General features: G+C 37.8%; 1 pseudogene across 1 annotated transcript; it reads right to left on the minus strand.

Annotated features, from left to right (window-relative positions):
• Positions 1-40,355: 40,355 nt before the first annotated feature.
• Positions 40,356-44,732, minus strand: LOC114398328 (annotated as a pseudogene). Its single transcript, XR_003663576.1, has 2 exons — positions 43,402-44,732; positions 40,356-41,124 (listed from the first exon to the last, which is right to left on the minus strand). The product of XR_003663576.1 is annotated as a probable leucine-rich repeat receptor-like protein kinase At1g68400 (transcript).
• Positions 44,733-72,089: the final 27,357 nt, after the last annotated feature.

Consider the following 72,089-nt stretch of genomic DNA (forward strand, 5'->3'; position numbering starts at 1 on the left):
GAAAATCACCATTAAAGGACCTCATTGAAGCTCAAAGATCCAGCCTCCATAGAAGCCCCACAAGCAAGCTTCCATCAAGTGGTAATCAGAGCACAAGAGCTTCATGTAGGTGCTCCTTAAACCTCCATTAATTTTTTGCTTTACCTTCTCTTCCATTGTTTTTTCTTCATTTTTCTTCATGTATCTCCTTACATGTCTTGTGATAAATGTTGTTAACATGATTCTTTAGAGTTTCCACCAATTAAACTTGCTATAGAAGCTAGATTTGATTTTCTATGGTTCAAATTTCTTGTTCTTGTTCTTGAACAATGAATTGTGTTGAGTTTAGGTTCCTTTTTTTGTGGCTAAAACCTAAACCATAAAATTCTTACAAAAACATTAAAGTAGAATAAAACCTCAAAAATCTAGAGTGACTTGTTCACCTATTGTAGTTTTGTCATAGAAGTCATGTCTAGTCATGAAACTTGTCACATAAGATTTCTTATGTTGTGCTGAATTTTATTTTCTTGTTTCATTGTCTAACTCATTTGTTCATGAGTGTATGAAATTCTTTTAGCCTAATATTTGATTTGAGTCAAATCTTTCATGTTAATTAGTCCTTAACATGTTCATGCAAAATTCTTAGAGAGTCTTTGATTGTGAACCTTTTCTTGAACTTTTAGGTTTCCTTATGATTGTGTCTATTGTGAATTTGAGTTTTGGTGATTGAATTGCTGGCTGAAATGTTGATCCTAAGTGAATATTGAACTCCTAAAACTGTGGTAAACAATCCTAGTGAGTTCAACATACATAGGAAGGTTGAAAGTAAGCCCAAGGCAATCAATATACCATGCTTAAAAAAAAAAATCGTTGGTGCAGGCAGCTTGGACATACAAACTTGTAAAAATTACTGAGAATTGGTTACTTCGAATTTTGAGCTGAAATTTTTAATGAATTTTCTGGACATCTGGAAAAAAGTTATAAAAAATAACCAAGTTATTTGGATAAAAGGAAAAAAATACTAAAAATCACACAAGTTGGCAGAAAAATCAGTATCCAGAAAAAAAAAGGTGAAAGGGAAGTGCATTTGTTGTTTTGGCTCAAAATTTATTCTATGATTGGTTCCTATCTTATACCAATCTTAGTTCCTAAATTTCAATTTAAAATTACTGTGAAAACAAGTGCCAAAGCTAGAGGTTTGTTGAGTCTCTTTTTTTTTAGTTTTTTTAACTCTACTCTAGAGCCATTCTAAGTTTCTCTTTGAGTCCTAGCTTGCTTCTATGTCCTTTTCATTGCTTTAATTGTTGAATAATCCTTGAAAAATTGTCTTGTTAAAAATCCATTGGTTTAGCTTTCATTTCATTTTTTTTGGTCTTTGGTTATTGCTTGTCTCTTTGTTTCCTTATTTGTGGGTTGCCATATAGGGAATTGGAAGGAGGATTGGTGCCATCCCTTAAACAATTTGAGTCAAGAAGAAAGGGGCCAACCACCTTAAGAGCTATTGGACTAAGAAGCACTCCAAATTGAGTGAATCACCAAAGAGAGAACAACCACCAAAATTGAGGACCGTTTTGTAATTTTGTAATTTGCAATTTACTTACCTTCATTTCTTTCAAGTTTTGTAACAAAAAGGTCTTTCATTGGAAGTGTGTTGGGAGCCTCCAATAGGTTACCAAACTTCCATTTGTGTGTAATAATTTTAGGCAATTTTTCCTTAGGATAGTGAGTGTTTTGTTGGGAACCTTGAATGTGGTTATCCAAACACTCTTAGGATTCGCCTAGTTTACATTTCTTGCTTACTTTCATAGCTTATTTCCTTTACCTTCCATTGTCAAACCGCCTAGATAGCTTTCCTTTTACCAATTAGTTTTTTACCTTATCTTTCACACCTCTTTTAGTGTTTATTTTGGCTAGTTTCAACCATAGTTTCTTTTACCTTTTGTTTTCAAACCTCCAACAAGAAAGAACCACAACTTAGGAACCAACATGAGTCATCATTCATCTAGTGTTAATGGTGAGGGTACTAGTCATAAAGACCCTTTATCAAGAATCTTAGATGAGTTAAGTTCCTTCAAGTTATGGAAAGAAAAACAAGAGAGAAAAGAAAAAGGAAAACAAAGAGTGGAAGAAATAAGTCAAGATGAAAGAAAGAAAATAAGAGAGGAAGAAAGAAGAAAAATAATGAAAGAAATGAAAAGAGAAAAACATGCCTCCTATAGTAGTCATAACTCTTGCAAGAGCCTAAGTGAAGAACTTCGTGACTATTACGAAGGAAGGCATAGGTCACATCTTAGACCTCACTCCCATACAAGAGAAAAGGAAAGAAAGCCTCAAGAGGCTTACATTAACCTCCCATACTTCCATGGGAAGGACAATGTAGAGGCTAACTTAGATTGGGAAATAAGGGTAGAGCAACAACTTAAAAAGAAGTCTACTTCAAAATCTTATGGCTCTCACTCTTATCCAAAGAAAGACCAAGGTCAAGGCATCTTAGGGGTGACACCTTCTAAGCCCAAAGATGATAAGGGGAAGACAATAGAAAAGCAAGCCCCTAAGGCTAGTATGCAAGAGAAAACTAGCTCTATAAAGTGCTTTAAATGTCTTGGAAGAGGACACATTACTTCTCAATGCCCCACCACAAAAACCATGATTATGAGGGGCCAAGACATTTATAGTAGTCAATATGAGGCTACTACTTCACCTTCCTATAGTGGAAGTGAAGAAGCAAAAGGGGAAGAATCTAGTGAAGAAATCTACCCCCAAGAAGAAGGACAACCATTAGTGGTTAAAGAGAAGTGTAAGGAGGTAAGTGTCTCCTCCAAGAGGTTAGCTAAGAAGGAAACTCATTTTACAATAAAGACAAACATTAAAGAAACTTTCCCTCTTAGACAACCTCCACATTTTCTCTTTTGTAAAAAGACACTTGCTAACATTGCCACACCTCTTGGGCTTGAGTTTATTCCTCAAGTAAAGAAGTTGTTGGATGAGGGTTTGGTTCACAAGAGCTTAAATCCTTGTGCTTTTTTGGTGCCCAAAATAGGTATTATTAGGCACCAAGGCACCAAGTCCCTAAAATAGGTGGTATGATAAATGTTTTGAGTGGTGCAACCCTCTTTTGTAAAATCACTCGTGTACCTAAAATCTTCATGGTGTGTGTACATAGGGAACCATTAGGTAGGTTTGTTCTTATTTTTAGTTTCAATACAAACTTAGGTACTCGTATAGGACACCTTAGGTTTGTCATACTTTTTGGTAGGAATAATCAATATGAAAATATAGAAAAAGGTTTGTTTTATTGCGTTACTTTTCTTAATTTTTCAAATAGTGATAGAGGGGTTCCCATGAACCCTAAGAGAATAAAGGTCATTCCTGAGTGGCCCACTCCACCAAGTATAAGAAAAATTTGGGGCTTCCATGACATAACAAACTTTCACAAAAGGTTTGTCCCATATTTTTCTATACTTGTAGCACCACTCATTGTGTTGGTGAGGAACCATGTTCCTTCATGGGAAGATGCCCAGGAAATTGGTTTTCAAACCTTACCTTACTTCAACATACCAAACACCACTAATACATATGTTTTTGTTCTTTTTACAAGTGTCGAGGGAAGGAGCCCAGAGTATGAAGAACCTCGGGATTTGAGGTCAAATCCTTTCCAAGGTGGAGGGAATGATGATATCCTACCCCGCAAGGGCATTGGATAGAAGACTCCAAGTTGATTGGGCTAGAGATCCAAGGGAAGGCCCTAGGGTTCTCATGAGCCTTAGGGTAGATTTCAAGCCCATGGGCTAAGTATGAGCCCACTTATCTTCGAAAATATTAGAATAGGTTTTTCCTTCGTTTGGGCCTTGTATTTTGGCCATTCTAGTAGTATAGGGTATTAGCCTTGTATTTCGAGGCATTTTGAGTAGTCTTTGTAGTAGGGACTTTTTTTGTATTTTCAGGTTTTTTCACATATGGGTGAGCTTAGCTATTATAGGGGGTGTGTAGCTAAGCTCTAGCTTCTCATCTCAAGGAGTTGAACTTAGCTATTAGAGAGGTGTGTGTAGCTAAGCTTTAGCTTCTTTAGGAATCTTCTTAGGGAAGCTTCTCAAGGAGGTGAGCTTAGTTATGAGAGGGGTATGTGTAGCTAAACTCTAGCTTCTCAAGGAAGTTTTCTCAAAGAAGCTTCTCAATGAAGTTTTCTCAAGAAAGCTTCTCAAGGAAGCTACCTAGTCTATAAATAGAAGCATGTGTAACACTTATTGTAACTTTGATGAATGAGAGTCTTGTGAGACACAACTCAAAGTTCAACTTCTCTCCCTTTTTCTTCCTTCAATTTCGTGCTCCCCCCTCTCTCTTTCTCTCCCTCTTTCTTTTCCTCCATTGAAGCATCCTCTCCAAGCTTCTTATCCAAGGCTCATCTTGGTGGTGAAGCTCCTTCTTCCATGGCTTATTCCCTAGTGGATGGCGCCGCCTCTTACCTCTTCTCCTTTGTCTTCCGCTGCATCTCTATGGTGGAAAATCACCATTAAAGGACCTCATTGAAGCTCAAAGATCCAGCCTCCATAGAAGCCCCACAACCAAGCTTCCATCATCCGCCATGGTTAGGTCCTAGATCTTACCATAGGCTTTGCGAAAGGCTTGTCGCTGAAGTTGACCCATCAACTGTCCTAACTCTTTCAAACTGACGACTCCTAGGCTCCTGATCTTGACCTGATAGAACCTCTTTTTAAGCCAAGGCGCCTGACTTGATCCCATGTTTTACTAAAGTGGAATAAAAAAAACCTATGCGAATCAAGACTCTGACATCTATCACGGGTAAAATGGATGAATGCATGAAGAAATGCTTATGGCACAGATGCATTTTACAGATACGAGAGCCTGAGAGATTATCTCTTTCTTAAATACAGCATTCGGGCAGCACAACACCCGATGCATGCATTTAATAAGGTGACACGGACCTTCCGACTTCTCGTAACAAAATGAGGGGATCAAAATGCAACCCGTGCATGATGACATGATGCAGATGGGGAAAAAGGGGTAACAAGGAGATATACACAGCACAACAATATCCACAAATTATCATACAGCAAAAGGTGTATATGTCATTTAAGTTTATGTGCATGGTAGTTTTTAACAACCACGTAGGGTGTTCGCTTCGTGCCCCTATTTTAGGGACCTAAACGGGAGAAACTAAAAAGTTTTTAGTGATAATTCCCAAGGTGGTCATATCTCTCTTGACGGTTTCTAGAGGTATCATCCCCTTTGACAAACATATTGTGGCAGTAGGGACTACCAGCAACAATATGTTATCAAAGAGAAAAACTCTAGATGAGGGTTCACTGGTGCGTCTTCCAAGAAAGGAAAATGCGCGAAGTCACCACCAATGTTTATTTGAGGAAAACGTCGGAAAAACCGGAAAGGTGTGGTCTACGAACATTAATCGTGAAAGGTTCGAGAGTTGTTTTTATGCACGGGGAAGGTATTAGCACGCGTCCATCACAAGGGATGGCAGCCTTTAATCAAGTGTGCAAATATGACTTCAAAATGTTTTATTTTTCCTTTTTTATGTCTTTTTTGTGTTTTATGCTTTTTATGTTTTTAATTTTGGTGTGGTTGACAAAGGTGTTTCCCTCGCTCCTACGTATCCTCAATTGCGATGAGGAAATCAGACCTACGTAGTTCTTTTAGAACTAAACGTTGGTTAAGTTGTTTTTATCTTTTTTCGAAAGATAGATTTTAAATGAACAAAGGTCATTTAAGGCGTTGGACCATTAAACGATCTTTTGATTTTGAAAGGAGAGAAACATTAAGGTGTTGGACCATTAACGATCGCTTGAGGTAGTCGACAAAAGCAGTAAAGTTACATATTGATTTTATGCTTTTGAACGGTCCATGTCAACCGATAAAAGCAAAGAGGACCATTTAAGGCGTTGGACCTTAAAATGGTTTTTTAGTGATTTTTGCGGACAAAGCTTGATTTGTGAGTTGATTTTAGCTTTAGTTTCACTTTGGTTATTAGTCAATTCATTCAAAGAAATTTCCAAAGAAAAATGTCCGATTGATTTTTTTGATTATTTTATTCAAAGATATTTTGATTATTTTATTATTATTTTGCCCTTTTTTTATTTTAACAGTAATTAAACGAGATTACAACACAAATGATCGGTTGAAATTCATTTTATCATTTATTAGGCGAGATAACGGCTTAAATAAACGGTTAAAACACGTTAAAAGGGGTACGGAAAATAAATGTAATGAAAACAAAAGTACACAAAACAAATAGGGACCACTAAGGGTGCAAATAATGAATTGAAAGATTCGATTTCGGGAACTTACCGGTTGAAGACCGAAGAACGATGAAGAATAGTGAAAAATCTCCACGAAATCACTTACAGAAATGTCTCGAAAGCGTTACGGAAGCACCTCGACTTGGATTTTTTTCACGGAAACAATTTTTCTCACTAATTTCGAGAGATTTCTCAATACCAAAAGGGCTGACCATTTTTTCTTTGCCCTCTTTCCCCTATTTATAGGAGAAAAGAGGGAGGTGGTTATCGCCCAGCTCGCCCAGGTGAGCAGGGTTGCTTCCACCAGAAGGCACCGCCTTCTTTTGGAACCCTTAGGAAGGCCCAAGCGGGTTTGGCTACTATTTGCACCCCCATTTTCACTAAATACACCCCCTTTTGTATTTTTTTATTGATTTCTTTCCGAAAAGTTATGGAACTTTATGGATTACATAACGACACCTATTTTCTTTCCGGAATGTTACAAAACCTTACGGATTACGCAACAATGCTTGCTTTCCTTCCAGAATGTTGTGAAACTTTACGGATTACACAACGATGCTTGTTTTCGAGGGTTCCGAAGGAAGCAGACAAGGTTCAAGGACCAACCGTAAGTACTCCCAAACGAAATTAGGGTATGACAGTAGGGAATCTATCCTTCCTAAGATGGAGCCAAACTCAGTCACCCTCATTAAGAACTAGCTTTTTTCTTCCTCTATTGCCTTTAGTTGAATACACCTTTGTTTGGTTCTCTATTTGTTTCTTAACCCTCTCATGCAACTTCTTTACAAACTCTGACATAGATTCCCCTTCTTTATGTTTAAAAGAAGTGTCCAGTGGGAAAGGAATGAGGTCCAACAGTGTTAGGGGATTGAGCCCATAGACAACCTCAAAAGGGGATTGCTTGGTGGTTCTATGAACCCCCCATGTTATAGGCAAATTCTACAAGAGGAAGATACTCATTCCAAAACTTATGGTTACCTTTCAGAAGAGCCCTTAAAAGGGTGGATAAAGACCTATTCACTACCTGTGTTTGCCCATCAGTTTGTGGATGACAAGTGGTAGAAGTTTAGTTCCTAGCTTAGCCCATAAGGCTTTCTAGAAGTGGCTAAGGAACTTAGCATCTCTATCTGACACAATGGTCCTAGGAAAACCGTGGAGTCTCACAACTTCCCTGAAAAAAAGTTTTGAGATGTGGGAAGCATCATCCACCTTGTTGCATGGTATAAAGTGTGCCATCTTGCTAAACCTATCCACCACCACAAAGATAGAGTCTACACCTCTTTGGGTTCTAGGAAGCCCAAGGAAAAAGTCCATACTAATGTCTACCCAAGGTGCAGAGGGGATGGGTAAGAGTGTGTATAGCCCATGAGGCATCACCCTAGACTTGGCTTGTAAACAAGCTACACATCTAGTGCAATGCTTATGGACATATTTCTTCATATGGGGCCAATGAAACTTTTCTTTGAGTGAGACAAGGGTCTTGTCTATCCCAAAGTGGCCCATGAGCTCACCCTCATGGCTCTCTGTTAGACCTTGTGGCCTCAATAATCTTAAGAGGGATAGGCTTAGAATGTAGAAGAAGCAACAACAATCAATTTAACAAGGTTCTTTAAACATGCAAGACACAATCGATTGCAACAAAATAAATAAGATAAGGGAAGAGAGAATGCAAACACAGTTTTATACTGGTTCGGTCACTTCTCGTGCCTACGTCCAGTACTCAAGCAACCCACTTGAGATTTCCACTATCTTTGTAAAATCCTTTACAAAGTCTGAACCACACAGGGACAACCCATCCCTTGTGTTCATATGCTTTACAACAAGAGACTCACAGTCTCTTAACCAATCTCATTGAATAAGAAGAATGGAAGAAGAATTCTCTCTTCAAGAGAAGAATATTACAACGAAGATCCATGGATGAACTCTTAATGGATTTTGCAAGTGTTTGCCCAAGAGTTCTTGAGAGAGCATTTTACAATGAAGTTCTCTTGGAATCTCTCTCATTTTGTTTTGAGAGAATAAGACATTTTTGCCAAGCAAAACTCTCTGCATAAAATTCGTGCCCAAGTCACCTATTTATAGGCCTTTGATGGCCATTCACAAATCTAATGAAAAGATGTGACTGTTGGAAGATTTTTTGAAAACTTTCCACTGGTAATCGATTACAATGTTTGTGTAATCGATTACACAGTTATAATTTGAATTCCCAACGTTCAGAGTCTCTGGTAATCGATTACATATGATGTGTAATCGATTACACACTTTCATGTGCCTTGGTAATCGATTACATGTATTGGTAATCGATTACATGTGCCTTGGATGACTTGAAATCTCTACATTTTGAGGCAAGGCTTGATCTTGAAGAAATATTGAATCAAGGCTTTGTTTGTTGAAACAATCTTGTATTAATCTTGAAGCAAAATGAGCCTTGTTTGATTCTTCTTTTGACATCATCAAAATCATGTATACATACATTCACACTCTCTTTCACAAGTAATTTCATAATGGATCCTTGGGGTATGCAAAGCTTTCCCTCTTTGAACAAATACCCCTCAGCCAAATAGAATCCATCTTGGGCCTTTTTCCCACAACTCTCATAAATGGGAGAGAAATGTTCATCTAAAGCATACAAGTCCCTAATATTATCAAATCCTAAAATTTGAGCTCCTAGGGAGCAAAACAATGTGTCTCCTAGAGAGGGCATCAGCTACCACATTTGTTTTTCCCTTTTTGTATTTGATAACATATGGAAATTGCTCTAGGTACTCTACCCATTTTGCATGCCTCTTGTTTAACTTGCTTTGCCCTCTAATGTACTTAACTGATTGATGATCACTATGAATGACAAATTCCTTGGAAACAAGGTAATGTTCCCAAGTTTGGAGGGCTCTTATTGAGGCATAAAGCTCTTTATCATAGGTGGGGTAGTTGAGGGTGGCACTATGAAGTTTTTCACTAAAATAAGAAATAGGGTGCCCACCTTGTAACAATACAACTCCAACTCCCACTCCCACTTTAGAGGCATCACATTCTAACTCAAAAGTTTTAGAAAAGTCAGGAATAGCTAGAATAGGTGCCTTAGTAAGCTTTTCTTTGAGCAAAGCAAAGGCTTGCTCTTGTTTTTCACCCCAGGTAAATGCCACATTCTTCTTCACTAGCTCATTGAGAAGTGATGCAATTGTAGAGAAATTAGGAACGAACCTTCTATAGAAGCTTTCTAACCCATGGAAGCTCCTAATATCTCCCACACTTTTTGGGGTGGGCCATTCTTGGATGGCCTTGATTTTCTCAAGGTCCACTTGGACCCCATTTCTACCAACTACAAAACCTAAGAAAACTATATTATCTACATAAAAGATACACTTCTCTATATTTGCATAGAGGGTGTTTTTCCTAAGGACTGAAAGAACTTGCCTGAGATGTCCTAAGTGATCATCTAGGCTCCTACTGTACACTAAAATATCATCAAAATAAACAACTACAAATCTACCTATGAAATCCCATAAGACATGATGCATAAGCCTCATAAAGGTGTTTGGTGCATTAGTGAGCCCAAAAGGGCCATTCATACAAACCAAACTTGGTCTTCAAAGAGATTTTCCACTCATCACCCTTTTTCATCCTGATTTGGTGATAACCACTTTTAAGATCAATTTTTGAAAAGATATTGGCACCATGCAACTCATCAAGCAAATCATCAAGTCTAGGAATGGGGTGCCTATACTTTACAGTGATGTTGTTGATGGCCCTGCAATCTGTACACATTCTCCACATACCATCCTTTTTGGGCACCAACAACACTGGCACAACACATGGGCTTAGGCTCTCTTGGACCCAGCCCTTCTCCAACAATTCTTTAACCTGAGACTCTATCTCCTTAGTCTCCTAAGGGTTAGTCCTATAGGCTGGCCTATTAGGAAGGCTTGCTCCTGGGACTAAATCTATTTGGTGTTCTATTCCCCTTAAAGGAGGTAGCCCAGGGGGTATCTCTTTGGGAAATATATCACCAAATTCATGTAAGAGTTCTTGGACCTTTGGGGGTAAGGTCTCAAATGTAGGAATTATGGCAGTGCTAAGGGGTGTTTCCCTTGATAGGACAAGGTAGAAAGATTGTTTAAGAAGGAGTGCTCTTTTAATATCACCTTTTGTTGCAAAATGATTTTCCTTAACAATCTTCTTGGAGGAATCCTTTCCCTCTTTTTCCTTCCCCTTGGCCTTTGAAGACAAGGCCTTACGATCCTTTTTTTCTTTTGTTTTTCTACTTTTTCTTCCTCATCCCTCTTATCTTTCATAGTTAGTTGATCTTTGGCCACCTACGAAGGTGTTTGAGGATGCAACACAAATTTAGTGCCAAGATGGGTGAGGGTAATCTCAATAGTTAGGCCATTATAAATGATCTTCCTATCAAATTGCCACGGCCTTCCTAAAAGAATATGTCCTGCCTCCATGGGAACTATATCACAATTAACTTCATCCTTATATGTCCCAATGGAGAAAGGTACATTCACTTGTTGGGTAACTATCATTTCCCCTTGCTCATTGAGCCATTGAAGTTTATAAGGTTTTGGGTGGGGAATGATAGTGAGATTCAACTTGGGAACTAATCTTGTGCTACAACAATTGCAACAAGATTCATTATCCACAATGAGAGAACAAGTTTTATCTAAAATTTTGCATCTTGTATGAAAGATGTTCTCTCTTTGGGATTGAGATAGATCACAAGATTGACCTCCAAGGAGCCTTCTAACCATTAAGAGGTCACCTTCTTCATGGGGGTAGACTTCCTCACTAGACTCTTCACCCCTTACATCATCTTCACTTCCATTAGAGGAAGGGGAAGAAGTAGTCTCCTCTTGACTACTATAAATGTCTTGACCCCTCATAATCATGGTTTTCTTTGTGGGGCATTGAGAGGCAATGTGACCTCTCCCAAGACATTTGAAGCATTTAATGTTGCTAGTCCTTTCTTGGGAACTAGTCTTAGGGGTGGATTTCTCTATGGTCTTACCCTTATCTTCCTTGGGTTTTGAAGGTGCAACCCCCAAAATTCCTTGGGCTTGGTCCTTCCTTGGATAAGAGTGAAAGCCATAAGATTTTGAAGAAGGCTTTCTTTTAAGTTGTTGCTCCACTCTTATACAAAGTTGGACTAGCCCATCAAGGTCCCTATATGGAAGGAGTTCAACCTTATCCCTCACTTCCATATTAAGCCCACTAAGGAACCTAGCTATGCTTGTTCTTTCCTCCTCCCTAAGTCCAGCTCTTAAAAGGAGTAGTTCCATTTGTTGTCTATATTCTTCTACACTCATACTCCCTTGTCTAAATCTTTGGAGCTTGTCCATAAGGTCCCTTTCATAGTAGGAGGGAATGTGCCTCTTCCTAAGGGCACTCTTAAGATCATTCCAATACTCAACTAGAGGATCCCCATGAATCCTTCGTTCCCTAACAAGGGAAGTCCACCAATAGAGGGCATACCCTTGAAAGCTAAGGGTAGCCAATGGAACTTTTCTCTCTTCGCTAATATGATGGCAAGCAAAGAGTTGTTCAACCTTCATTTCCCAATCTAAGTAGGCCTCAACATTATCTTTTCCCTGGAAATATGGGAGGCTAATGTTAAACTCTTGAGGTCTTTTATCCTTTCCTTTTCTTTAGGAGTGATGTTTAGTATGTGCACTATGGCGCCCTCTATAATAGTCGCTAAGTTCTTCACTTAAACTCTTGCAAGAGTCATGACTACTATAGGAGGCATGTTTTTCTCTTTTCATTTCTTCCATTATTTTAATTCTTTCTTCCTCTCTTATTTTCTCTCTTTCATCTTGACTTATTTCTTCCACTCTTTTTTTTCCTTTTTCTTTTCTCTCTTGTTTTTCTTTCCACAACTTAAGGGATCTCAACTCATCTAATATCTTATACAAGGGGTCCTTAGGAGTAGAACCCTCATCATTAACACTAGATGAAGAATGAAGACTCATGTTGGTTCCTAAGTTATGGTTCTTTCTTGTTGGGGGTTTGAAAACAAAAGGTCAAAGAAACTATGGTTGAAACTAGCCAAAATAAACACTAAAAGAGGTGTGAAAGACAAGGTAAAAACTAATTGGTAAAAGCCAAGCTATCAAGGTGGTTTGACAATGGAAGGTAATGGAAATAAGCTATGAAAGTAAGCAAGAAATTAAAGTGCAAGAAATGCAAACTAGGCGAATCCTAAGAGTGTTTGGATGACCTCATTTAAGGTTCCCAACAAAACACTCACTATCCTAAGGGAAAATTGCCTAAAATTATTACACACAAATGGAATTAGGGTGACCTATTGGAGGCTCCCAACTTAATTCCAATGAAAAGGCCTTTTTGTTACAAAGTTTGAAAGCAAAGAAAATTGCCAATTACAAAATTACAAGAAAAAAAGTCCTCAATTTTGGTGGCTATTCTTTCTTTTGTGTTTCACTCAATTTGGAGTGTTTCTTATTCCAATAGCTCTTAAGGTGGTTGGCCCCTTGCTTCTTGACTCAAATTCTTCAAGGGATGACACCAATCCACCTTTCCAATTCCCTATAAGGCAACTCACAAACAAGGAAACAAAGAGACAAGCAATAACCAAAGACCACAAATGAGATGAAAGCTAAACATATAGAGTTTTAAGAAGACAAATTTTCAAGGATGTTTCAACAATTAAAGCAATGAAAAGCACATAAAAGCAAGATAGGCCTCTAAGAGAAACTTAGAATGGCTCTAGAGTAGAGTAAAACAAAAAAAAAAAAGACTAAAGAAACCTCTAGTTTTGGCACTTGTTTTCACACTAATTTTCAATTGAAATTTCAGAACTAAGATTGGTATAAAATAGGCACCAATTATAGAACAAATTTCGAGCCAAAACAACAAGCACACTTCCCTTTCACTTTTTTTTTCTGGACACTGATTTTTCTGCCAACTTGTTTGATTGTTAGTATTTTTTTCCTTTTATCCAAATCACTTGGTTATTTTTTTATAATTTTGGTCCAGATGTCTAGAAAATTCAGTAAAACTTTCAGCTCAAAATTCGTAGTGACCAATTCCCAGTAATTTATACATGTTCGTATGTTCAAGCTGCCAGCACCAGTGATTTCAACCTAGAAATCAAGAGTAGCGTTTATGTTGCTTAAGGCATGGATAGTTACCATTTGTGTTTGCTTATGCTCAATTATCTTGAATAACACAATTCAAGAGAGCTTAAGACTTATTTTGATTCACAAATCCAGCCACAACTCAACTTCATCATAGGCATCATGTAGGAAACTTAGAAAACAAAAAAAAAAAAAAAAAAAAGAGTTCAACAACAAGACTATTTCTAGGAATTGATTTAGAACATGTTATGAACTAAATAACATGCATGAATTAGACTAAAAATTCAAAAGATAGGCTAAGAATGACAAGAATACATGAACAAATGTATCTAGAATTCAATCAAAAAAATAAAAATTCAACACAAACTTAGAACATAATGTGACAATTACTATGACTAAACATGACTCTAAGAGAACATGGATTAAGTGATTTACACTTATATTTTTGTGTTTTTTTTTCTAATCAATATATTGGAAGAAAATTTAGATCTAAGGTTCAGCACAAGAATATTATGAATGAAAAATGATAGAACCTAAAATCAACACAAAAACAAGATTCAAGAGTAGATCTACCAAATTTGAACCATAGAAATGCAAGAACAAGTGTAGATCTAAGATTTAATCGGTTTATTTTTTTTTTAATCTACTCTAAACAGCACCAAACCACAAGACGGAGGATATGCATGGAGAATAAGATGAAGAACAAGGAATTAAAGGGAATTCACCGAACAAAAAGATAGAGGAAGCAAAAGAACATGACCTAGATGAAGATGCTCTTGATACCACATGATGTAAGCTCCATTGGAGCTTGTAGCCCTAGGATCTTCTTCATCAATGGATTCCTTTGCTTCTTGGAAGATGAATGGCAGTGGAATGAAGAAGGAAGAGAGAGAGGAGACACCACTTCAAGGAGAAGATGAGTCTAGAAAAAGCTCACCACCATAGGAGGCCATGGATAAGAGCTTGGAGAAAGAAGGAGATGAATGAAGGGAGAGGGAGAGAAGAGCACGAAATTTTGTGCTCTAAGAGAGCTTTGAAATCTGAATTTTAATTATCAAAGTTGAAAAAATGCACACACATGACCTCTATTTATAGCCTAAGTGTCACACAAAATTGGAGGGAAATTTGAATTTCAATTCAAATTTCACTTGAATTTGAAATTGAATTTGTGGAGCCAAACTTTGGAGCCAAAATTTCACTAATTATGATTAGTGAATTTTAGTTATGGTTCAGCCCACTAATCCAAGATCAATTCCAAGATTCTCCACCAAGTGTGCTTAGGTGTCATGAGGCATGTAAAGCGTGAAGGACTTGCACAAAGTGTGACTATATGATGTGGCAATGGGGTGTAGTAAGCAAATGCTCACATCCCCCTCTAAAATTTTATTGGATTGGGCTTCTAGCAATTCAATTAAATTTATTTCCAACCACACACATCAAATATTCACTTAGTGCATGTGAAATTACAAAACTACCCCTAATACAAAAACTAGTCTAGGTGCCCTAAAATACAAGGGCTGAAAAATCCTATATTTCTAGGGTACCCTACCTACATTATGGATCCCTAAATACAAGGACCAAATATAATGACATCCTAGTCTAATATGTACAAAGATAATTGGACCCAACCTTGGCCCATGGGCTCAAAAATCTACCCTGAGGTTCATGAGAATCCTAGGGCCTTCTTCAGCAGCTCTAGCCCAATCCTCTTGGAGCCTCTTGCTCATGGCTCTAATGACTGGTCCCTTCCTAGGGAGGATTGCATCAACAACTTAGCCCTGTCCTATCAAGGTCATCAGAATCAGACCAGTTTCCACTGTTGAATGACCCTAACAAAGCATGCATCTACGTGATCAAGGTAAAGGCATACTAGAATGAAAAGCAGATAGCACAGAGAACACACAAAACATCATTAAATAGATAAAAAGATATTTACATCAAGTACCTACAGGGAAGATCCAACAAAGGATTTTAACTTTACATAACCAGGAAGCCTCCTTTACAACAAAGAAAAGAACAAGATGAAAGATTGCAAAAATAGAAGTGGTGAAGATGTCTCCTTCACCTCTAGGATCTCACAACCACTCACAAACTCATCTCAAGCTCTCAGAATAGCGTCCTCTTCAAGCTCTGGTCTCTGCAGATCTTCACACAACAAAATCTCTCAAAACTCTTTAGAACATGGACCTTTCTCTCTCTAGAATCACTAGACATGCAAAGCTTCAGCTCTCAGCCCAAACTCCCTTCACAAAATATGATTTCAGGCTTAAATAGGTGGTCTTGTTCGTGCTCGTGCACTTAGCGCAATTCTGAACCGCTTAGTGCACATTAGTGAATTTCGGCTTAGTGCGTGCATTTCTCGCACAGCGGATGGACTGAAGCGGTGCGCTCAGCGAACCTGTAAAGCTCATCTTCTTCTAGATTCTTTCTCGCGCTTAGCCAATGAGTGTTGCGCTTAGCAGATGCTCGCTAAGCCAACAAATTGTGAAAAACAACACTTCAAAACTTGCCTAATTAACCTGAAATTGAGAGAAAATGATTATTAAACACACAAAACAGAATTACTAAGTATTTATTACCTATTTTTAACTAAAATAACTTATAACACTACAAAATAACCATAAATTGGAGGAGTTTGATACAATTTACACAAGTTTTATACACAAAAGTTAGTCATATTCACCGACTAACAGGTTCTCATTAGTAGGAACGTCAATTTTCTTAGGTTCTTGGTCTTTTATCGTAGGATGTCATTTACATCTTTTGGAGGAGAATCTTCCTTCTCCTCAAGTCCTTTTTAGTCCTCTTGCTTCTAGTCATCACAACTTTGACATCCTCTTTTTTCTGCCCGAAGCCCTGTCCTTGATTGAAATTGTTGAGGTACTAATTATAAGAATTATTCCTTCTCCCAACAAAGTTGATCTCATTCATGGTTGTAGCTAGCTCATCATCAATGGTGCATTCTCCTAGCCCATGCAGAGTCCAACATTTATCGCAGGTTGGGAATGGAGGTGTAGTGATGGGGACTTGAGCTTGAGTCATCATGAGTGTCTCAATCTTCAATGTTAGAGCCTGCATTTGCTTTCCCAATTCAGTTTGGGATTCAACTTTCTCCACCTAGTTGACGCCTTTATTCATAATCCTCATATCCCCTAAGCTATTGTAAGGGTTAAAACACATGTCTTCAATGATTTTGATGGCATCAACAGAGAGCTTTAACATGAGGTTGCCCCCATAAGAAGCATCCAAGATTGTCCTATTATGTGAGGACACTCCACCATAGAAAATATGAACCAACCATTGTTAAGTAATGCCATAGTGTGGACAACATCTAATCATTTCTTGCAACCTTTCCCAAGCTTTAGGTAAACTCTCTTGCCCCTCTACACAAAGTTTCCAATGTCCTTAATGTAATGATCCGTCTCCATAGGAGAGAAATACTTCCTTAAGAAGACACTTATGCACTGATTCCATGTAGGGAGGCCAATCTCAGGTACTGAACAGAACTAGACCCATGCTTTCCTGTTGAGAGAGAAAGAAAAAGCATAAAGTCTAATGTACTTTGCCGGTACACGATCCTATCTCACCATGTTGGTCAACTTGATGAACTTCCTCGAGTGTTGCATAGGATCTTCATGGGTAGCACCACCAAACGGGTTGTTCATTAGCATTTGTTGGAACTCATGCTTGAAGTCAAATATGACTCCTTTAGATAGCTCGAGGAATAGGATGATATTGGTTTCTCCCAAGGTAGAGGTGAGGTAGTCCATAAGGGTCTAAATCAGATCAACTGCCATTGTTTTTTCTCTCTCCCCATGGAGTTTTACATGAAGTCTTCCTATTAGCTTGTTAATATTAGGTTCGTACTGCAGTGTTGGATTTTAGGACCTGGTTTGCATGCACTAAAAAGCAGAGGAGAAGATCAAGTGCAATGAGAAATAAAAGGAATAAAGTAAACAAAAATAACAAAATTAAATAAATAATGAAAAAATATCTATAAACAGAAACTACTCATTTAACAAAATTAAACTATTTAGGAATTTTCGTAACTAGTTCTCGACAATGGCACCAAAAACTTGATGCGTAAAAGTAGTGCTCACACAAGGATAAGAATACCCTATTCAATAGTAACAGTGGACTAAAAGTCCAGTTATTGAACCCTAGAGACCAGTTGTATTCCCAAATAATCAAAATTATTAAACTAAACAATTGAGATGGTTAAAAAGAAGATTTAAGTATTTTTGTGTTTTTTGGTTTTTAAAAGAAAACAAATAAACGATTGCAAAAGAGAGATTTAAGTTATAGTAAAATGACCAGGGATTATGATTCACTAATACTAATTTTCCCCTATCCCAATTCTAATGAAATTTCTTCCACAGCTAATTACTGATTCCCAAAGTTAATCAAAACTTATTATCTAGGTCAAAGGAGGCTTTTTTCCTTAAATCAATACCCCAGTGATCATGAATATATGATCAATTTAAGCCAAAGGTTATAATCAATTCCAAGGAGGATCAATTAAAGATTAACTAATCTATTAAAAATTACACAAATAGTTTGATCATGCAATTTGGTGTAAAACATTCTCTACCTAGGTTTACCAAACATACGCAAATGATCACCACGGTACATTCGGTTAAGCATAGGACTCATCAGTTCCCAATTAAACAATTAGAATAAGAAAGAGAATTAATTAACATAAAGCACTAAGGAATTTCATTAAGAACAAAGAAAGGGGTACAACTAGATAATTAGATCATAACCCCCGGAACTAGGATGACTAGCTGCTCAAGGTCAAAGAAAAACTAAAAAGCTTATAAGAAGTTAGCATAGACATACCACATGGGAAGAATGATGATCACAATCCACCCCCACGGTGTTGTCTACGCTTTACAACCATCCAAACTCTCAAAAATGTTCTCTAATTCAAAAATATGATAAAAGGTGTTTTTATAGATTTTAAAGCCCCTATTTATAGTTTCATAAGATAACAAACTCATCTAAGGCACACTAAGAGTATGCTGAAATCCATCACAGCCATAGTCAAAAACTATTGACGCTGAATGATCGAGGAGGGAGTCTCAATCGATCTTTTCTAGGATTCCTTATCACGCCACGCACGGAGATCTCTCCATTGATAGATAAGAGGGCTCCCCCCTTGAACTCTTAAAGGTTAGGTTACTACCTACCTCTACGGAAGAGGTGTACTTTGTACCGCATGGAGGTCATATAGATAGAAACCCGGAGCGATAAGAACAAAAGCCCTACCCACAGCTACCACTACTGGCGCTTTAAAAGGCTTAGATTTCTTCTAAGGGTGCTACAACAAGCTACCTTTTTGTCGTGTAATAGGGAGGTGTAAGCCTCGAAAGCCTTTAGTACTTCGGTAGGGTGAGCAGCCCTTAAACCAAAAAAAAGGTTTGTGTCGCAACCTACCCTTCGGCGAAAGGGTGACGCGTGACTCGCGGGATGCGTGTTCCATGAAAGGAATACGCGCGGAGTCGCCACCAACGTTTATTTGAGGAAAACATCGAAAAACCGGAAAAGACGCGATCTACGAACTTTTAAGTGAAAGGCTCGGGAGTTGTATTTACGCACGGGGAAGGTATTAGCACCCCACACGTCCGTCATAAGAGACGGCAGCCTTTAATCAAATGTGCAAACATGACTTAGATTTTTACGTTACCTTTTACGTTCTTATATCTTTTATACCCTTTTTATATTTTTCCTCTTTTTGTGGTCGACAAGGGTGTTTCCCTTTGCTCCTACGTATTCCTCAATTGGGATGAGGAAATCAGACCTACGTAGTTCTTTCTTATGCGTGAATCAAGTGATTCTTTTTTTACTTGAAAGGTGATCATTTTAAGGCGTTGGACCTTAAAAATGATCCATTTTCCTTAGTAAGAAACAGAAATGATAAACTTTCAAAATCCTATTTTTGTGGACGAGCTTGACTAGGCGAGTCAATTTTAGCCTTAGTTTCACTTTAGTTATTAGTCAATTCAATTAAGAATGAGAAATCCCAAAGAGAAAACCTCCGATTGATTTTTCACTTTATTTTACTAAAAGGTATTTTTTATTATTATATTATTATTTTACCTCTTTTTTATTTCCAACGTGGTTACGGCACGACCGAACGGTCGGAATTCATTTTAACCGAAATTAACGGATGATACAATTCAAACGATCGGTGGAAATTTATTTTATTTTTAGATTAAGCGAGAAATGACTTAAATAAATGGCTTAAGCACGTCAAAAGGGGGTATAAAAAGTAAATGAAAACGAGAATAAAAATACATGAAACAAAATGTGGACCACCACGGGTACATAGAATGAATTGAAAAGCTTGGTTTGAGGTACTTACCCGTTGAAGACTGAAGAAAACGAAGAACGAACGATGAATCTTGAAGAACGGTCGAGAATCTTCGCGTAATTACTCACGGAAACGTTACGGAAGCGCCTCGGCTTGGATTTTCTTCACGGAACTAATTTTCCTCAGCTATTTCGAGTGAGAGAGAAGTGCCTAAGGGGCTGAACCCTTTTCTACTTCACTTCTCCCCCTATTTATAGAAAATTGGGGGAGAAGCTTGCCACCCAGCTCGCCCAGGCCAGCTCAGCTCGCCCAGGCGAGCAAGGTTGCTTCCTCCAGAAGCAACAGCCTTCTGGAGGAATCTTCTGGAGGGCCCAAGTGGGCCTGGTTGCTATTTGCACCCCCATTTTTACTAAATACACCCCCCTGCCTTTTTTTGGTGATTCTTTTTTCGTAAAGTTACGGAAACTTACGAATTTCGTAACGATACTTGTTTTCTTTCCGTAATGTTAGGGAACCTTGCGGATTGTGCATCAATATTTTCTTTTGATTTCCGGCACGTCACGGAATTTCACAAATTGCCTAATGATGGGTGCCAAGCACCTCAAAATGACCAAACACAAGTTGCATGCCACCAAGCAAAGGTCCCCGGACGAAATTAGGGTATGACAGTTGCCCCTTTTTACTTGTCTTTTATTGGAGATAAAAGGGAAGTAAAGATAAGACACTAATTTTGTTCCTCTCGGTTAACGAGAGTCGCAGGTGACCATATAATCTTCGCGTGCAAATGACTTGTTGTTCCCGGGGGAACAAAGGGTGCAGAAGACGATGTCAGTCTTCGCATGCTATCAGGCTTTTCGTCTTACAGACAGCAAAAAAGAATGTTTATACGGATAACCACTCGGGTATTTCCGCCCGTCAGCGTGACTCAAATGTCAATATGACAGATCTTGTGAGGGCGGAAGATGACGTAAATCTCCGCGTGTCAATGGGCTTGTCGGCCGCGATTGACGAAGGGCGCAGAAGACGACGTTAGTCTCTGCGTGCTATCAGGCTTTTTGTCTTACAGACAGCAAAAAAGAATGTTTATACGGATAACCACTCGGGTATTTCCGCCCGTCAGCGTGACTCAAATGTCAGTATGACAGATCTTGTGAGCGTGGAAGATGACGTAAATCTCCGCGTGTCAACGGGCTTGTCAGCCGTGATTGACGAAGGGCGCAGAAGACGACGTTAGTCTCTGCGTGCTATCAGGCTTTTCGTCTTACAGACAGCAAAAAAGAATGTTTATATGGATAACCACTCGGGTATTTCCGCCCGTCAGCGTGACTCAAATGTCAGTATGACAGAACTTGTGAGGGTGGCCGACAAAAGCGAGGCTCTTGCTCCTACGTATCCTCCAATGAGGAACTCAGACCTACGTAGTTCTTGATAACTTGTGAGACTTGAAAAAGTCTCCACCGGAAGATGCTGACATCTCCGGTAAGGGCACAGATGACCACATCGGCCTCTGCTCGTCAATCACACTTGGGGTCACTAAATGACGAGGTGCGGATAACCGTAAGGTGTCTCCGCGGGCTACCAGCTCTTGGGTCATGGTAACAAAAAGCGGTGTGGTCGACAAAAGCAGGGCTTTTGCTCCTACGTATCCTCAAATGAGGAACTCAGACCTACGTAGTTCTGGATAACTTGTGAGACTTGAAAAAGTCTCGGTGTTTTCTCCACTAAAATGCAAACATGCTTTAGTAAAGAGACAAATATTCCAACTGATTAGAGCAGCATATGCTTTTTTGAGTGAAAAACAATGCGTCTACCGGGGAAGGAGAGTCTGCTGATGAAACCCCCCCATAACCATAAATGAGATTTTGGATGTTAGCATTTCGTTTCTAAATGACCATTTAGAGGAAACACTGGGTTCAACAAAAATAAAAGAAAATCACTCAGAGTGTATCAACCTCGCACAGGTAAGTGTTTCATCCTAATTCCGAACCATAGATATGTCATGACTTGACTTTGCGAATTATTTCCTATCAAATCAAAGATTACATGCGTGATCATGGATCAATAGGACTTCCCTTGGAAATGGGTTCTTTTGGTGGGTTTTTCGGCTTTTGATCTTTTTTTGGCTTTTTCCTTTTCTGTTCTTGTTTGACGCGAGGCGAACAAGTCACCGACGCACAGGATTTTGGTTGGTAATCAAAGGGAGAAGACCACTTTAGGTCATGGTTTCCTTTCCTTCCTTTTGTTCATTTGGTGACAATTATGTATTGTTCCGATATTGTCTGGTCCAAAGACCTTTCTGCACATTTCTTCTGGTTTCTTTCGATCCTTGATCAGGAACTTTCTTTCCTTCCTTTTTTACTTTCTCCCATTCTTTGGTTGGGAATTTTCTTTTCACTTTCTCCCACTCTTTGATTGGGAATTTCCTTTCCCTCTTTTTTTCTTTTTTTTTTTGCTTTCTCTTTGATTGGAAATTTTCCTTCTCTTCTTTTTTGCTTCCGAGGGTAAGGATTGACATTCTCACCCTGGGTCAAGGTTTATGGTGAGTTAGGATTTTGGCTCAAGGCTTGTAGAATGGCTAGACATGATACATGTCAGGGTTTGGTTTGGTTCAAGGATAAAAAGGGATGCCCCACATTATTTCCATGACACAAATGCAAAAATGATGATTTGGAAACTTTATGCAAAACTGGTCATGCATGCACCTATGTGGACACTCAAGTGTCAAATTTTTATGGTCATGTGATGCTAGGGCTCAGGATTCATTTCCTCTATTTTAGTCAACCCAATGTTTCCAAAATATGTTCTCTTATCCATTTGTGCATTCATCCGAGTCCATTTTGGGCGTCCAGGAAAATTTTCACAGCGTTCACCCTTCAGGTGTACACACATTTTTTCCAAGAACTAGCTATGATCGGCGAATTTTCCTTTCAAACAAAAGTCGGAAATCATCTCTTTCAAAAGCATGTTGTTTTTTAGCTAGACAACCTTTATTATATATATTTTTTTCTATATTTTTTTCTTATTCTTTTCTTGCTCGCTCTCTTTTTGCTCTCTCTTTTTTTTTGAGGTATTTTGCTACCTAAGCATACGTATATTTTGTGAGGTATTTTGCCATATACATGCGTGTCAAGGTATCTTGCTACCTAAACACATATATGTTTTGTGAGATATTTTTGCTACATACATGCATATCCAAGGTATCTTGCTACCTAAACATACTTATATATATTTTGTGAAGTATTTTTGCTACATACATGCATATTCAAGGTATCTTTCTACCTAAACATACATATATATATTGTGAAGTATTTTTTGTTTACATACATGCATATCTAAGGTATCTTTCTACCTAAACATACATATATATATTTTGTGAAGTGTTTTTTTGTTTACATACATGCATATCTAAGGTATCTTTCTACCTAAACATACATATATATATTTTGTGAAGTATTTTTGTTTACATACATGCATATCTAAGGTATCTTTCTACCTAAACATACATATATATATTTTGTGAGGTATGACTACCTTCCGAGCTTGCGCTTGTTTTATTTAAATTCCCAGGATCATGAGCAACTAGGTGCGTCCTACTATAAAAAGTGATCAAATAACAAGCATAGATTCAAAAGGTACTAGGTTGCCTCCTAGTAGCGCTTCTTTAACGTCTTGAGCTGGACGCCTTATGACTTGTCGGTCACTGACCTAGTACTTTACCTTTGGCTTTGGACTTGGTCGCCTATTGGTCGGCCATGTGGTGTAGGCAATACTCAAACCTTTTTGTGGATGAGCAGAGGTGAACTCTAGAGGTGGTGGCGGTGCGTCTATTGCCCGTTACCGGCCATCCCAATGCTACTGTGGTGTCTCGCCCTGCGCCCGTTTGGGGGCGCAGTACTTCTTGATGAAAGCCCGATTAATGCGGGGCCTAATGACCTTGTTGGGGCGACGGGTACTCCGTAGAACTGACAGAGGCCCGTAATCAGAGCTGGAAACCCCAAGACCCTGTTGGACTTCTTTGGGTCCACCGGGTGTCCTGCGGGCGCGATCCCTGCAAACAATAGATGACATCAGAAATTAGTTTGAACCATATGCATACTTACCTATGTCGGGATGGCATGACCTTGCTGGGGGGGTATGGGCACCCTATAGGACTGATAGAGGCCCGTAACCAGAGCTGGAAACCCCAGGGCCCTGTTGGACTTTTCCGGGTCCACTGGGTGTCTTGTGGGCGCGATCCCTGCAAATAGTAGATGGCATTAGAAATTAGTTGGAAATAATGCATACCTACCTATGTCGGGATGGCACAGACCAACTGATACTTTCGCAGGGGGAGATCGGCATTACGGTCGCTGGGCAGAATGTTGCTAAGTAACAACATCATTTATATTTGTGTAAGAGTGGTCATGTTGGTGCGCATAACCCACACTCGTCTCTTTACAGTGGCACGGGTGAAATCTTGCCCCGGTATGCATAGTAGCTACGTGATAGCTTCCCTCTCTGGTTGTGCTTGCACAGTGGGTCGCCCTCCAATATTAGGGGGTGGCCCAGAAACTGATAAAAGGAAACTACTAGCCCCTTAATTGGGAGCGCGAGTCTCGGTTAAGCATTTAAGGGCAGAGAACCTTAAATTATCTTAAGGTGTGGATATGGAGCCCACTGAAAGTGAGGACGCGTAGCCCTCTAAAGGCGAGTGCGTGTAGCCCTCTGAAGTTCAAGACGTGTCGCCTTTTGAAGGCGAGGGAGTGTAGTCCTCTGATGGCGAGGACGTGTAGTCCTCTAAAGGCGAGGACGTGTAGTCCTCTAAAGGTGAGGACGTGTAGTCCTCTGAAGGTGAAGGTACATGACCCTTTGACGGCGAGGACGTGTAGTCCTCTGAAGGTGAAGGTACATGACCCTTTGAAGGCGAGGACGTGTAGTCCTCTGAAGGTGAGGACGTGTAGTCCTCTAAAGGCGAGGACGTGAAGTCCTCTGAAGGCGAGGACGTGTAGTCCTCTGAAGGCGAGGGCGTGCGGCCCTCTGAAGGCGAGGACATGTAGTCCTCTGGAGGTGAGGGTACTAGTACCCAAGGGTTCACCCTTACGAGAAAGCAAGAGATCGACTCATCGAGAGGGTCGGTCATCCCAAATCCACACGACTAGATATTAGATGTAGGAAATCTATGCAGCTAACATGATTTTTAGGGATGCAGATGCATGCAACCTTTGTCTTGAAATGCGGTAAATGCAGACTTCATATGAAACAATGCAATGTAATGGAAAGTTGTACAACGTTCATGACATTCTTTCCCTATTTTGTGATTTTGATTTTGATTTTATTTTTTTGGAAAACACAGATTGACTGTCCTTTTGAAATAGGTGATAATTCATGCAACCTCATCCTATCTTTTTGCAAATCTCTCCGGGAACTCCCTCAGAGTGTATGTTCTTTTTTATTTAGTCACTTGACCATTTTGGAGTGACGGCAATGGAGCCATTTGATGTTTAACCAATCCATTGAAATTCCAGGGTTTGTCCCCCTTTTTTTATTTTTTTTTATTTTTTTAAAAAAAACATCGATGGGTGAGAACTTTTGATTTGCCCCTAGGTTCACTGGAGGCTCATGCACGATGCCCCTCATTGCCCCAGTGTAGGGCTCTAAGGTATCCATCGTTGTTTTGTTTTCACAACCTTGTAGCAAGGGAGAATGAAAGAAGCAGTTGATTTTTGCAAAAAGAATTTTCCAAGGACGAGAAATAGTTGAAGGATCTTTCAGTTGATGGATTAAGTCAAATGACTCCTATTTAGAAGCAAGATGTTTTGAGGTCTTGATGATGCTAAAGGATCAAGTGCTTCTAAGTTTTATTCAAGACAAGAATCCAAGAAAATCAAGATATATGATCAAGTTGATCTCTAGAATCTTTAGGAAGAAGTTTCCAAATTGAAAAAACAAAAGGTTTGACCAAAGAATTCTATCATTTCAAATTGAGATTTGCTCTCTGGTAATCGATTACCAGCAGCTGAAAATGTTTATAACAGTCACTAGAAATTTGAATTCAAAATTTATAATGTGTAATCGATTACACATGGATGGTAATTGATTACCAGCAGTTTTTTTTTAACGTTTTAATTCTAATTTCAAAACCTGTAATCGTTTACACAAGTCTTGTAATCGATTACCAGAGGGGATTTTCGGAAAATAATTTCCAAGAGTCACATCTATTCAAACGGTTTATGAATGGCCATCAAAGGTGGCTTGGAAGCACGAATTTAAAGAGAGTTTTCATTGCCCAAAAAGTTTATCCTCTCAAAAGATTAAGAGTTTTTCTGAACTGGACTGTCTTATCCTCTCAAAAAGATTCCTTGGTCAACCACTTGCATATTCAATAAGGAATTTTGATTGGTCTTCATTGTACAATCTATCTCTTTCAAGAGAGATTTCTTCTTCTCTTCTTCTTACTTCTGAAAAGGGATTAAGAGACTGAGAGTCTCTTGTTGTAGAGAATTCCTGAACACAAGGGAAGGGTTATTCCTGTGTGGTTCAGGCTTTGTAAAAGGAGTTTTACAAAGAGAGTGAAAAATCTCAAGTGGGTTGCTTGAGGACTGAACGTAGGTACGGGAAGTGGCCGAATCAGTATAAATCAAGTTTGCATTCCTCTCTTCCCTTAAACTTCTTTTATTTATTGCTATTTATCTTTTTCTTCAAAGAAGTTTATTTTGAATTGTCTTTTGAGTAATTTATGTTAAGGGTGCATTGTTAATCCGAAAAGAGAGAGTGAAAGTTTAATTGGGGAATAGTCTTTGTATCTTAATTCAACCCTCCTTTTTCTTAAGGTAACTGAGGCCATTTGTCCAACATCCTATTCTTGATAACTCACTTCTCTCTAAAAAAGACAAAATGAGGTCACATGAACGTCTATATTTTTACTTGAAAACACAGTCAATCAAATGCCTTTTTTATTTTTTATTTTGAAACTTATTTTTTTATTTTGAAACTTATTTGTTTTGAACTTTACTCGTTTTTTTACGGCACCCCCACCAACGTGCAAGACGAGTAATCTCTGATTTGAACGGTCTTGAAAGTCAACACTCAGGAGCGCAGGTCGCTTGAGCAAACAGACCAATGACTTGCACCCACATTCCGGTGAAAGTTGAATAAGCAAACATGCGTTTGTGAGAGGATGAGAGACAAAGATATCAACTTTATCCATTTCATTTAACATTGTAACTGTGGTTTACAATAATGGCATAAACTTGGAAATCCTGATGAGTCATTAGAGACACCTAACAACAGCCTTCAAAATTGCCCCATGTGTGGCATCTCTTGTCAATGTCAGGATTTATACGCGATTCTCCTCAAATTTTAGCCAGCCCGCATCAATAAGACCTTGCACCTTACGCTTCAGAGCCCTACAATGCTCAATGGAATGCCCCGGGGCTTCTCCGTGACAAGCACACGTTGCGTTCGAGTCGTATTCTCAGAGAAATGGAGGTTGATGAACCTTGGCTAGGGTTATGGCTACCATTGAATTATCAACTAGATATGGGAGCAAGTCAGCATAGGACACTGGAATTGGGGTGAATTCTACAGGCTTTCTCGCTGCAAAATTCATTTCTTGGCTGGTGTTTTTGGTTTGTGCTAAAGGTGGTGTTCGTCATTGGAAGTGCGGTAGACAGACTTTGTGGTTGATTTAGGGATGGCCTTTGTGGATAAATGGGCGGTAGGTAAGGAGAAGAGTTGAGTAATGACATTGTTGGGTTGGTGGAAAACTTGGCCGTACAGGAATGGCAGTCACAGCATGGGTTTCTCCCTCATCCTCACTGATGCAATCCTACCCCGCAAGGGCATTGGATAGAAAATTCTAAGTAGATTGGGCCAGAGATGCAAGAGAAGGCCCTAGGGTTCTTATGAGCCTTAGGGTAGATTTCGGGCCCATGGGCTAAGTACGAGTCCACTTATCTTTGTAAATATTAGATTAAGGTTTCATTATTTTTGGGCCTTGTATTTAGGGCTCCATAATGTAGGTAGGGTACCCTAGAAATATAGGATTTTTCAGCCCTTGTATTTTAGGGCACCTAGACTAGTTTTTGTATTAGGGGTAGTTTTGTAATTTCACATGCACTAAGTGGATATTTGATGTGTGTGGTTGGAAATAAATTTAATTGAATTGGTAGAAGCCCAATCCAATTAAATTTTAGAGGGGGCGGTGAGCATTTGCTTACTACACCCTATTGCCACATCATATAGTCACACTTTGTGCATGTCCTTCATGCTTTTCATGCCTCATGACACCTAAGCACACTTAGTGGAGAATCTTGGAATTGATCTTGGATTAGTGGGCTGAACCATGACTAAAATTCACTAATCATAATTAGTGAAATTTTGGCTCCAAAGTTTGGCTCCACAAATTCAATTTCAAATTCAAGGGAAATTTGAATTTCCCTCCAATTTTGTGTGACACTTAGGCTATAAATAGAGGACATGTGTGTGCATTTTTTTCAACTTTGAACATTTGAATATTAAACTTCAGATTTCAAAGCTCATTTAGAGCACAAAATTTCGTGCTCTTCTCTCCCTCTTCCTTCATTCTTCTCCTTCTTCCTCCAAGCTCTTATCCATGGCCTCCTATGGTGGTGAGCTTCTTCTAGACTCATCTTCTCCTTGAAGTGGCGTCTCCTCTCTCTCTTCCTTCTCCATTCCACTGCCATTTATCTTCCAAGAAGCAAAGGAATCCATTGATGAAGAAGATCCTAGGCCTACAAGCTCCAATGGAGCTTGCATCATGTGGTATCAAGAGCATCTTCATCTAGGTGATGTTCTTTTGCTTTCTCTATCTTTTTGTTCGGTGAATTCTCTTTAATTCCTTGTTCTTCATCTTATTCTCCATGTATATCCTCCATTGTCTTGTGGTTTGGTGCTGTTTAGAGTAGATTCAAAAAAAAAAATCGATTAAATCTTAGATCTACACTTGTTCTTGCATTTCTATGGTTCAAATTTTGTAGATCTACTCTTGAATCTTGTTTTTGTGTTGATTTTAGGTTCTATCAATTTTCATTCATAATATTCTTGTGCTGAACCTTTAGATCTAAATTTTGTTCCAAAATATTGATTAGAAAAAAAAACACAAAAATCTAAGTGTAAATCACTTAATCCATGTTGTCTTAGAGTCATGTTTAGTCATAGTAATTGTCACATTATGTTCTAAGTTTGTGTTGAATTTTATTTTGTTGATTGAATTCTAGATACATTTGTTCATGTATTCTTGTCATTCTTAGCCTATCTTTTGAATTTTGAGTCTAATTCATGCATGTTATTTAGTTCATAACATGTTCTAAATCAATTCCTAGAAGTAGTCTTGTTCTTGAACTCTTTTTTGTTTTCTAAGATTCCTACATGATGCCTATGATGAAGTTGAGTTGTGGTGCTGAGTTGTGGCTGGATTTGTGAATCAAATAAGTCTTAAGCTCTCTTGAATTGTGTTATTCAAGATAATTGAGCATAAGCAAACACAAATTGTAACTATCCAAGCCTTAAGCAACATAAACACTACTCTTGATTTCTAGGTTGAAATCGCTGGTGCTGGCAGCTTGAACATACAAAATTGTATAAATTACTGGGAATTGGTAACTACGAGTTTTGAGCTGAAATTTTTACTGAATTTTCTAGACATCTGGAAAAAAATTATAGAAAAATAAACAAGCGATTTGGATTAAAGGAAAAAATAAGAAAAATCACACAAGTTGGCAGAAAAATCAGTGTCCAGGAAAAAAAAGGAAAAGTGAAAGGAAAGTGTGCTTGTTGTTTTGGCTCAAAATTTGTTCTATAATTGGTGCCTATTTTATACCAATCCTAGTTCTGAAATTGCAATTGAAAATTATTGTGAAAACAAGTGCCAAAACTAGAGGTTTCTTGAGTCTTTTTTTTTTAGAGTTTTTCTACTCTACTCTAGAGCCATTCTAGGTTTCTCTTTGAGTCCTAGCTTGCTTTTTTGTGCTTTTCATTGCTTTAATTGTTGAATAATCCTTGAAAATTTGTCTTGTGAAGACTCTATTGGTTTAGCTTTCATTTCATTTTTTTTTGGTCTTTGGTTATTGCTTGTCTCTTTGTTTCCTTGTTTGTGAGTTGCCATATAGGGAATTGGAAAGGAGGATTGGTGTCATATCTTGAAGAATTTGAGTCAAGAAGAAAGGGGCCAACCACCTTAAGAGCTATTGGACTAAGAAGCACTTCAAATTGAGTGAAACACTAAAGAGAGAATAGCCACCACAATTGAGGACTTTTTTTTTCTTTGTAATTTTGTAATTGGCAATTTGCTTTGCTTTCAAATTTTGTAACAAAAAGGCCTTTCATTGGAAGTAAGTTGGGAGCCTCCGCTAGGTCACCCTACTTCCATTTGAGTGTAATAATTTTAGGCAATTTCCCCTTAGGATAGTGAGTGTTTTGTTGGGAACCTTAAATGAGGTCATCCAAACACTCCTAGGATCCGCCTAGTTTGCATTTCTTGCACTTTAATTTCTTGCTTATTTTCATAGCTTATTTCCTTTACCCTCCATTGTCAAACTGCCTAGATAGCTTGCCTTTTACCAATTATTTTTTACCTTATCTTTCACACCTCTTTTAGTGTTTATTTTGGCTAGTTTCAACCATAGTTTATTTTACCTTTTGTTTTCAAACCCCCAACAAGAAAGAACCATAACTTAGGAACCAACATGAGTCTTCATTCTTCATCTAGTGTTAATGGTGAGGGTTCTACTCCTAAGGACCCCTTGTATAAGATATTAGATGAGTTGAGATCCCTTAAGTTGTGGAAAGAAAAACAAGAGAGAAAAGAAAAAGGTAAAAAAAGAGTGGAAGAAATAAGTCAAGATGAAAGAAAGAAAATAAGAGAGGAAGAAAGAAGAAAAATAATGAAAGAAATGAAAAGAGAAAAACATGTCTCCTATAGTAGTCATAACTCTTGCAAGAGCCTAAGTGAAGAACTTCGTGACTATTATGAAGGAAGGCATAGGTCACATCTTAGACCTCACTCCCATAGGAGAGAAAATGGAAGAAAGCCTCAAGAGGTTAACATTAAACTCCCATACTTCCATGGGAAGGACAATGTAGAGGCTAATTTAGATTGGGAAATAAGGGTAGAGCAACAACTTAAAAGGAAGTCTACTTCAAAATCTTATGGCTCTCACTCTTATCCAAAGTAAGACCAAGGTCAAGGAATCTTAGGGGTGAGACCTTCTAAGCCCAAAGATGATAAGGGGAAGACAATAGAAAAGCAAACCCTTAAGGCTAGTATGCAGGAGAAGACTAGCTCCATGAAGTGCTTTAAATGTCTTGGAAGAGGACACATTACTTCTCAATGCCCCACCAAGAAAACCATGATTATGAGGGGCCAAGACATTTATAGTAGCCAAGATGAGGCTACTACTTCACCTTCCTCTAGTGAAAGTGAAGAAGCAAAGGGGGGAGAATCTAGTGAAGAAATCTATCCCCAAGAAGAAGGACAACCTTTAATGGTTAAGGAGGAGTGTAAGGAGGTAAGTGTCTCCTCCAAGAGGTTAGCTAAGAAGGAAAAACATTTTGAAATAAAGACAAATATTAAAGAAATTTCCTTTCCTAGGCAACCTCCACATTTTCTCCTTTGTAAAAAGACACTTGTTAGCATTGCCACATCTCTTAGGCTTGAGTTTATTCCTCAAGTAAAGGAGTTGTTGGATGAGGGTTTGGTTCGCAAGAGATTAAATCCTTGTGCTTTGTTGGTGCCCAAAATAGGTATTATTAGGCACCAAATCCCTAAAATAGGTGGTGTGATGAATGTTTTGGGTGGTGCAACACTCTTTTGTAAAATCACTCGTGCACCCAACATCTTCATGATTTATGTACATAGGGACTCAGTAGGTAGGTTTGTTCTTATTTTTAGTTTCAATACAAACTTAGGCACTCATATGGGACACCTTAGGTTTGTCATACTTTTTGGTAGGAATAATCAACATGAAAATACAGAAAAAGGTATGTTCTATTGCTTTACTTTTCTTAATTTTTTAAATTGTGATCAAAGGGTTCCCATGAACCCTGAGAGAATAAAGGTCATTCCTGAGTGGCCCGCTCCACCAAGTGTAAGAAAAATTTGGGGCTTCCAAAACTTAACAAACTTTTACAAAAGGTTTGCCCCATATTTTTCTATACTTGTAGCACCACTCATTGAGTTGGTGAGGAACCATGTTCCTTCATGGGAAGATGCCCAGGAAATGAGTTTTCAGACCTTACCTTACTTCAACATACTAAACACCACTAATACATATGTTTTTGTTCTTTTTACAGGTGTTGAGGAAAAAAGCCCAGAGTTTCAAGAACCTCGGGATTTCAGGTCAAATCCTTTTCAAGGGGGAGGGAATGATGCAATCCTACCCCGCAAGGGCATTGGATAGAAAATTCCAAGTAGATTGGGCCAGAGATGCAAGAGAAGGCCCTAGGGTTCTTATGAGCCTTAGGGTAGATTTCGGGCCCATGGGCTAAGTACGAGTCCACTTATCTTTGTAAATATTAGATTAAGGTTTCATTATTTTTGGGGCTTGTATTTAGGGCTCCATAATGTAGGTAGGGTACCCTAGAAATATAGGATTTTTCAGCCCTTGTATTTTAGGGCACCTAGACTAGTTTTTGTATTAGGGGTAGTTTTGTAATTTCACATGCACTAAGTGGATATTTGATGTGTGTGGTTGGAAATAAATTTAATTGAATTGGTAGAAGCCCAATCCAATTAAATTTTAGAGGGGGCGGTGAGCATTTGCTTACTACACCCCATTGCCACATCATATAGTCACACTTTGTGCATGTCCTTCATGCTTTTCATGCCTCATGACACCTAAGCACACTTAGTGGAGAATCTTGGAATTGATCTTGGATTAGTGGGCTGAACCATGACTAAAATTCACTAATCATAATTAGTGAAATTTTGGCTCCAAAGTTTGGCTCCACAAATTCAATTTCAAATTCAAGTGAAATTTGAATTTCCCTCCAATTTTGTGTGACACTTAGGCTATAAATAGAGGTCATGTGTGTGCATTTTTTTCAACTTTGAACATTTGAATATTATACTTCAGATTTCAAAGCTCATTTAGAGCACAAAATTTCGTGCTCTTCTCTCCCTCTTCCTTCATTCTTCTCCTTCTTCCTCCAAGCTCTTATCCATGGCCTCCTATGGTGGTGAGCTTCTTCTAGACTCATCTTCTCCTTGAAGTGGCGTCTCCTCTCTCTCTTCCTTATCCATTCCGCTGCCATTTATCTTCCAAGAAGCAAAGGAATCCATTGATGAAGAAGATCCTAGGCCTACAAGCTCCAATGGAGCTTGCATCACTAACCCTCTTCATTTGCCCCAGTTTTCTCATTCGTCCAAGCAGGATGATTAAATTTGCCTCTTTTCAGACCCACTTCGATCTTTTTGCTGGCGAAGACCAAATCTGTAAAACTTGAAGGTGTGTAACCCACCATTTTTCATAGTAGAACACCGGTCACGTGTCTACTATCATTGTGATAATCTCTTTCTCTGTTATTGGGGGTGCTACTTGAGTTGCCAAGTCTCTCCATCTTTGGGCGTATTCTTTGAAAGATTCGTGCCCCCTTTTTGCACATGTTCTATAGTTGCACCCTATTCGGAGCCACATCAGAATTGTACTGACACTGCCTAACAAAGGCAACCATTAGGTCCTTCCAAGAATGGACTCAGGAAGGTTCCTAAGTTAGTATACCAGGTGACAGTTGTCCTAGTATGACTTTCTCAGGAAAAATGTATCAGCAGTTTCTCATCTTTTGCATATGCCCCCATCTTCCTACAATACATCTTTAAATGGTTCTTGGAGCAAGTAGTCCCCTTGTACTTGTCAAAGTCCGGCACCTTGAACTTGGGAATGACCATGTTTGGGTATTAAGAACAACTTTTCTAGGTTAGCAAAGGCATAATCTTCACCTCCTTCAATGGCCCTGAGCCTTTCCTTTAGATGATCCGCCTTTCCCTTTTCGGCCATAGCAGGAGGGGCTCTTCCCACCGCAAAATGCAATGGTTGTGGTTGTGGGTGAAACTGAGGGCCCTCCAAAGTGTTTTCAAAGGGTATACCACCAACTGGTTGCCCTTCAGTGGCATATCCGAGCCAAGGCTCGAAGTCAGCTAGATTGTGGTGGGGAATTTCATGTGTCTCCCCCATGGTTTGAGAGATATGTGCCTGATCAGATTGAGGTTATTGGTTCTCAATGAGTATCGGAGTGGAGTTATTGAGATTTTCATTGAGAGTGTATGCCACATTGGGTGGTGTATAGTTGGGAGGCAAGCCATATGATGGGAAGGCGTGCTCGTTTTGAATTTGCACATCATGGGGTCGTCCGTACTTCCCAAATCTTTGCCTACCATATTTGAGGTTGGATGATTCATTTGGTTGAGGACAGATGGGGGCATCGGGTTCACCTTAGCAACAGCGTTGGTAGCGGCAACTGCAACCATATCGACTTCCTTTATCTTTTTCATGCTTTTTATGGCCTCCATCATTGTGGCCATTTGCTCTTTCATGGCCTCCATGTCGGCCTTCATCTGCTCCTGCACCTTCTCTACTTCACCCATTACTCTAGCTCTAACACGGGTTTGGTAAGGGCATCGTAAAGCGTGTTTTTTTTCTTTTTGATAATAACGATTAAGTTCATTTTTATTTTATTTTATTTTATTTATTTATTTATTTATATTTTCTTTTTCAAGGGAAGAATGCAATGAGCAATGCAACCAATGAAAAGCATGGATGTATGTGAATGATACACAGATGAAGTATTGCGAATTTTTACGCAGGACATGGGGTTGAATCAATTTAGATTTTTCAACATGGTTCATGACATCTTGGTCAAGGTGAAACTGGAAGTAACAAGGACATCAACAGTCCTAAATGTGTTTGGCAGTAAACAAAGCAGTGATGTAACTCGATTCATCTTTTGCCCCAACTTTTGCAAGATGGTTACTTCCATACTTCAACTTAACTTGATGAACTTTTTTTCGAAAAAGCATGAGCTTGGTTCAACCCTATAATCCAGGGAATGGCAATTTTGATCGCCAATACTTCAACAACATTTCATAGGGATGAAAGACTCGGGAATACGCATACTATGCATGGAGAGTGTAATTATGAAATTGAGATGCCCGAAGAAACATCTTTTCTTAGTTAACGATGCATTAGGTACCATGCTCACTCATTTTGTTTTTAAGTGAAACGGGTTTATGATCCCAACATGGTTGGCTCATGGTACCGAATATATGCAACCAAGAATGCATCATGAGTTTTCATGCTTCCTTTTTTGTTTTTGTTTTGTAGAGGAAAATGCAAGGATCACGCATGAAAACAAAAGGTATGCAGTTTGTAGAACAAAAGGTATGTTGAACGCATATGCATGATGATGCAATGACTCATGCAAAATGTGATGCTGGAATATGATAACGGACAAATGTAGGAACGATATGTTCATTATGATGCCATGAAGAGATGCTTATGCATGCTAGAGATAAAATGCGGGAGTGATTTGATTCGCACTGATTTTTTGGAGTAAAAACGTGGGATAAACTCATTTTATTCAGAAAGTTATAACTAGTCAAGATTTGAGCGACAATACAAACTTCCTAGCGGTTTCTAATCATATGGGCCATTAAGTCTATCGTATGCTGACAATAGCTGAGAAGTCTGTGGATCTCCTCGGGAGCGGAGTAGGTGTCCGCCATCGCTTTGGCCTTGGCTAGCAGTCGGGGAAGTTCTTGACTTCCGTTCAAAGTAAGAGCAAATCGGTCCATCCACATTGTTGCCTCTTGATGTAACGAGTCGATCACCCTTCCCCTAGCCTCCTTTTCCGCGTACACTTGGGCATACTCGTCCGCCACTCTATGCTCGTGGGCCGTGGCTAGACTTAGTTCCTCTTGGTACTTGGTGATGATAGCTAACATGTTGGTCTCTGTCTCGCATAACCGCTAAGACAAACTTCTTTTGGACCTCGAGCAAGCCTTCAATTCATCTTTCAAGATCAAACTGTCTACTCGCGATTGGTCCCTTTCCTCCCTCCGGAGTTTAAGCTCATTGTTACTACCCCACAGAGCCCCTCGGAACTTGTTCCGGCCGTGCTCTTCCCTACGAGCCCTCTTGGTCTCTTGTTCCAAAGCCTTGGTGGTAGCTATATTTATATCTCTCAGTTCGGCATTCTCCTCTCGGATTTTAAGAGCTGCTGATTTGAACCTTTCTTTGACTGTTTGAGCTTGCTTGAGTTCCGTCCTAAGGGCCTGCACCTCTTCGTCTTCCTCTGGTGCCTCATCTTCCTCCTTCTTAGCGGTTCTCAGACTTGGGAGCCAATCCAAACCTTGCACGTGGGCTTTCAACCACTCACGGTGGCCACCAATGGGCCCATTGTCTCTGAGCTCTTTGTCCTTCTTTTGTACCACCCCCCATGCCTTGCGGACCTTCTGAAGCGTCTCCACGTTGGTCTTATTGAAGCCTCATGAAATGACAGGCGCGAGCTCATCCTCTAGTGGCGCCCCTCTCATAGGGTAGCCAAGTTGTCTTATTGCAAGAACGGGATTGTAGCTGATGCAACCCCTCGTCCCCATCAAGGGAACATTTGGAAATCCTCTGCATGAAATAAGAACTCTGGTTCCTCCTTCCTTCCATCGAGGGAACCAGTTGACAAATGCTCCTTCTTTGCTTGCTAAGAGTTGGTCCCAATTTGCCCCTCCTTTCTCTGTGCATGAACGGTGACTTTCTAGCGGGCAAGCATGCCTCACCTCTTGGCGAAAAAGGTGTGAAACTAACCATACATAAAGAGCTGGAGTACAGCAAACAATCCTTGCATTGCTCTCTTCACATCTTCAGTTGAAGGTGTCATATAGGTCGGCTAGCATAGCGACAACCGGACTTTCCTTGTGGTTATGATAGGCGAGAAAAACGTCGATCGCTGCCAGGTCCACCAACCCATCCACATTTGGAAAGAGGACTCCTCTGAAAATCAACAGTGCGAGAATATCTATGAACGGGGCCCACTCGCCTTTACCTACCAAGATTCTTGCTTTTGCCTCCAAATATTTTCCCGGTATTCCAACCACCCCATTTTCGACTTGCTTCCTGTGGTCTAATTCCTGCGCCGAGATTTGGACTATCTTGGAAATTCTAGCTAATGAGGGATAGAAACCTGTGAAGAGGTATGGTTTCCTCCCCCCTAGAGGGCATCCTAGGATCTCTTCAAATTCTTCTACCATAGGTGATAGCTGGAAGTTACCAAAGGTGAAGCACCTCATCGGCTTATCATAATACTGGGCGAGGGAGGCAATGGCCTCTGTAGAGACTTCTATCATGGCTAGGTCCCAGATTTTACCATAAGCTTTGCGAAAAGCTTGTCGCTAGAGCTGACCCATCAACTGCCCTAACTCTTTTAGACTGGTGATCCCTAGGCTCTTGACCTTGACTTGATAGAACCCTTTTTTAAGCGAAGGCATTTGACTTGATCCCATGTTTTACGGTTGAACAAAAATTGGTGCGAATCAAAACTCCAACATCTATCATGGGTGGAATGGATGAATGCATGAAGAAATGCACATGACACATATGCAATTTATGAATACGAGAGCCCGGGAAATTGTTTCCTTCTTAGATACAACGTCTTGGGGTAACAAAGTGCCCAACGTATGTATTTAAGAAGGTGGCACGGACCCTCCGTCGGTTTGTTTAAAGAGAGGGGATCAAGACAGAATCTGTGCGTGACGCATATGCGAAAGGCGCAACATAGTATGACAATATTCACAAAATATAAAAAGGGTACATGAAACTTATGCATGGCAGTGGAAAAATGGCACGCAGCGTGTTTGCTCCGTGCCCCTATTTAAGGGACCTATATGGGAGAGAGCTAAAAAGGCTTTTAGTGATAACTCCCAAGGTGGTCATATCTCTCTTGATGGTCTCTAGAGGTATCATCCCCTTTGAAGAACATATTGCAGCAGTAGGGACTACTAGCAACAATAAGTTTTCAAAGAGAAAAGCTCTAGATGAGGGTTCACTATAATCAAGCAAGTCGGAGACCTAGCATGATCACAGATTCACCTCCACTCCTTATGTTCCCATGAACCCGGGTATAGGGTCCTTTTTCAACTCACAGTGTGTGCAAATAGTGTTGGTGTTTGTGTGCATCAAATGAATAAATATTTACCTCAAGCATACAAAAAAAAATGCACTAAAAGCATCAAAGAGTTATATATACAAGAACATAATGAAGGGAAACCAACAAAGGGGTAAGTCATGGTAAAACATTGCACAAGATTAAATGGCCTAACTCTCTAAAAACAGTCCCCAGTGGAGTCGCCAACTGTCGCAACCTACCCTTCGGCGGGAGGGCGACGCGTGACTCGCGGGATGCGTGTTCCATGAAAGGAATACGCGCGGAGTCGCCACCAACGTTTATTTGAGGAAAACGTCGGAAAAATCGGAAAAGACGTGATCTACGAACTTTTAAGTGAAAGGCTCGGGAGTTGTATTTACGCACGGGGAAGGTATTAGCACCCCACACGTCCGTCATAAGAGACGGCAGCCTTTAATCAAATGTGCAAACATGACTTAGATTTTTACGTTCCCTTTTACGTTCTTATATCTTTTATACCCTTTTTATATTTTTCCTCTTTTTGTGGTCAACAAGGGTGTTTCCCTTTGCTCCTACGTATTCCTCAATTGGGATGAGGAAATCAGACCTACGTAGTTCTTTCTTATGCGTGAATCAAGTGATTCTTTTTTACTTGAAAGGTGATAATTTTAAGGTGTCAGACCTTAAAAATGATCCATTTTCCTTAGTAAGAAACAGAAATGATAAACTTTCAAAATCCTATTTTTGTGGACAAGCTTGACTAGGCGAGTCGATTTTAGCCTTAGTTTCACTTTAGTTATTAGTCAATTCAATTAAGAATGAGAAATCCCAAAGAGAAAACGTCCGATTGATTTTTCACTTTATTTTACTAAAAGGTATTTTTTATTATTATATTATTATTTTATCTCTTTTTTTATTTCCAACGTGGTTACGGCACGACCGAACGGTCGGAATTCATTTTAACCGAAACTAACGGATGATACAATTCAAACGATCGGTGGAAATTTATTTTATTTTTAGATTAAGCGAGAAATGACTTAAATAAATGGCTTAAGCACGTCAAAAGAGGGTATAAAAAGTAAATGAAAACGAGAATAAAAATACATGAAACAAAATGTGGACCACCACGGGTACATAGAATGAATTGAAAAGCTTGGTTTGAGGTACTTACCCGTTGAAGACTGAAGAAAACGAAGAACGAACGATGAATCTTGAAGAACGGTCGAGAATCTTCGCGTAATTACTCACGGAAACGTTACGGAAGCGCCTCGGCTTGGATTTTCTTCACGGAACTAATTTTCCTCAGCTATTACGAGAGAGAGAGAAGTGCCTAAGGGGCTGAACCCTTTTCTACTTCACTTCTCCCCCTATTTATAGAAAATTGGGGGAGAAGCTTGCCACCCAGCTCGCCCAGGCGAGCAAGGTTGCTTCCTCCAGAAGCAACAGCCTTCTGGAGGAATCTTCTGGAGAGCCTAAGTGGGCCTGGTTGCTATTTGCACCCCCATTTTTACTAAATACACCCCCTGCCTTTTTTGGTGATTCTTTTTTCGTAAAGTTACGGAAACTTACGAATTTCGTAACGATACTTGTTTTCTTTCCGTAATGTTACGGAACCTTGCGGATTGTGCATCAATATTTTCTTTTGATTTTCGGCACGTCACGGAATTTCACAAATTGCCTAATGATGGGTGCCAAGCACCTCAAAATGACCAAACACAAGTTGCATGCCACCAAGCAAAGGTCCCTGGACGAAATTAGGGTATGACAGTTTGGAACTCTTCCCGTATTGACTACAGTCATCATGACGTGACTACAATCATAGTGAATTTACCATGACCATCGTCGGAATGGTGACGTTGTTTGTAGAGGGGTGTTGTCATCTCACCATGACTCTTATGCTCCCCATGACCACACTGGATACACTTCGATCGTGGTCAAGTGATAGAGTCTTCAAATTTGTAGGTAAAAGTGTAAATTTTTACTTTTTTCACTTAATTGAACATTATACTTCTGTCAAGATAAAACTAGTATTTAAACGTGAATTCTATCAAGAAAATGCATGCAAATGATACAAAATATTACTCCAGAAGTGATTTATCAATCTCACAACAATAAACATTTATAATATAAATAAATAATAAAAATATAAAATTATATAACAAATCATGGAATCTTTTTTGTTTTTTTAAAAAATTGAGAATTCTTAACCTAAAGTCAAAATAATTACATTACATAAAGTTATAAAAAGTATAACATTATAAAAGAATATAAAAATTTATATAATAACTTATTGAAGTTGTCTAAAAAGAGAATTTATAATTATTCAATTAAAAAAGCATGAATAAATTTGAGGAAGAAAAGCGCATCAACTGAATAAATATGTAACATCAAATAATGTTATATCTTATGTGGTATGGTATTTTATTAAAAAAAAGATATTCGATGAAGTAAAATATAATATCTTTGAAAATATTAATCACATTCAATATTTACCATAAAAATAAAAAATTAACAAAAGGACGTTGCAAAAAGCTTTAAAATTATTCATATCCTATCCACATTGCTTTACTTGATATAATAATAATCCCCTAACGTAAAAATTAGCTTATATTGAATAATATATATGAAATACAAATAAAAGTTCCAGAAAAGGTTAATTGAAAAACATATTCAACACTAAATAATAATTTAATTTACAAAGTCCAAGTTCATTGACTAGCACTAGCTCCACCTCCTCCTGTACACGCATCTTCAGGCACAGAAGGCGACTCCGAAACCAAGTCCAACGCGTCATGAGACGGCGACACGTGGATCCCACTCAAGTCCTCGATCATTTTCGCTACGTGGCTCATCCTGGGTCGTTGATCAGGCGCCGCCACAGTGCACGCCATAGCAATCTGCAACAGCGCCACCATCTCCTCCTCAATGTCCTTGTACCTCATCAGCTCGAGATCGAACACCTCCGCCGTCCATTCCTCCCTCACCACTGAACGGACCCACCGGGGAAGCTCCAGCGCCTCCGCGGCAGCGGAGGGGCACTTCCCCGTCAGAATCTCCATCAGGAGGACCCCGAAGGAGTACACGTCAGACATATGGGTCTGCTTCCGGCCATCCAATGATGCCTCCGGCGCGAGGTACCCGTTGGATCGAGCACACGTGGGGCCGGCGAAGATGGAGGAGAGCCCGAAATCCGACACGCACGCGTTGCCCACCACGTCGACAAGAACGTTCGTGGATTTGATATTACCGTGGGTGAGCTTATCACTGTTGTGAATGAAGGCTATGCCTCGTGCCGCTCCAGCTGCGAGTTTCACCCGCGTGGTCCAATCCAGTGGGGTCCGTCCCGGTCCTCGGTTACCTGTGGGAGACACCGATTCATTATTCATTTTTAAGTTGAGTTTTATTTACGTTTTTGCCCCATCATATATGTATATGGAAAAAAAAATTCGGAATCATATTTTCTATCACATTTTTAAGTAATAATTTTTCTTAACAGATTTTTAAGTAATAATTAAATTTTTTTAGAAATTATAACATTATTATCTGAATTTTTCTGTTATTTAATTTTTTTTTTCATAATATTATAGTTTTTTAGAAAATTTTAATTAATAAAAGATAAAAAGAAGTTTGTGAGGGATTCTTTTTATATCACTACCATTTTCTTTGCTCTCAAATTGTATTAATTTTCTTCATGTTATAAGAGCGAAAGAAGTAAAATAGATATACCAAATATCTGCCATTATTTATTCAAAGACTTGTCATATTAATTTAAAGGTTTGATTATGATTTTAGTTTCGTTAATTTAAATCAGGTGTGATTTTAATTTTTTTTAATTAATTAATGGTTTTTAAGATTAATTAATTTTTATATTTTTTTAATAAGATTTATCAAATTATCTTTTTACACACAAAATCGTTACAAATTAAATTTATTTTTATTGATAAAGACATCAAATTTTACTAAAAATTAAAAATCCTATTATTCACTTTTCAAATCATAATCTCATCTCTTATTTTCAATTTTTTTCTAAAATTTTAATTTCTATCTTTTTAAAATTATTTCATGTTTTCAATTAATAGTTACTCCTTCAATGTTTAGGTATAAAATGAGAAAAAATCAGTTTTAGAATAGAAGGAAATTAATTAAAGGTTAAAATTGCTTGATTTTAAAATTAAAAAAGACATAATTAACTAGAAAATTTAAAATTATATATTATATAGATTTCTATTATCTCAAATTATATTATATAGATTTCTATTATCTTAAATTTTATGTTTTCTATCTTTTTCCTTTCTAATATAAAATTATCGTATTATTCACTAAAGCAAGGGCATCTGACTTTTGCACAAGGTTCAAATGGTTGTGGCCTACTTTGCCCTTTTTGGTTACATTCTCAATACTTGAGTGGCTAAAGATAAAAGCAAAAGGCCAAAGGTTGTTTTGGAAAAGAACAAAAAGCAAAGGAGAAATTCTCACAAAAGACACTAGCTAGTAGTATTCTCTATTCTCTCTCCCCCCCACCTACTTTTATAAGAAAAGAATCTAATACAGTAGCGTAGTATGTAAATAGTTCAGTAACCCCTATCCCAGATGGGTCATATAGTGCATGCTGTGCTCATTTAACAATTGTTTTGTCTGTGAATGATGGTAAATGCATGAAAAGCTGAAGGTTGGAAGGAAGAAAGAAGGACCTGTTGATCCCGTGTTGCAAACAAAGATGCATAATCACATGCTCCAACTTCAAAATCTTCATTGCATCAACATGGACCCCTACCCAAAAATCAAAATAATAACTCTAGTTTGATCTGGGTACCCTACATGCACGGGTGTCTTGTTCATTACACCATCATCACTAAATAAGTAGGTGACAGATTATGTTGTAGTTTTTACTATTTCTTTTACGCTATTTTATTGGCTGGCAGCAAAGACAATGCCGGAAAAAAAAAATCTTGAATAGCTTTTATAAGTATTTTTCATAATTAGAATTTTATAATATAAAGAAATCTTGAAAGCACCAATAAAATAAGTAGATCGTATGAATTTTAATATTGTCAAAAAAGAGAGAAGTCGGTAAGACGAAATTTATGATAAATTATAGTATATGCGAAGATTTGATCTTTAATTCAAAGTTATTCACGTCAAATAATTTATATAACATCCCCAATAAAGTTTTTATAGTTGTTACAATTTATTTAAACTTTAATATAAATATTTATTATGCCAGATCATTATAATAAAACTTTGGTTCTACTCAACATTTAATTAAGGACAGTTTATTTAATTTTTTTATTAAATAAAATAAAGAATTTTTTCGGTGATAATATATTTATTTAAATTTATTTTACTTTAAAAAATAATTTTCTGTTTTTTTTTATTATCGAAATCTACTTCTTATAAAAATATTATTTTAAAAAGCACTTTCAAAGTTTTTTTTTTTAATTTAAACAAACTACTATAAAAGAAAATGGATTTTATTATTTTTAAAGTTGACTAAATCACTAAACACGGACTTTTACTGAATTTCAGCAGTGGAATGGAACAACTAAAAACAAAAATCTCGAGCAACGAAAAATCCTAAATAAATTTAGAAAAAAAGAAAAATTTGATAGTAAGTAATAAAATGATGTGATGTTACCGTGGAGGAGCCAGGACAAGCTACCATTGGGCATGTAATCGGACACAAGCAACTTCTCATCTTTGGCGAAATAGTAAGCCCTCAAAGGAACAACATTGCAGTGTCTCAACCTTCCAAGCACTTCCATTCGCTGCTGGAACTCCCTCTTCCCTCCAACACTCACTTCTTTCAGTCTCTTCACCGCAGCAACGGTCCCATCATCGAGCACCGCTTTATACGCAGTCCCAAACACGCCCTTCCCCAACATTTCCGCAGACGCACGCAGCAATTCCTCCAACTCAAACCTCATCACTCCTTCCAAAAACACCATCCCGTCGCTGTTTACACCCCTCTCGGCACACCCTTTGTACACCGCATTCGACTTCGAATGAGTCTCTGCTTTCCCTTCTTTTAATAACCGCCAGAAATAGCAGTAGAGAAGAAATGAAACAAGAGCCAACACCAACACGTCGCCGAGAACAATAATAACCAAAACCATCACCCCAATTTTTGGCGCTGCCCCGTGGGTTTTTCTTTTATTCAAAACTGTGTCGTTTCGAGGCTTCAACGGCGAAGCGAGGGCAGGGATAGCTTTTGTCTGGCCTTTGCATTTTCGTAACGGAACTCCACAGAGAAAAAGGTTGTTAGAAAACGCGGACCCGGGGAAGCCTGAAAGCGAATCGGGTATTTGACCGGAGAGTTGGTTACTCGAAACGTTGAAATCTTGAAGATGAGAAAGGTTGATCATGTTGGGAATGCGGCCGCGGAGGTTGTTGGAGTCGAGGCGGAGGGGAGGAGGTGGGTTAAATGGTTGACAGTGGCCGGAATCTGGCCAGAGAGGTTGTTGTGGGAGATGTCGAGGCGGTAGAGGTGGGGGAGGGAGGTGACGGTGGCGGGAAACTCGCCGGAGAATTTGTTGTGGGAGAGGAAGAGGAGCTTGAGGGCGGTGAGGTTGGAGAGGGAGGGGAAGGGACCGTCAAAACGGTTGCGTTTAAGGCTGAGGATGCGGAGTTGGGTGAGGGAAGTGAGGGGGAGGATGGAGCCGGTGAGGTTGAGGTCTTCGAGGACGAGGTGGGAGACGCGGTGGTGGAGGCAGGAGACGCCGTGCCAGGTGCAGGGGTTGGAGGACGTGGAGTTCCATTGGGAGAGGAATTTGTTGGAAGGGTCGGAGGAGGCTTTGAACGACATTAGGGGGTGGAAGTCGGGGTTGCTGGCGGCGGAGTGGACGACAAGGGAGAGGTAAAACGACAGGGAGATGGTGGTGGGAAGGAGGAGGTAAGGGGAACCAGGTGACGCCATTGCTGGAGTGGGTGAAGAGTGAAGTGAGTGAGTGATGAGGCTGGTGCGGTTGGTTTTGTATTATTGTGAGCAGAGCTGGAAAGTCACGTCAATAAATAAATAAATGTTTAAATTTAAGATTTTTTTTTAAAAATATTATAGGCTAAATTTGATTTTTATCCATTATCTTTTACTATTTTTTTCATTTTATTACATTAAAAATTTATTTTGATTATTTATATTTTTAAAAATTTTATTTTGGTATATTAAGTTTTAAAAATTTTAAAATAATTAATTATTTTACTCACCACTATTTTATATTAATTATTTTACTTATATTTAGTATACACTCAAAATTTAAAATATTGACATAGCACTAACATTTTTAATGGAAAATGAAAGAAATAATTAAAATAAAACTTTCAAAAACTAAAAGAACCAAAATGAAACTTTAAAAAACATAGAGGACTAAAATGAAACTTTTAAAATATAGACTTAAATGCAATTTTGATTCATCTATTTTACTCAATCTGTAATTTTGATCTATCTATTTTAAAATTGAAACATTTGATCTTCCTATTTAAAAAAATCAGTAATTTCGGTGCCCATATTTCAAAATAGAAACATTTGGCCTCCATATTTTAGAAAATCCAAATTTTTGGTTTAATCTTTAATTTTTTCTACATTTTATTTCTTTTATTTTCTTACTTTGTAACTAATTAAATCATCTCTTAATGGTACCTTAAATGAATATTTAGGTTTAGGGTTCAATTGGACTAAAAGAAAAGAAATAAAATGTAAACAAAATTGAGAATTTGACCAAAATTATAAATTTTCTAAAATAGAATGACTAAATGTCTCTATTTTGAAATGTGAGGACTAAAATCGCGGATTTTTTAAAATAGAAGAACCAAGTGTCTTAATTTTGAAATGGAGGGATCAAAATTGTGGATTGAGCAAAATAGGGGGACTAAATTTACATTTAAGCCTAAAACATATTGTACCAAAATGAAAAAAAATACTAAAACATAATGGACCAAAAATAACATTTAGCCTATATTATGTATTAGGAGAAAAGCAATTGTTCATGCCTAAGTGTTTCTTCATTTAAAAAAAAAAAACAAACATAATAAAGGTTATGTGTAACAACCCGTCTCTTCACTACGATATCACTACTCTAAAATGCGACATTTAAATTTTAAGTGAAAACTCTATTAATTGGATTATGAAAACAAGGGTAAAATTTTTGCGATATACATTCACCAAACAACACACAAATACGTGAATATATATATATATATATATATATATATATATATATATATATATATATATATATATATATATATATATATATATATATATATATATATATATATATATATATATATATATATATAAAATTACTATACATCATTCACGTGTTAGATAATTCAGTTTTTACATGTATCTAAACCTGTGATTTACATGCCCAATAAAAAAGAATCAAGGAACCAACTACGGAAGAGTTGATAACAAAACACAACTCTCTCCCAAAATAAATTTTAATGTTATCACGTCGGCTTGACGGTTCTAACAAAAGAATCTCCCTCCAACATCACCTACTACTGCTCATCTGCTCCCACAAACGAAGGTTCACGATCATCACATGTACCAACTACATGATACAAAATTGCAAGTGTGAGTTTATTATAAAAGATTAACAAACACCAAACAATGATTAGCAAGAAAACAATAACAGTAACCAAAATCATTCTTAATAATCCATTAATTCAACGTACACTTAACAAACTAGTCATAAACTTTTTCCACAATTCAAATCAATTATCCTTAGAATGATGCATGCACCTAACTCAACTCTCAAATGCAATGTGGTACCATTCGTTAGGAAATAACTTAAGCGTGTCCACATGACACTCTCACTTAGGAAAATTAGACGACAAATGTTGAGGTCACCCTATCGTGCATAGGCCACTCCCCCCCCCCCCATGGTGATCAACATGAGTCTCAAGGGAGTTTCAAACTGAGTGACATGTGTAACGACCCGCCTCGTCGCTACGATATCACCACTCTAAACCGTGAAAATTTCAATTTTTAATTGAAAACTCCGTCAATTTGCTTATGAAAAATGAAAGTAAATTTTTCAAGATATATTCACCAAACAACACATCATTACTTAAATGAATACATACATACATACATATATATATATATACATACATACATACATATATATATATATATATATATATATATATATATATATATATATATATATATATATATATATATATATATAGGTATAGTAACTCAGTACACAACATTCACATAATGGAAAGTAAATTAGTTTATACATATAATTAAATCTGTGATTTACATCCTCAATTCAAAAAAAGAATTATGGAACCAGCTACGGAGGAGTTGATTAACAAAACACAAATCTCTCCAAAAATAATCCCAACGTCATCACATAGGCTTGGTGGCTCCACAAAAGAATCTCACTTCACGTACTCTACTACTATCATTCTGCTCCCACGAACAAAGGTTCGCGATCATCACAGGTACCAACCACACGGTACAAAAATTGCGAGGGTGAATTTATTATAAAAGAAATTAATACAAAAATCAAATAACCATAATTAGTAAGAAAACATTAACAAATACCATAAGCATACACAAACATCCATTAGTCTAACATACACTCAACAAGTAGTCATCATCCATCCATAATTCCAATCAATGATGCTCAGTATGGTGCATGCACCTGACCTCAACTCTCAAATGCAATGTGGTACCATTCATCAAGGTAATAGCCTAAGCGTGTCCACACGACACTCTCACTTAGGAAAACTAGGCAGTAAGTGTCAAGGTCACCCTGGCGTGCACATGCAACTCCCCCTCCCCCCCCACGGTGATCAGCCTGAGTCTCAAGGGAGTTCCAAACTGAGTGACATGCCCCAAGTACAAGTATTCCTCCTAAGGAGAAACTACAAGTACTTATTGACAAAGTTTATACTATTTCCATGCAATATGAAGTATGAAACATGGGCACCATCAATGCACCGACCGTGGATAATTAAAGATTCTAAGCCATCCCCCTTTAGAGATGCTTAAAACTCTTTAACCACTTTATTTCCCCTACCAGGGATATCCAACATGGTCACTGCACCCCCCATGTACATACACAACATACATCATCACAATGACATTTTCAACATCATCAACATCTCATCTCAATGTCATTCTCAACATCATCATCATCTCATCTCAATGACATTATCATCAATAACAACATCATCTCATATCAACATAATCATCAATAACAACATCATCTCATATCAATTAATTCATCAATAACAATATCATTAGTAAATCACATTCCGCATATACATACATATATAGTTCATGCCTGAGATTCACACTCCCAGGTCGTCAGACAACACAAGTTTAATAAAAACAATAATGTCATTTATCAATAATAGACATATCGCATCTCATTAGTCAAAACATTATTTTTCTTGAAAACTAGCATGCAACAGGGACAAGCATACATCCTCACAATTAGGTTCCCTGACCCCAACTATGGTATCAAAAGTCATAAATTATAATAAGCTCCCCTCACCTATCGTGAGCTCTACGTCATTTCCTCTTTGTGTTGCTCGGAGACCTCTCTCGTTCACATTCGTCAGTCCAAACGCAAGGTTCTATATACCATGTTGAAGGAAATTTAGTATAGATTTCAAAAACAAGGTTAATAACAACATTCGGGGTCAATTACCCCTGTCAAAACATAAACAGCTAAAAGGTGTTTTAGATTCTATTAAAAGAAGACGTCATTTTGAAATTTCGATAACGCCAATGTAACCGGGGTTCAGTGAAGGTCACGAAAATAACATCAATTTTATATAAAAAAAAATAACTTTTACAACATCTCATTTTCAAGGGTTTTTCAAAGGAAGTGTAAAAACACCTTATTACAGTACCCAAAACACAAGAGACACTAAGAGAAGCTCAAACTAACTAGGAGAAAGACTTAGAAGTCAAGATTATCTTAGAGAAGCTACAAAAGAAAGGATTGAGGGATTTTTATCCACTGAATCCTTGAGGTGGATTCTGAGGATTCCGCTTTGATTAAAACGTTTCTCTTGGTGTGGTGGTTCGACGGCAAGCAATGGCGGCTCGTGGTGGCCACCGGTGGTCATGGGTGGTGGAGAAGAAGGTGTTAGGGTTTGGGTGGGCGTTTGGAGGGGAGGAGAGTGAAAAAAATCATGTTTTTCACACTGAAGAACGTATTTATAATTTGCAGATCTCGCTTAGCGAGCTCGTCTCGCTAAGTGGGAGTCCACTTTTGGCGCTAATCGCGACAATTCTTGCTCAGTGCAATTCCCTCTCGGGTTGGAATTTGCACTGAGTGCGACGATTCGCACTGAGCGCAATTCCTCTTGTGCTAAGCGCAACAATTCTCGCTCAACGCAATTCCTTCTCAGGTTGGAATTGTGCTTTTCGTGCTAAGGGAGAGGTGAAAATTTGTTATTTTGAAAATCCCAACGGTCAAACTGTGGAGACATGTGTTAGGAAGCTATAGTCAAAATGTGAAGACGATCCAATGATTAACAAATCCAGGATTGCAAATTTACTGAAATATGTTAGACAAATGGCCTTAGTTATCTTAAGAAGGGGGGTTGAATTATGATACAAAGACTATTCCCCAATTAAAATTTCACTCTCTCTTTTTGGATTAACAATGCACCCTTAACATGAATTACTCAAAAGACAATTCAAAATAAACTTCTTTAAAGCAAAAGATAAATAAAAATAAATAAAAGAAGTTTAAGGGAAGAGAGAAATGCAAACTTGATTTATACTGGTTCGACCACTTCCTGTGCTTACGTTCAGTCCTTAAGCAACCCACTTGAGATTTTCCACTCTCTTTGTAAAACTCCTTTTACAAAGTCTGAACCACACAGGGAGAACCCTTCCCTTGTGTTTAGGAATCCTTTACAACAAGAGACCCTCGGTCTCTTAATCCCTTTTCAGAAGTAAGAAGAAGAGAAGAATAAATCTTTCTTGAAAGAGAAAGATATTACAATTGAAGATCAATCAAGATTCCTTATTGAATATAAAAGTGTTTGACCAAAGAATCCTTTTTGAGAGGATAAGACATTTCAGTTCAAAAAAACTGTCTTAATCTTTTGAGAGGATAAGACTTTTTGGGCAATGAAAACTCTCAAGAATTTTCGTACCCCAAGTCACTTATATATAGGCCTTTGATGGCCATTCAAAAACATTAGAAAATATGTGATTGTTGGGAGTTATATTCGAAAATCCTTACTAGTAATCGATTACAATAATGGTGTAATTGATTACATAGTTACTTCTGAAGAGTTATGACTCTTCTTATTTGAAATTTGAATATTTAAACACTGGTAATCGATTACCAACTTACTATAATCGATTACACAACTTTGAAATTTAAATTCAAATTTCTTATGGCTGTTTTAAAAAGTTCCAAACCTCTGGTAATCGATTACAAGCCATGTGTAATCGATTACATGCTTTCTAAAATATTTAAAACCTTTTCAAAAAGCATATTAGCCACTAGTAATCGATTACATCCTTTGGTAATCGATTACCAGAGAGTAAATATCAATTTAAAATGATTTAGATAAAATTCTTTGGCCAAACCTTTATCTTTTTCAATTTGGAAACTTCTTCCTAAGATTCTAGAGATCAACTTGATCATATATCTTGATTTTCTTGGATTCTTATCTTGAATAAAACTTGAGAAGCATTTGATCCTTTAGCATCATCAAAACATCAAAATATCTTGCTTCTACAAAATAGGTTTAGGTAAAATTTGAAATTTCATAATTTCAACTTAGGTCAATAAAACTCCACATAACTCAACATCCATATCAAGCAAATCACGCATGACTTATTCACACCATACCTAAACTCATTCAATTCAATCATATAATAAAATAACACGATAAATACTATTAAACATCAGTTTATAATTAGCGATATTTTAGGGTGTTACAACATGCTTGGGTACCCGCATTTTTTTTCATGAAAAACCACAGGTACTTACTAACAAAGTTTATATTATTTCCATGCAATTATGAAGAATGAAACACAGGCACAATTAATGCATTGAACATGGATAGTTAAAAACTCTAAGCAATCCCCCTTCCCTCTCCAGGGATATCCAACAGGTCACTGCACCTCCATGTACATACACAACATACATCTATCATGATGACATCATTAACATCAACATCATCTCATCTCAATGACATCATCAACATCAACATCATCTCATCTCAATATCATCATCAACACCAACAATCATCTCATTTCAATACCATCATCAATCATCTCATCTCAATATCATCAACATCACAAGTAATCACATTCCATATATATACATATAAATTCATGCCTAGGATTCAAAATGTTTAGGTCTTCAGACAACACAAATCTCATACAATAATAATTCATAATACCACGACACTAATATTTTAGGGGAAAATTCTAAATTAAAGAGGAGAACTATGGTATACAAAACAAACTCTTATGCCTATTTAAAATTTAATAAAGAAGTAAATAAAAGAACAAATATAAAATTTTGGGCAGAGTCTCCTCCTGTAATTAAGACTTTTTGCAAAAATCCTAATCATTACAATAACATCATTCATAGTTTCATTCATCAATAGCAAATATATCACATCCCATTAGTTTAAAACATAGTTTTTCTTGAAAACCAGCATGCACAGGGACAAACATACATCCCCATGATTGGGTTCCCTGACCCAAACTATGGTATCAAAAGTTGTAAACAAACAATAAACTCCCCTCACCTATCTATATCTCTCTGTTAGTTCCTCGCGGTGTTGTTCTGATATCTCTTAGGTTTGCATCCTTTGGTTCAAACGTAGAGTTCTATATACCAAATCAAAGACAATTCAATATAGATTTCAAAGACAAGGTTAATATTAACATTCAGGGTCAAATACCTATTCAATTTTAAAAGGGAATAAAATGGTGTTTTTGGGTTCTTCATCAAAGAGACATCATTTTAAAATTCCGATCATGCCAATATGACCGGGGTTCAGCAAAGGTCACAAAAGTGAAATTTATTGTATGAAAAGGCAACTTTTACAATGTCTCACTATCAAGGGTTTTTCAAAGGAAGTGTAAAACCATCCAAAAATAATATCAAAATCACGAGAGATACAAAGAGGGGTTCAAACTAACTAGAAGAAGGCATAGAAATCACGGTTACTAATAAGTGCCACAATTTAGTTATTTTTGGGATTAAAATGTAACACTTCTCTTTTGATTGTAATAGTTTTCTTATAAACTTCCCTTAAATCTAGTTGTTTTATATATATATATTGTACATTTACTAATGTTTTTGTTTAAATATGGAAGATTCATCCATGATTATGTAGGTTTTGATGGTTGTTTGTTGAATCCAGAAGCCAAGTTAAAAGAAAAGGCAAAATGATCATTTTTCCAAGATTTCATACAACCATTCACCTAGGCTAGCAACCAGCTCACCTGGGCTAATCAAGTTTCATCAGGCCTCAACAACCAACTCGCTTGGGCGAGTAAGTACCTTCAACATTAAGTAAGCAACTCACCTGGACGAGTTGGTTTGCACCTCTTAGCTCAAATTCTATACAAACCATGCAAATCAAAGGAAGAAACATAAACCAGAGGCACCATAGAAGCAGAGAAGAAGCTCGAAGCCAGGAGAGAGAAAGGAGAAAGGAAGTGGCGTTGCGCTGTAGGGTTGTGACCGTAGATCGCATCCTTCATCATTTCTCTTGTTGATCTTTTGCTCTACGCAATGCTCATCTAGTTTCTCCAATGGATTGAATATATTCTTCATACCCTTGTGTATCTCTTTTGATTTTTAATATATGTATGAATCTTTTCTACTCATTACTGGTGATTTCTTTCTGTTCGTAATGCTTGATTCTATTTGATCACTAGTTTCAAAAAATTGGATTTTAAGTTTGACTGCAAAATACTCTTAGAATTTGAACTAAATGAATTTATTCTTTATGTTACGTTGCTAGGAATAGAGCATAATGTTTCGATTACAAATAGCATGAGATTGTAATTCTAATGTTGGGATATTTATTTCATATGCGAGGGATCGATATTCGGTAAATATTCTTAGGATTCTTGAGTGCGAGAGATTGATTCGAGGTAATTTAATGTGTGCACAGTAATGTTAGAAAATGATTCATATATGTTAATCTTGTTAGGATACTGAGGGTATGAACGATAAAATCCAATTCTACATTTTTGTTGAATTAATTAAATTCACTATTATTGTTTCCGTAATTTTATGTATTTTCGACGCCTAAATTTCTCTATTTCCATTATTCTGTTACTTTAGTTATTTTTCATTAGTTAGACAAACCCATGATATCTCGATTAAATTTGTACATAACTATTGAACTGCTTGCTTTTATCCAGAAGAATTGAGTAACTCAAGTCCCTGTGGAGACGATTTCTTTTTATAAATCTATAACTTGCAAAGACATTGGTACGCTTGCCAATAGTCTAACAATTATCTCGAAGAAATCATGATGGGAGGGTCAAGAGCTCTGTTCTCTACCGAATCCTCGAGTTGAGTTTTGAAGATTCCACTCCAATTAAAGTGTTCCTCTATGTGTGGTGGTCTAGCAGCAGGTGGTGGCAACTCGTGGTGGTCACTGGTGGTTGTGGGTGGTGGTGGAGGAGGTTCTATGGTTTGCATGAGGGTTTAGAGAGAGGAGGGGGGGGGGGGGGGTGAAAAATTGTGTTTTTCATGCTGAAGAACGTATTTATAATCTGCAGATCTCACTTAGCGAGCTCATTTTGCTAAGTGAAAATCAACTTTTGGCACTAAGCGTGACATTTCGGGCTGAGTGAATTATCTCCTTTGTGTGAAATAGCGCGCTGATCTCGTTGTCTGAATTATCTCCTCTACGTGGAATTGCACTTAAGATGCTTGTCTCGCTAAGCGAGTTGTCCAAAAGTGTTATTTCGCAAATCCCATCAAGAATGCAAACATGGGTTACAAACATATTGTCTAAGTTTGAAGACGATCCAACAGTTAATGAGTCCAAGATCATGATTTTTACCCAAACAAGTTTTGGGTCAAACTTGAAATCACAGATTTCCAACACAAATCAATCAAACTCCATATAACCTAACATCTACAACAAGCAGCTGCACAAGGATAATTCACACAACACTTCAACTAATTCAAATTAATCAAATAATCAAATAATACAAGAAATACATCAAACATCTATTTTCAGTTATCGAAATTTCAGAATGTTACATTATGTAATAATGAGTGATTTGTAAAGGTAGTTATAAGGATATAATAATAATAATAATAATAATAATAATAATAATAATAATAATAATAATTTAGAGATGTAGTATAAGGGTAAAATGGACACAAAAATGTATATACCAAAACTCCCTAAAAATAATAGTTTAAGATTAAATGAAAAAAAGGCTATGGACTTATAGTTTAAATTTTTAACACTGTCATCCAATTACAAGTCGTTACATATGATAAATTTATTGACTTTTACAATAATTACCTTAAAAGTTATAGGAAAAGTGACTTGTGATTAAATGATAGTATAAAATTATTAGTGTATAATCATTAAAATCATATTTAAAATATTTTTTGTTAAATCAATCCTCAGGTCCACATACTTTCACAAAACTTTCAATTAGGTCCTTGAACTTTTTTTTTCTTTTAATTAGGTCTTGAACTTCTATTATTATTCTTTAATTGGTTTTTCCATCAAATTGTTGTTATAAAAAATTAATCCCATACACCTATTTACCTAATTAGAGGCTGAGATAGTGAAATAATGCTTTTTGAGTGTGTTACAAGCACAACTGAGTCAATTTTGGGAGATTTTTGCAAAGTTTTAACCATTGTGTGTCAATTTGACCCAATCACAATTGACTTTGTAGAAATCTTTCAAAATTGAGTTAGGGGCTCAAAGACGATCAAATATCATCCTAGTGTCAATCATAAATGATGTCAACTAGGGATCAATCGATGTTGCTTTTAGGACTCCACTGGCACCTTATGAGAAATCAAAGTCTTTTTGGTTCCAAGGGAAGTATATGGTGACAAGGCTAAAACTTAGAGAAATTGATGAAAGGGAACCACTAGGATGTTGGGGTTTCACGGTCTATAATTTAAGTTTTTTAAAGACCATGAGCGGAACAAACTCCATCCCATTGATCACGTGTTACTGAAGAATCTCTAAGGTCTTAGAATGTACCTTTGTAGCATGATTTCAAGTGATGAGTTGCATTTGATCACCAAGCATCAAAATTATGACACCTATGCAATCCACGCGAGCAACAATCACAACAAGGTCTTGTTGCTAGCCGACAATAGACACATTGGGATTTAGTAGACACACTACTCTTTCTCTCTCCCTCTCCCCCTCTCAATATTGAATTTCATGTGTCATATTAGGTCAACCTCTTTCATATAAATATGAGAGTGATCTAACCCAAATCTCAATCATATCTTATCATATCAAATCATATTAGATTAGATACACAAGCAATTAATTAAATCATGTCTAATTAATTATTTTATCATATTGCATCTCATTTAATTAAATATGTTGTTAGTTAATTAAATTATATTTTATTAATTAACCATGAAAAAAAAAATTTCATTTAATTCATTCATCTTCTCCAATTGATTACTCTATATGTGTGATTGTTAGGGTTTTATTTCACATTAGATTCAACTTATAGTCAAGTGTATCCCAATCAAGATGTAGTATCTGAACTATCGTTCAAGTCGTCTCTCAAAGGAATAAAGGAGAGATTTCATGTAATTATTTAACTAAGAACTAGGTTTTTTATTTTTGTTTTGTGATTGTCATGAAATAAATAACATAAAATAAACCGCAATACGACCAACAGCGAGAAAGAATGCATTTTTTACTCACACTCTCTCCAAAACTCTTACCCAAACCCTAGAACCTCCTCCTCCACCAACCACGACCACTGGTGACCGCCACGAGCTGCTGCTGCTTGCTGCCGGACCACCCCACAAAGCGGAACACTTTAACCAAAGTGAAATCTCCAAAACTCAACTCGAGGATTTAGTAGAGAATGAAGCCTTCAACCCTCCCTTTGCAGTTTCTTCGAGGTAACCGTGTTTTCTATGCCTTCTCCTAGTTAATTTGAGCCTTTCTTAGTATCTTTTGTGATATGGTACAATTATTAGATGTTTTTACACTTCCTTTGAAAAACCTTTGCAAATGAGATGTTGTAAAAGTTTTCTTTTTATAAAATTGATATCTTTTTCGTGACCTTCGTTGAACCTCAGTGATAAGAATCCTGAAACTGCCTAAATACAGGGACCTTTGACCAGGAGTAGGACCAAACAATTAGTGGATACCCTCCAACAAATGGTAGCAGGCATACTTAACAAAGACTAAGTGGGGAAGGATGAAGGCCCAGAAGTAGAGGCACTACTAAGCATATTAATCATTGCTAAAGGCCCAAACTGATTTAAAGGCCCATGTCTATTTCTATTTTCCCTTCAAATACACTATATGTATGGATTTCATTTCCAATAGAAGCACTTTTGCATTTGATAAAAATTTTGTGAGAACTTTTCTCTGGGTTCCTCGCTAAACCAATCTTGGACTTATCAAGGTAATCCTTGTGGTGTCTACCCTAACTTATCTTCCATCTCCGGAAGTGGCGTCATCCAAAACTCTGTAGTCTATATTAAGTGATCCGCTCCTAGTACGGATCATATCATCTGGTATCAGAGCTTCAACTCTTGTTACAGGTTCTAGCCTATCCAATTTTTATTTTTTTTCTCTTTGTAATTTGTCTCAGGTTCGTGTTCTATTCTGTTATTTGCGTCTTGTTGCGTTCTTGTTTGTGTTCTTGTTTTCATTCTTGTTCTTGTCCTTGTTGTTGTTGTTGTTGTTGTTGTTGTTCTTGTTTTGTCATACCCTAATTTCGTCCGGGGACAATTGTTGTCGGCGTGTGGACCTTGGTTGATCACTTTGAGACGCTTAACACTCATCGTTGCATAATCCGTAAAGTTTCGTGACATTTTGGAAAGAAATAAGCCAAAAACACAAAAACGGGGTTGCACTTATCAAAATTGCGGGTGTAACTAGCATTGGGACCATCTAGAACATTCTGGAAGGTGGCGCACTCCTCAAATTGGGGGGTGCGCTCAGGAAACTTAATCACTAAGCAACCTAGAGGGGGGTGCACTCAGAAAATTAGGTGGTGCGCTTAGGAAACTTCATCACTAAGCATCCTAGAAGGGGGGTGAACTTATCAAATGGGGGGTGTACTCAAAAATCTTCCTCAAGAAGCCTCTGGGTAGCAACCACCTCCCCTTTTCTCCTATAAATAGGGGAAGGGGGCTGAATTTAAGGATCCGACAATTTTTGCACTAAGCTTTCACTTGAAATTAGTGAGGAGAAGAGAAAGAAGGAAAAAAATCCAAGCCGAGGTGCTTCCGTAACGCTTCTGAGACGTTTCTATGAGCGATTCCGTGGAAGTTCTTCACCGTTCTTCGTCGTTCTTCGTTCGTTCTTCGATCTTCAACCGGTAAGTTTCTGAATCCGAAGCTTTCAATTCATTCTTGTTTTGTTTGCTTTCATTCTTCATCTCATTTACTTTTGGTATTATTTTCTTCTGCTTTTACGAGCTTTCAACCGTTTATTTAAGCCGTTATCTCGTTTAATATTTGATAAAATGAATTTCAACCGATCATTTGTGTTGTAATTTCGTTTAATTATTGTTAAAACAAAATATCTTTGAAGAAAATAATAGTAAAATGATCAAAATATCTCTGAAAAAAATAATAATAAAATAATCAAAAAAATCAATCAGACATTTTACTTTGAAAGTTTCCTTTAAATGAATTGATAATAACGCAGTGAAACTAAGGCTAAAATTAACTCACAAACTAAGCTTTGTCTGCAAAAATCACTTGAAGCCGTTTTAAGGTCCAACACCTTAAATGGTCACGAAGAACTACATAGGTCTGAGTTCCTCATCGCAATTGAGGATACGTAGGAGCAAAAGCCCCGCTTTTGTCGGCCACCCCAAGAGATCGTTAATGGTCCAACGCCTTAACGTTTCTCTCCTTTCAAAAATCAAGAGATCGTTGATGGTCCAACACCTTAACGTTTCTCTCCTTTTAAAAACCAAGAGATCGTTGATGGTCCAACACCTTAACGTTTCTCTCATTTTAAAACCAAGAGATCGTTAATGGTCCAACACCTTAACATTTCTCTCCTTTTCAAAAATCAAAAGATCGTTTAAAGGTCCAATGCCTTAAACGACTTTTGTTCGGTTAAAATATATTTTGCAAAAAAAGATAAAAACAACTTAACCAACCTTTAGTTCTCAAAGAACTATGTAGGTCTGATTTTCTCATCGCAATTGAGGATACGTAGGACCGAGGGAAACACCCTTGTCGACCACAAAAAGATAAAAAATACAAAAAGGCCCATAAAAAGCTAAAAAACATAAAAAAGGGGAAAATACATAATTTTGAAGTCATGTCTTGAACACTCGATTAGAGGCTGTCGTCCCTTGTGATGGACGCGTGGGGTGCTAATACCTTTCCCGTGCGTAAAAACAACTCCCGAACCTTTTATACTTAAAGTTCGTAGACCCACATTTGGTTTTTCTAATGTTTTCCTCAAATAAACGTTGGTGGCGACTCCGCGCGTTTTCCTTTCTTGAAAGACGTATCCGTGAGCCTTCGTGTCGCCCTCCCGCCGAAGGGTAGGTCACGACAGTTGGCGACTCTGCTGGGGACATTTAGAGAGTTAGGTCGCTCAGTCAGTGTGCAATGTTGTTATCATGACTCCTTCTTTATTTATGTTCCCTTTCCCTTTTATCCTTCGTTGTACTTGTTTGTATATAATCTTTTGTTGTACATATTGGTATATAATCTTTGCTGTGATGCTATGTTTGGTGTGTTCGTCTATCAATTACATTCATAGTTAGAAATACTTTTTCTACACACACATGACACCTAAACCTCACACACACATTGAGATACTAGGCCTTACACACGGGTCTATGTGAGCCACAAGGAGTGGAGGTCGATCTGTGGTCATGCTGAGTCTCCGACTCGCTTGATGACAGTGAAGCCTCATCTAGAGTTTTTCTCTTTTAGTGATGCATTGTCGCTGATAGTCCCTATTGCCATAATGTATTACTTAAGAGGATGATATCTCTAGAAGCTAGTAAGGTTACATAAAACCACCCTTGGGAACTATCACTAGCAGTGGACTTTTTGGATCTTTCCCATTAGATTCCCAAATTAAGGGCATGTAGCAAACTTACTCTGGCATTTTCCTTGATTGCATCATGCATCTCTTCATGGCATCGCAATGGACATATCATTCCCGTATTTGTCATTTATCATATTCGTGCATTGCATTTTGCATAAATCACTACATTACCACACATCTGCATTTAGCATGCTCTTTTGTTCTGACAACTACATACATTCTATTGCATGTCATGTCCACTCATGCATGCATCAGATGGTCTGTTAGAAAGACCCAACATCTTTACCTACTGCTGTCAATTTTACTTATTTGCATTTTTACTGTTTTTAGCCTAGACTTAGTTTAATTCTGTTCCAAATCATCAATTATCAATGTTTCTTTCAACAATGCCTTATTTCTGAATTTAACCCTGTCTTAGACTAGTTCCCTAAGTTCGATACTCGGATTCATCCGTTTTAATTCTAAATACTTGACGATCCGGTGCCCTTTCTGGAAAATCGGATTTCCCTTGAACATATTTGTATAAAGAAAAAGTGGACCAAAAAGTAACTGCAGGGGAAATCCAACATGGTTCTACAAGGGAGAACACCTAGTATCGGAGACCGGATTGATGGTTTAACACTTGATGTTAGTGACATGCCTGCTTTCTGTGAACAAGTGCCTTTTATAAATGGGGAAGATCAGGTGGATGATGTATATGCAAATCATAATGATCATGATGAAGGTTTTGGGAGAATATTCAAACATAACTGCGTATGAACAAAGTAATGTATATAACATATCTCATAATAGTAATACATTTTTTGCTTTTCATATTTTCAAGTTAATGGTTGTATGTTGTTTATATAAATGATTATGTCCTAACTCAATTTTTTTTGACTTACGCAGACTCATAGCAACACCCCAAGGTCCCCTCCACACTCATATATTCCTTCCGAGGCTACGTCTAGGAAGACTAGACAATTGACTCAGCTGAGAAGGTTGATCGTCAGAAGTTTGGATCAGACTCGGCCATCAGTTAATGTGAATCCTGTTACTGGGAGAGGATCAGGCCCCCATAAAAGTTCCATAGTTATTTGGGGGTTGTAGCGCGAGAAAAAATTCCTATTCTCCACTCCAGTTAGAATGATGCACCAGAATCTTTAAAGAACCTAGTATGGGATGACATTTTGGTAAGTGCATATTTAAGTTCATATTACAATTCGATGTTGTTTAAATAATTTCAAAATATTATTATTCACTAACTGTTACATAACAATTTTGATTTTGTGGCAAAATTTGACATCCCTGAGGGTTACAATGCTAAAAAGAAGGTGATGTCAACGGTTGCTACCAGATGGAGGAAATTTAAGTCCTCTCTAACGACAAAATATGTTTACTAATGTAGCTCCATGTGGAGCTTGTAGGCCTTGGATATTCTTCATCAATGGAGTCCTTTGCTTCTTGAAGATCATGGCAGCGGAATGGAGAAGGAAGAAAGATGATTGGAGATGCCACTTCAAGGAGAATATGAGTTAAGAAGAAGCTCACTACCATAGGAAGCCATGGATAAGAGCTTAAAGGTAGGAGAAGATGAGTGGAGAGAGAGGGAGAGAAGGGACACGAAATTTTGTGCCTCAAATAAGGTATGAACTTTGAAGTGTAATTCTCAAATAATCAAAGTTTAAAAAAATGCACACACATGACCTCTATTTATAGCCTAAGTGTCACACAAAATTGGAGGGAAATTTGAATTTCTATTCAAATTTCACTTGGGTTTGAAATTGAATTTGCGGAGCCAAATTTTGGAGCCAAAATTTCACTAATTATGATTAGTGAATTTTAGTTATGGTTCAGCCCACTTATCCAAGATCAAGTCCAAGATTCTCCACTAAGTGTACTTAGGTGAGATGAGGCATGTAAAGCATAAAGGACATGCACAAATTTATTTTCCAACACACACATCGAATATTCACTTAATGCATGTGAAATTACAAAACTACCCCTAATACAAAAACTAGTCTAGGTTCCCTAAAATACAAGGGCTGAAAAATCCAACATTTCTAGGGTATTGATGGAAGCTTGCTTGTGGCGCTTCTATGGAGGCTGGATCTTTGAGCTTCAATGAGGTCCTTTAATGGTGATTTTCCACCATGGAGATGCAGCGGAAGATAAAGGAGAAGAGGTGAGAGGAGACGCCATCCACTAAGGAATAAGCCATGGAAGAAGGAGCTTCACCACCAAGATGAGCCTTGGATAAGAAGCTTGGAGAGGATGCTTCAATGGAGGAAAAGAAAGAGGGAGAGAAAGAGAGAGGGGGGAGCACGAAATTGAAGGAAGAAAAAAGGGAGAGTAGTTGAACTTTGAGTTGTGTCTCACAAGACTCTCATTCATCAAAGTTGCAACAAGTGTTACACATGCTTCTATTTATAGACTAGGTAGCTTCCTTGAGAAGCTTTCTTGAGAAAACTTCCTTGAGAAGCTTCTTTGAGAAAACTTCCTTGGCAAGCTAGAGCTTAGCTACACACACCCCTCTCATAACTAAGCTCACCTCCTTGAGAAGCTTCCTTGAGAAGATTCCTAAAGAAGCTAGAGCTTAGCTACACACACCTTTCTAATAGCTAAGCTCACCTCCTTGAGATGAGAAGCTTGGGCTTAACTTCACACCCCCTATAATAGCTAAGCTCACCCCCATGACAAAATACATGAAAAAACAAAAAAAGTCCTACTACAAAGACTACTCAAAATGCCTCAAAATACAAGGCTAAAACCCTATACTACTAGAATGGCCAAAATACAAGGCCCAAACGAAAGAAAAACCTATTCTAATATTTACAAAGAAGAGTGGATCCAACCTTGATCCATGGGCTCAAAAATCTACCCTAAGGTTCATGAGAACCCTAGGGCCTTCTTTAGTAGCTCTAGCCCAAGCCTCTTGGAGTCTTCTATCCAATACCCTTGGGGGGTAGGATTGCATCAGGTACCCTACCTACATTATGGAGCCCTAAATACAAGGCCGAAAATAATGAAACCTTAATCTTATATGTACAAAGATATGTGGGCTCATACTTAGCCCATGGGCCCAAAATCTACCCTAAGGCTCATAAGAACCCTAGGGCCTTCTCTTACATCTTTGGCCCAATCTACTTGGAGTCTTCTATCTAATGACCTTGCGGGGTAGGATTGCATCATTCCCTCCCCCTCGAAAAGGATTTGACCTCAAATCCCGAGGTTCTTGAAACTTTGGGCTTTTTTCCTCAACACCTATAAAAAGAACAAAAGCATATATATTAGTGGTGTTTGGTATGTTGAAGTAAGGTAAGGTCTGAAAACCCATTTCCTGGGCATCTTCCCATGAAGGAACATGGTTCCTCACCAACTCAATGAGTGGTGCTACAAGTATAGAAAAAAAATGGGACAAACCTTTTGTAAAAGTTTGTTAAGTCATGGAAGCCCCAAATTTTCCTTATACTTGGTGGAGTGGGCCACTCAGAAATGAGCTTTATTCTCTTAGGGTTCATGGGAACCCCTTGATCACTATTTAAAAAATTAAGAAAAGTAATGCAATAAAACATACCTTTTCTATATTCTCATGTTGATTATTCCTACCAAAAAGTATGAAAAACCTAAGGTGTCCCATATGAGTACCTAAGTTTGTATTGAAACTAAAAATAAGAACAAACCTACCTAATAAGTCCCTATGTAAAAAAATCATGAAGATGTTGGGTGCACGAGTGATTTTACAAAAGAGGGTTGCACCACTCAAAACATTCATCATACCACCTATTTTAGGGATTTCATGCCTAATAATACCTATTTTGGGCACCAACAAAGCACAAGGATTTAAGCTCTTGCGAACTAAACCCTCATCCAACAACTTCTTTACTTGAGGAATAAACTCAAGCCCAAGAGGTATGGCAATGCTAACAAGTGTCTTTTTACAAAGGAGAAAATGTGGAGGTTGTCTAAGAGGGGAAATTTCTTTAATATTTGTCTTTATTTCAAAATGCCTTTCCTTCTTAGCTAACCTCTTGGAGGAGACACTTACCTCCTTACACTCCTCCTTAACCATTAAAGGTTGTCCTTCTTCTTGGGGGTAGATTTGTTCACTAGATTCTTCTCCTTTTGCTTCTTCACTTTCACTAGAGGAAGGTGAAGTAGTAGCCTCATCTTGGCTACTATAAATGTCTTGGCTCCTCATAATCATGGTTTTCTTGGTGGGGCATTGAGAAGTAATGTGTCCTCTTCCAAGACATTTAAAGAACTTCATGGAGCTAGTCTTTTCTTGTATACTAGCCTTAGGGGGTTGGTTTTCTATTGTCTTCCCCTTATCATCTTTGGGCTTAGAAGGTGCTGCCCCTAAGATGCCTAGAACTTGGTCTTTCTTTGGATAAGAATGAGAGCCATAAGATTTTAAAGTAGACTTTCTCTTAAGTTTTTGCTCTACCCTTATTTCCCAATCTAGGTAAGCCTCTACATTGTCCTTCCCATGGAAGTATGGGAGGTTAATGTTAGCCTCTTGAGGCTTTGTTTCATTTTTTCTCCTATGGAAGTGAGGTCTAAGATGTGACCTATGCCTTCCTTCATAATAGTCACGAAGTTCTTCACTTAGGCTCTTGCAAGAGTTATGACTACTATAGGAGGCATGTTTTTCTCTTTTCATTTCTTTCATTATTTTTCTTCTTTCTTCCTCTCTTATTTTCTCTCTTTCATCTCGACTTATTTCTTCCACTCTTTTTTTCCTTTTTCTTTTCTCTCTGGTTTTTCTTTCCACAACTTAAGGGATCTCAACTCATCTAATATCTTATACAAGGGACCCTTAGGAGTAGAACCCTCACCATTAACACTAGATGAAGAATGAAGACTCATGTTGGTTCCTAAGTTGTGGTTCTTTCTTGTTGGGGGTTTGAAAACAAAAGGTAAAAGAAAATAAGGTTGAAACTAGCCAAAATAAACACTAAAAGAGGTGTGAAAGATAAGATAAAAACTAATTGATAAAAGGTAAGCTATCTAGGCGGTTTGATAAGGGAAGGTAAATGAAATATGCTATGAAAGTAAGCAAGAAATTAAAGTGCAAGAAATGTAAACTACGCAGATCCTAAGAGTGTTTGGATGACCTCATTTAAGGTTCCCAACAAAACACTCACTATCCTAAGGGAAAATTTCCTAAAATTATTACACACAAATGGAAGTAGGTTGATCTATTGGAGGCTCCCAACTTACTTCAAATGAAAGGACTTTTTGTTACAAAATTTGAAAGCAAAGAAAATTGCCAATTACAAAATTACAAAAAAAAAAGTCTTCAATTTTGGTGGCTATTCTCTTTGTGGTGTTTCACTCAAGTTGGAGTGCTTCTTAGTCCAATAGCTCATAAGGTGGTTGGCCCCTTGCTTCTTGACTCGAATTCTTCAAGGGATGGCACCAATCCTCCTTTCCAATTCCCTATGTGGAAACTCACAAAGAAGGAAACAAAGAGACAAGCAATAACCAAAGACCAAAAAAATGAAATGAAAGTTAAACCAATAGAGTTTTATCAAGACAAATTTTCAAGGATTATTCAACAATTAAAGCAATGAAAAGCACATAAAAGCAAGCTAGAACTAAGAGAAACTTCGGATGGCTCTAGAGTAGAGTAAAAAAAAACTAAAAAAAGACTCAAGAAACCTCTAGTTTTGGCACTTGTTTTCACAATAACTTTCAATTGAAATTTTAGAACTAAGATTGATATAAAATAGACACCAATTATAGAACAAATTTCGAGCCAAAACAACAAGCACACTTCCCTTTTACTTTTTTTTCCTGGACACTGGTTTTTTTGCCAGCTTCTGTGATTTTTCTCATTTTTTCCTTTTATCCAAATCGCTTGGTTATTTTTTTATAATTTTGTTCCAGATGTCTAGCAAATTCAGTATAAATGTCAGCTCAAAACTCGTAGTGACCAATTATCAGTAATTTATACAAGTTCATATGTTCAAGCTGCCAGCACCAACAATTTCAACCTAGAAATCAAGAGTAGTGTTTATGTTGCTCAAGGCTTGGATAGTTACAATTTGTGTTTGCTTATGCTCAATTATCTTGAATAAAAAAATTCAAGAGAGCTTTAGACTTATTTTGATTCACAAATCCAGCCACAACTCAGCACCACAACTCAACTTCATCATAGGCATCATGTAGGAAACAGAAAACAAAAAAAAAAAGTTCAACAACAAGACTACTTCTAGGAATTGATTTAGAACATGTTATGAACTAAATAACATGCATGAATTTGACTCAAAATTCAAAAGATAGGCTAATAATGACAAGAATACATGAACAAATGTATCAAGAATTCAATCAACAAAATAAAAATTCAACACAAACTTAGAACATAATGTGACAATTATTATGACTAAACATGACTCTAAGACAACATGGATTAAGTGATCTACACTTAGAATTTTGTGTTTTTTTTTCTAATCAATATTTTGGAAGAAAATTTAGATGTAAAGTTTTAGCACAAGAAGATTATGACTGAAAAAAAATGATAGAACCTAAAATCAACATGAAAACATGATTCAAGAGTAGATCTATAAAATTTGAACCACAGAAATGCAAGAACAAGTGTAGATCTAAGATTAATTGGTTTATTTTTTTGAATCTACTATAAACAGAAGCAAACCACAAAACAATGGAGGATATACATGGAGAATATGATGAAGAACAAGGAATTAAAGTGAATTCACCGAACAAAAAGATAGAGGAAGGAAAAGAACATCACCTAGATGAAGATTCTCTTGATACCACATGATGTTGCTCCATGTGGAGCTTGTAGGCCTTGGATCTTCTTCATAAATGGAGTCCTTTGCTTCTTGAAGATCATGGCAGTGGAATGGAGAAGGAAGAAAGATGATTGGAGACATCACTTCAAGGAGAAGATGAGTCAAGAAGAAGCTCACCACCATAGGATGCCATAGATAAGAGCTCGAAGGTAGGATAATATGAGTGGAGGGAGAGGGAGAGAAGGGGCACGAAATTTTGTGCCTCAAATAAGGTCTGAAATTTGAAGTGTAATTCTTAAATGATCAAAGTTTAAAATAATGCACACACATGACCTCTATTTATAGCCTAAGTGTCACAAAATTGGAGGGAAATTTGAATTTCTGTTCAAATTTCACTTGGATTTGAAATTGAATTTGTGGAGCCAAATTTTGGAGCCAAAATTTCACTAATTATTATTAGTGAATTTTAGTTATGGTTCAGCCCACTAATCCAAGATCAAGTCCAAGATTCTCCACTAAGTGTGCTTAGGTGTGCTTAGGTGTGATGAGGCATGTAAAACATGAAGGACATGCCCAAAGTGTGACTATATGATGTGACAATGGGGTGTAGCAAACAAATGCTCACCTCCCCCTCTAAAATTTAATTGGATTTGGCTTCTCCCAATTCAATTAAATTTATTTTCCAACACACACATAAAATATTAACTTAATGACTGTGAAATTACAAAACTACCCCTAATACAAGAACTAGTCTAGGAACCCTAAAATACAAGGGCTAAAAAATCCTACATTTCTAGGGTACTCTACCTACATTATGGAGCCCTAAATACAAGGCCCAAAAATAATGAAACCTGAATCTAATATGTACAAAGATAAGTGGGCTCATACTTAGCCCATGGGCCCAAAATTTACCGTAAGGCTCATGAGAACCCTACGGCCTTCTCTTGCATCTCTGGCCCAATCTACTTGGAGTCTTCTATCCAATGCCCTTGTGGGGTAGGATTGCATCATTTATGGTGACAATGATGGTCATCAGAAAGATGATCTTGCTGCTAAGTATGGTATTGATGCAGCAACATGGGAAGAATTTGCAAAAAGCCGCCAAACCCCTAATTGGCAGGTATATTTAAGTACTTTGCAACTAAAAAATTGAGATTGTTATCATTTTTTTATTTACAAATTTTGTCAAAAATGTTATTGGTTCTTTGCAAGGGAATATGGAAAAAGGCCCAGGAAATTTAGAAATACAATGACTGCTCCCACTTGCTGTCTCGAGGAGGTTATGATCTACTAGAAAATGGAGGAGGACACAAGAACACCAGGCAGAGTTTACTGAAAATTCATCATTGAGTGTTGACCCACCATCACCTGTTTCAAGACACGTCAAGTGGAAGATGGCTTGCACAAAGTGATATAGCGGCCCAAGAAATATCAGAAAAAATTGTGAGTAATTACCTCCGTGTTTCACACTCCAACTTGGTATATTGTACAATAAGAACCTACGTTATGTTTAATGTGATATTGTGTTTTGAACAAGACTCTTTAGAAGAATAGATGACCCAGAGAAGCTTTGTTCCACACGATCGTTAGGACATATTGAACACGACTATTGGCAGGCTTGAGCATCCAGGTCGCGTACGTGTGGCGGGCACAGGTGTCACAATTAGCCAGTATTATGGACAAGCATCTCATGGCTCAAATAGTTCTTCCATATCAATCAGTCAACAACAGTTGGCTCAAATAGTTCTTCCATATCAATCAGTCAACAACAATTGGCTCAAATCATAGGTAACTAGAAGGAAGAGTTGAGAAAAGAAGTTGAGGAAGAAAATAAAAACTTACAAGAAGAGTGGTGGTTGAAGGTAGAAGAGGAAAAAAGGCCCAGTTTTGAAATAATTAAACAATTGTTGAAGCAAGCAATAAAATTAGAGTTATCCCAAATTGCATCACAACACTCACCCACCAGTTAAGGCGCCTGATATACAAGTGTTAGCTGCACGTGTCAGCACCAAGGGGAGCGGTGATGAAGGTGACACAATTCCATAAGCTAAAGAGCCTTCTGATGTGCACGTGGATACTATGGACTTATACATAGTTCATGACCAGTGTACTCAACTAGTGGCATTGGGAAAAGTGTATGACAGTGCGTCCACCATACACAATGTCCCTTATGCAGATGATGTGGTTAGGGTGAGTGTTGTGAAAGTTTACGACGGTGATGCTCAGGTCCCTTTTCTGACATTAGAGATTTAATTTGTGAGGCAGGCCATTGGCACATTCGTTGGGTGGCTGACTCATCTTGTGGAAGCTGTATGTAATGAGGTATATTATTTTCCCTATAAATGTTAATTGCAATGACATTATTTAATAAAAATATACCAATTGAAATTTTGATTAAACATGTAGGATTCACAAAAGCTTATGCTAAAAAGGATTACATATGCTGGAATGGATAACACAGTGGCTGCAGTTGATCCATTGGGAGAATTGGTTAAGAACCTGTTTGATGTTTACCAAAAGTTGGTTGAGTTTCCATGGGATGGGGCAAAATTTGGCATACCTAATGTGAAAGACAGTTTTTTCATCACACACGCAGATGTAGCAGAGACAATTTTAGGTGACAAATGTTTGAACATATCCATATGTTGACCCTCTTCCATAGTTCCTTTTTTCCAAAATTTGTAACTACTCTTTTACGCGAAAGTGGTTTACCGGAAAGTGTACCGGGTCGCCAAGTAAATAATTAAAATGGAATGATTCGAGTATCGAACACAAGAAACTTTTCATTTAGCAAAGTTGTGTTCAATAATCAAGCATTTTGTAACAAAAATTAATAAGTGTGAATTGAAGTAAAAGTGTATTCTATCCTAATGAAAACAATAAACGCAAGCAAGTAAGTGTGAAAAAATAGATTATCTAAAGGCATTGGGTCTTCCTACTGAACAAGTTGATGTAATTAAAGATGTTTCTCTAATTAAGGATGTTCCTGTGTTCTATGCTGAAGGTGTAAGTACTAAACCTCGATGTCTCGCAAGTTTAGATTAATTTAAACTAAACTTCGTTCTCAGATCCCTCTTGTTGAAATTGACTTAATTTAAACAACATTATTATCATAACATAATAAAAACTAAAACCCTGCACCCTATCCCTAGCAATGCAGTTATCTAGCTATGCTCTATCAAGTTCTAAGGAAACAATACATTTCCCAATGCTAAAGTTCCTAACAGCACACACCAATGGGTGATCAGACCAAAAGCATGCAACAATCAAGCAACAATAGAAGAAATGAACACATAAAATGCACTTAATTAGATATGAAAAAGGTTTTACATCAACTGTGCAAATCAGGCTTAAAAAGGATTCAAAAACCTAGATGTCGCGCTTAGAGCAAGTAAGTGAATTTGAGCTTAGCGCCAATCTCGCGCTGAGCCTTGAAAGCGACGGACGACTCGCTTAGCGAGATGATATCACACTAAGCGCGAGCTTGCGTAGCAAATGCCTTTCCTGATTCCCTTGATTCGCTAAGCGTTCTTGTGTTGGGCTTAGCTGCTGATACGCGCTAAGCGCACGGAGCTCGCTTAGCGTGACATCCACTTTGGCACTAATTCAAATTTGCTCCTTTTTGACTGAAATTGAAGAGAATTTAACATTAATTCCATATAAAGAGGCTTCTAATGAACAGAGATTAAAGCAAAGCAAATTTTATGTACAATCCTAGAAAAGAACTATAAATTGGGGAAAAAATACATATTTTGTAAAAGTTTTCTATACAAAAGTTAGTTGTATAAGATGACTAACAAACTCCTCCAAATTTACAGTTTTGCTTGTCGTCAAGCAAAGAAAGAACAGTTCACTTGTCCTCAAGTGGCAAAATCTACACTGGTTATACAAAAACAAAGTTTGTTCCAAAGATTTCAATCACATGAAATGAATGGCATTTAATGCTTCAACCAATAGCTTCTCACAAGATATGCAGCTTTTCAAAGATATGAACATATTTATTAAGGAACACAGCTGAAATAAGTTAGTAGGAATGGCAGATATCAAGGAAGGATCATCAACCAAAGCCTCACAGTCACTGTTTAACTCAAGCACAAGTGTTTAGGCTATCGATCAGTCAACAACCAACATAAGTCTCAATCTTTGCACTTCATCTCATACCATACAGTCATGAACACACAAACTTGAATTCGAAGGACTTTTACTAGGCTTGTAACGAGGCTGGGCTGCAAACAAATCATGGTTTTTCTAGGATGCAAAACTTAAGTTTTAGGAAAGCATTCATCCATAGATTAACCTCTTTCTTTTTGTTCCAACCTTATTACTTGCCTTTTTTTGCACTTAGCTTTCTTTTTCTTGAATAGCAGCACACACTTTTATTTTATAATTACAGTTTTTTTACACATACTTATTAACTGATTGTGTGCGCTGCTCTTTTCTTACCATTTCAATCTTTTACCTAGTGATTCCCCCAAATTTGGGACAAATTTAACTTGAACCGTAACTCCCCAAAATTTGGAGCAAATTTTCCTTGAACAAAGATTCTTTCTATGAATGATGCTCTCCTACAACCTAAGACAAGGTAGAAGGAGATAAACTGTACAGGCTCAAGGTTTAATCAAACAATCATACTTTCAGCTCAAACTAGGCGCAAGGGATAAATCATTCATACACAAGGTAAGCTTTTTGGCTAAGCGGCTACTTTCAATCAAAACATGGCCTTCATCATCCTTAATTTCATGCATTCATTCATACTCTCACCGGGTTATGGTTAACGCATTCCTTCACAATCAATCTGACAAACCGACTAGCATTTTCAGTCATAATCCTAATTTCATGTTCTTTCTCTTCTAATGACTGCATGCTCATTCAAGGCATATGATCTACGAATTCCAATTCACTCACATCATACAATCAATCGATTAAAACCAATCAACAAACACTGATATCCAAAAATCAAACATCAACCACTGAATAAAATAAGTGCACTGTTCAATCAAGCTTTTATACAAGCTACCAAACAAACTATAACTATAAATTGAAATTTAAAAGCTGAACTGGAAATTAAAAACCGAAACATAAACATAAAATGTACTAAATATGGAATAATAATAAAATTGTTCAAAATGCAAGAAAATAAAGATCATGTCAATCATCCTGTGAGTGATCCTCTGCATGCTCATTCAGATCCAACATCAATGTAGATGATGGGTCCTGAGAAGTAGATTGGTTAGGCATAGGTGCTGGTGCAGATGGCTCAGGCTCAGGGGAAGGAGATGGAGATGGCTCTGCCTGAGGGAAGAGCTCTGGTGATGCCACATCCTCCTGAGCAATAACTGTGTCAGCCTCAAAAGTAAACAGCTCAGGTGGATTAGGCTCTAGAATGATAGTGCCTCCTCCTCTGGGCTGCAAAGGCCTCACCCCCTGCCGAAGGAGAAGGCTGGACTCCTGGCCAGGCCACCGACTGAATGAACTCCTCAACGCTCATCATAGGCCTTTGCTAGACCGAGTTCTATAGACTTTGCATAATCAGGATCTGACCCTGATGAAGACTCTGCAGCATGGACAATAAATGCTTTGAGCTAGGAGTGGCAGGCCCTGGGAGAACTGGAGCTGGGGATGAAGGTGGGAGAGCAGATGTAGATGTAGATGAAGCCGATGTGGAAGAAGCTGAAGAAGGGGGAGCAGAAGAAGATGTTACCTCGTATCCTTTGCCCCTAGATTTGCGGGTTCCCCAAAAAGTGACCGAAGGGTCATCTAGGTTCCAACAATTCTTTTTAACATATGCCAAATTAATGGCTGGGCTCAAGCTCTTGAAAGTCAAAGAGTCAGAGGTGACTCCCCGGGCCTTGCACAAGGCAGTGATGAGGGTAGGAAAACCTAGTCTCGAGGAGTCATGTTGAGCAATAAGAGAAATCTGACTCGAGATGAGGTACTCGAGGTTCATGTCCATCTTCTGAATAATGCCATAAATTAACTTGGCCCTATCTAAAGTGATGTCTAAAGTGTGAGAGGTAGGGGCCAAGTTAGAAAAGGAAAGTACGCTCCAGGTTTGGGCCAGCATAGTCAAATTCTTTCACAAAATCTTCAGAGGCAGCCCATCTGCATTCAATTCAAATCCCCTTCCAGGGATACATAAGTGGCTGCTAGCTCTTGCGGATTTTGCCTCAACTGAGCAAACATGGAGTAGGCTGGCAAGCTCTCCCCTTCCTCTATGACCACTGGTTTTCAGAAGAAAGTGTTAAGGGCATCAACATCAAATTTTATTAGATGCCCCCTATCCCTTACCTGTTTGGTTGGTTTGTCTTCGGGGTCATAGAGATTTGCATAGAACTCCTTGACAATTGCT

The sequence above is a fragment of the Glycine soja genome, chromosome 19 (genome assembly GCF_004193775.1).
Source record: "Glycine soja cultivar W05 chromosome 19, ASM419377v2, whole genome shotgun sequence".
NCBI classification, from domain to species: domain Eukaryota; kingdom Viridiplantae; phylum Streptophyta; class Magnoliopsida; order Fabales; family Fabaceae; genus Glycine; species Glycine soja.